The sequence below is a fragment of the Somniosus microcephalus genome, unplaced genomic scaffold, assembly GCF_052327205.1.
Source record: "Somniosus microcephalus isolate GS21.2 unplaced genomic scaffold, FLI_Smic_1.0 unresolved_chr9, whole genome shotgun sequence".
In the NCBI taxonomy this organism is placed as follows: domain Eukaryota; kingdom Metazoa; phylum Chordata; class Chondrichthyes; order Squaliformes; family Somniosidae; genus Somniosus; species Somniosus microcephalus.
The window spans coordinates 1-71,441 of NW_028225187.1; the positions used below are offsets into that span (position 1 = coordinate 1).

Consider the following 71,441-nt stretch of genomic DNA (forward strand, 5'->3'; position numbering starts at 1 on the left):
CCCCGGGGGAAGGACAGCCCGGAGTGGGGAGGAGTAGTTGGAGACCAGAGTTAGAGAGGAGTCCCCCCCCCGGGGGAAGGACAGCCCGGAGTGGGGAGGAGTAGTTGGAGACCAGAGTTAGAGAGGAGTCCCCCCCCCGGGGGAAGGACAGCCCGGAGTGGGGAGGAGTAGTTGGAGACCAGAGTTAGAGAGGAGTCCCCCCCCCGGGGGAAGGACAGCCCGGAGTGGGGAGGAGTAGTTGGAGACCAGAGTTAGAGAGGAGTCCCCCCCCCGGGGGAAGGACAGCCCGGAGTGGGGAGGAGTAGTTGGAGACCAGAGTTAGAGAGGAGTCCCCCCCCCCGGGGGAAGGACAGCCCGGAGTGGGGAGGAGTAGTTGGAGACCAGAGTTAGAGAGGAGTCCCCCCCCCCGGGGGAAGGACAGCCCGGAGTGGGGAGGAGTAGTTGGAGACCAGAGTTAGAGAGGAGTCCCCCCCCCCGGGGGAAGGACAGCCCGGAGTGGGGAGGAGTAGTTGGAGACCAGAGTTAGAGAGGAGTCCCCCCCCCCGGGGGAAGGACAGCCCGGAGTGGGGAGGAGTAGTTGGAGACCAGAGTTAGAGAGGAGTCCCCCCCCCCCGGGGGAAGGACAGCCCGGAGTGGGGAGGAGTAGTTGGAGACCAGAGTTAGAGAGGAGTCCCCCCCCCCCGGGGGAAGGACAGCCCGGAGTGGGGAGGAGTAGTTGGAGACCAGAGTTAGAGAGGAGTCCCCCCCCCCGGGGGAAGGACAGCCCGGAGTGGGGAGGAGCAGTTGGAGACCAGAGTTAGAGAGGAGTCCCCCCCCCCCCGGGGGAAGGACAGCCCGGAGTGGGGAGGAGTAGTTGGAGACCAGAGTTAGAGAGGAGTCCGCCCCCCCGGGGGAAGGACAGCCCGGAGTGGGGAGGAGTAGTTGGAGACCAGAGTTAGAGAGGAGTCCCCCCCCCCCGGGGGAAGGACAGCCCGGAGTGGGGAGGAGTAGTTGGAGACCAGAGTTAGAGAGGAGTCCCCCCCCCCCCCCGGGGGAAGGACAGCCCGGAGTGGGGAGGAGTAGTTGGAGACCAGAGTTAGAGAGGAGTCCGCCCCCCCCCCGGGGGAAGGACAGCCCGGAGTGGGGAGGAGTAGTTGGAGACCAGAGTTAGAGAGGAGTCCGCCCCCCCCGGGGGAAGGACAGCCCGGAGTGGGGAGGAGTAGTTGGAGACCAGAGTTAGAGAGGAGTCCCCCCCCCCGGGGGAAGGACAGCCCGGAGTGGGGAGGAGTAGTTGGAGACCAGAGTTAGAGAGGAGTCCCCCCCCCCGGGGGAAGGACAGCCCGGAGTGGGGAGGAGTAGTTGGAGACCAGAGTTAGAGAGGAGTCCCCCCCCCCCCCGGGGGAAGGACAGCCCGGAGTGGGGAGGAGTAGTTGGAGACCAGAGTTAGAGAGGAGTCCCCCCCCCGGGGGAAGGACAGCCCGGAGCGGGGAGGAGTAGTTGGAGACCAGAGTTAGAGAGGAGTCCGCCCCCCCGGGGGAAGGACAGCCCGGAGTGGGGAGGAGTAGTTGGAGACCAGAGTTAGAGAGGAGTCCCCCCCCCCCGGGGGAAGGACAGCCCGGAGCGGGGAGGAGTAGTTGGAGACCAGAGTTAGAGAGGAGTCCCCCCCCCGGGGGAAGGACAGCCCGGAGTGGGGAGGAGTAGTTGGAGACCAGAGTAAGAGAGGAGTCCCCCCCCGGGGGAAGGACAGCCCGGAGTGGGGAGGAGTAGTTGGAGACCAGAGTTAGAGAGGAGTCCCCCCCCCCCCCCGGGGGAAGGACAGCCCGGAGTGGGGAGGAGTAGTTGGAGACCAGAGTTAGAGAGGAGTCCCCCCCCCCCGGGGGAAGGACAGCCCGGAGTGGGGAGGAGTAGTTGGAGACCAGAGTTAGAGAGGAGTCCCCCCCCCCGGGGGAAGGACAGCCCGGAGTGGGGAGGAGTAGTTGGAGACCAGAGTTAGAGAGGAGTCTCCCCCCCCCCCCCCCGGGGGAAGGACAGCCCGGAGTGGGGAGGAGTAGTTGGAGACCAGAGTTAGAGAGGAGTCTCCCCCCCCCCCCCCGGGGGAAGGACAGCCCGGAGTGGGGAGGAGTAGTTGGAGACCAGAGTTAGAGAGGAGTCCCCCCCCCCGGGGGAAGGACAGCCCGGAGTGGGGAGGAGTAGTTGGAGACCAGAGTTAGAGAGGAGTCCCCCCCCCCGGGGGAAGGACAGCCCGGAGTGGGGAGGAGTAGTTGGAGACCAGAGTTAGAGAGGAGTCCGCCCCCCCGGGGGAAGGACAGCCCGGAGTGGGGAGGAGTAGTTGGAGACCAGAGTTAGAGAGGAGTCCCCCCCCCCGGGGGAAGGACAGCCCGGAGCGGGGAGGAGTAGTTGGAGACCAGAGTTAGAGAGGAGTCCCCCCCCCGGGGGAAGGACAGCCCGGAGTGGGGAGGAGTAGTTGGAGACCAGAGTTAGAGAGGAGTCCCCCCCCCGGGGGAAGGACAGCCCGGAGTGGGGAGGAGTAGTTGGAGACCAGAGTTAGAGAGGAGTCCCCCCCCCGGGGGAAGGACAGCCCGGAGTGGGGAGGAGTAGTTGGAGAACAGAGTTAGAGAGGAGTCCGCCCGCCCGGGGGAAGGACAGCCCGGAGTGGGGAGGAGTAGTTGGAGACCAGAGTTAGAGAGGAGTCCCCCCCCGGGGAAGGACAGCCCGGAGTGGGGAGGAGTAGTTGGAGACCAGAGTTAGAGAGGAGTCTCCCCCCCCGGGGGAAGGACAGCCCGGAGCGGGGAGGAGTAGTTGGAGACCAGAGTTAGAGAGGAGTCCCCCCCCCCCGGGGGAAGGACAGCCCGGAGTGGGGAGGAGTAGTTGGAGACCAGAGTTAGAGAGGAGTCCCCCCCCCGGGGGAAGGACAGCCCGGAGTGGGGAGGAGTAGTTGGAGACCAGAGTTAGAGAGGAGTCCCCCCCCCGGGGGAAGGACAGCCCGGAGTGGGGAGGAGTAGTTGGAGACCAGAGTTAGAGAGGAGTCCCCCCCCCGGGGGAAGGACAGCCCGGAGTGGGGAGGAGTAGTTGGAGACCAGAGTTAGAGAGGAGTCCCCCCCCCCGGGGGAAGGACAGCCCGGAGTGGGGAGGAGTAGTTGGAGACCAGAGTAAGAGAGGAGTCCCCCCCCCGGGGGAAGGACAGCCCGGAGTGGGGAGGAGTAGTTGGAGACCAGAGTTAGAGAGGAGTCCCCCCCCCGGGGGAAGGACAGCCCGGAGTGGGGAGGAGTAGTTGGAGACCAGAGTTAGAGAGGAGTCCGCCCCCCGGGGGGAAGGACAACCGCCGGCCGGCACCTTGGTCAACAAGGGCTCGCGGGTGGGCGGGGCTATGACCTCACCCGCGCGCTGAGGCGGTTGAACGGCCGATCAGGGGCCACGTGACCCCGGAGCTGGCGGCGGCCTTTTAACACAGTGGGCGGGGCCCCGAGGCGTTGCGGGCTGCGATTGGTGAGCGCAGCTGTCAATCTACGAGTCGCAGCCAATAGAAGAGACGGACTCAGTGAGGAACTTTAAGCGCGGGCTGCGTGGCCGCAGTGCGCATGCTCGTTGCTGCTCGCAGTCCCCGGATGAGGCTCCGGTTTGAGGCAGGAGATAAAATGGCGGCGGGACTGAGGAGCGGCGGATGGTGCGGTGAGTGTGGATCAGAGAATCTCCGGCATTTACAGCAGCGCCGGCCTCTCTCAGGCAATCTCTAGGAACCTGGGGGCGAAGCGGGCGCGGGGCGCTGGAAGCGGGCACCTGGGTGGGGGGTGGTTCTTTGGGTGGAGCGGGCTGTGGGGGGCGAGTCTTTGGGTGAGGGGGTGGGGTGGAGCGGGCTGTGGGGTGTGGTTCTTTGGGGGTGGGGTGTTTGGGTTGACGTGCGCTCCTTGCGCTGCCTGCGTTTGTCTTCCGATTGCTCCCGCGAGGAGACTCGGTGTTTGGTGCCTTCCCGGATGCTTCTCCTCCACTTTGTGCGGTCTTGGGCCAGGGATTCCCAGGTGTCAGTGGGGATGTTACACTTTTTCAAGGAGTCTGAGGGTGTCCTTGAAGCGTTTCCTCTGCCCACCTGGTGCTCTCTTGCCGTGTCGGAGCTCCGAGTAGAGCGCTCGTTTTGGGAGTCTCATATCGGGCATGTGGACAATGTGACCCGTCCATCGGAGCTGATCGAGCGCGGTCAAAGCTTTGCTGCTGGGGATGTTGGCCTGAGCGAGAACACCGACGTTGGTGCGTCTATCCTGCCAATAGATTTGCAGGATCTTGCGGAGGCAGCGTTGGTGGTACCTCTCCAGTGCTTTGAGGTGCCTGCTGTACATGGTCCATGTCTCTGAGGCATACAGCAGGGCGGGTATCACTGCTGCTCTGTAGACCATGAGCTTAGTGCCGGGTTTGAGGTCCTGGTCTTCAAACACTCTCTTCCTCAGGCGACCGAAGGCTGCACTGGCACACTGATGGCGGTGTTGGACTTCGTCATCGCCGTCTGTCCTTGTTGACAGTAGGCTCCCGAGGTATGGAAAGTGGTCCACGTTGTGAGACTATGCCCCGAGACTATGCCCCCTAGTTCTAGACACTCCAGCCCGGGGAAACAACCTCTCGGCATCTACCCTGTCAATCCCCTTCAGAATCTTACATGTTTCAATGAGATCACCTCTCATTCTTCTAAACTCCAGAGAGTATTGGCCCATTCTACACAATCTCTCCTCGTAGGACAGCCCTCTCATCCCAGGAATCAATCTAGTGAACCTTCGTTGCACCGCCTCCAAGGCAAGTATATCCTTCCTTAGATAAGGAGACTAAAACTGTGCACAGTACTCCGGGTGTGGTCTGACCAAGGCCCTGTACAATTGGAGCAAGACTTCCTTACTCTTATACTCCAACCCCCTTGCAATAAACGCCAATATGTCACTTGCCTTCCTTATTGCTTGCTGTACCTGCACGCTAGCTTTCTGTGTTTCTTGCACGAGGACACCCAAATCTCTCTCAACACCAACATTTGAAAGTTTCTCACCATTTAAAAAATATTCTGTTTTTCTATTCTTCCTACCAAAGTGAATAACCTCACATTTCCCCACATTACACTCCATCTGCCACCTTACTGCCCACTCAGTCTTATCTATATCCCTTTGCAGAGTCTTTGTTCTCCTTACCGTCCCACCTAGATTTGTATCGTCAGCAAACTTGGATACATTACACATTGTCCCTTCATCTAGGTCATTAATATAGATTGTAAATAGCTGAGGCCCCAACACTGATCCTTGTGGCACCCCACTAGTTACAGCCTGCCAACCTGAAAAAGATCCGTTTATCCCTACTCTGTTTTCTGTCTGGTAACCAATCCTTGATCCATGCTACTGTATTACCCCAACCCCATGAGCCCTAACCTTGTGCAATAACCTTTTATGTGACACCTTATCGAATGCCTTTTGGAAATCTAAATATACTACATCCACTGGTTCCCCTTTATCTACCCTGCTAGTAACATCATCAAAAAACTCTAAATTTGTCAAACACTATTTCCCTTTCATAAAACCATGTTGACTTTGCCTAATCATGTTATGATTTTTCTAAGTGCCTGGATACCACTTCCTTAACAATGGATTCCAGTGTTTTCCGAATGACTTGTGTCGGGCTAACTGGCCTGTCGTTCCCTGTTTTTCCTCTTCCCTCCTTTCTTGAATAGCGGTGTTACATTTGCGACCTTCCAATCTGCTGGGATGATTCCAGAATCTAGGGAATTTTGGAAGATCAAAACCAATGCGTCCACTATCTCTTCAGCCACCTCTTTTACAACCCTAGGATGTAGGCCGTCGGGTCCAGGGGATTTGTCGGTTTTCAGTCCTATTAGTTTCTCAAGTACTTTTTCGCTACTCATATGAATTACGTTAAGTTCCTCACCCTCATTAGACCCTTGGTTCCCCACCATTTTTGATATGCTTTTTGTGTCTTCTACTGTGAAGACAGATACAAAATATTTGTTTAACGTTTCTGCCATTTCCTTATTCCCCATAATCATTTCTCCTGTCTCAGCCTCTAAGGGACCAATGTTTACTTTTGCTACTCTCTTCCTTCCTACATACTTGTAGACAATCTTACAATCTGCTTTTAGATTTCTTGCTCGTTTTCTGTCATTGCATTTTTTCCCTTTTTTATCAATTTTTGGTCACTCTTTGCTGGTTTCTGAAACTCTCTCAATCCTCAGGCTTACTATTATTCTTTGCAACATTATAAGCTTCTGTCAATCTAATGCTATCCTTACCTTCTTTAGTTAGCCATGGTTGGATCACTTCCCGTGGAGTTTTTGTGTTTCAATGGAATGTATTTTAGTTGAGAATTATGAAATATTTCTTTAAATGCTAGCCACTGCTTATCTACCGCCATACCTTTTAATCTATTTTTCCAATCTACCTCAGCCAACTCGCCCCTCATACCTATGTAATTGGCTTTATTTAAGTTTAAGACACTAGTTTTGGACTTAGGCAAGTCACTCTCTCAAAATTAATGTGAAGTTCTAACATATTATGATCACTCTGCCCCACTGGATCCTTTACTATGAGGTTGCTAATTAACCCGGTCTTATTACACAATACAAGTTCTAACATTGTTGGTTCCATGACATTTTGTTCCAGGAAACTGTCCCGAATGGATTCCATGAACCCATCCCGCAGACTCTTGCTCCACAGCCCTGTAGGTTACAGCTCTTCAAGTGTACACCCAAGTACTTTTTAAATGTGCTGAGGGTCTCTGCCTCTACCACCCTTTCAGGCAGTGAGTTCCAGACCCCCGACCACCCTCTGGGTGAAAAAAATTACATCTGCTCTGCACCCTCTAGTGGATGGACTGGGGAGAAAGGTCTTTACTAGCCGAGGCATAGAATATAAGAGCTGGGAGGTAATGCGTGAACTGTATAAAACACTAGTTAGGCCTCTGCTAGAATACTGCGTGCAGTTCTGGTCAACACATTACAGGAAGGGTGTGATTGCACCAGAGGGTGCAGAGGAGATTTACGGGGATTTTGCCTGGGCTGGGGAATTTTTGCTATGTGGAAAGATTGGATAGGCTGGGGTTGTTTTCTTTGGAACAGAGAAGGCCAAGGGGAGACTCGATTGAGGTGTATCAAATTATTAGGGGCCTAGATTGAGTGGATAGGAAGGACCTATTTCCCTTAGTGGAGAGGTCAATAGCCAGGGGGCATAGATTTAAAGCAGATGGTCCAAGGATTAGAGGGGTTTTGAGGTGAGTTTTTTACACCGAGGGTGGTGGAGGTCTGGAACTCACTGCCTGAAAGGGTGGTAGAGACAGAGACACTCATCACGTTTAAAAACTGCTTGGATATGCACTTGAAGTGCCGTAAGCTACCAGGCTATGGACCAAGTGCTGGAAAGTGGGATTAGAGGGGATAGATCTTTGTCAGCCGACTCGGACAAGATGGGCCGAATGGCGGCCTTCTGTGCAGTAAGTTTCTATGATTGTGTAACCCGGGGAGGATGGGCCCAGTGAGATCAGGCAGTGTGTAACCCGGGGAGGATGGGCCCAGTGAGATCAGACAGTGTGTAACCCGGGGAGGAGGGGCCCAGTGAGATCAGACAGTGTGTAACCCGGGGAGGATGGGCCCAGTGAGATCAGACAGTGTGTAACCCGGGGAGGATGGGCCCAGTGAGACCAGGCAGTGTGTAACCCGGGGAGGATGGGCCCAGTGAGATCAGACAGTGTGTAACCTGGGGAGGATGGGCCCAGTGAGATCAGACAGTGTGTAACCCGGGGAGGATGGGCCCAGTGAGATCAGACAGTGTGTAACCTGGGGAGGATGGGCCCAGTGAGATCAGACAGTGTGTAACCCGGGGAGGATGGGCCCAGTGAGATCAGACAGTGTGTAACCTGGGGAGGATGGGCCCAGTGAGATCAGACAGTGTGTAACCCGGGGAGGATGGGCCCAGTGAGACCAGGCAGTGTGTAACCCGGGGAGGATGGGCCCAGTGAGATCAGACCGTGTGTAACCTGGGGAGGATGGGCCCAGTGAGATCAGACAGTGTGTAACCCGGGGAGGATGGGCCCAGTGAGACCAGGCAGTGTGTAACCCGGGGAGGATGGGCCCAGTGAGATCAGTCAGTGTGTTACCTGGGAAAGATTGCCCCAGCTTCGGTTTGCCTAAAGCACAGGGAAATTGTACATTTCTATCCAGAACCTTGGTGATTTGCTGGAAGCCCAGGCGGGCATGGCGGGGATCTGAGAAAAGGGACAACATCAGACCGAAGTACTTGGACCCAAACTTTTATTTTTATGAAGCAGAAGAAATGTCTATTATATTACTTCACACTGTTGATATTGTTATTTTCTGTCCTGCCATAATTAGATTTCCTGGTGAAAGACTGAGTGATTGAGAGGTTCACAGCTGAGAGTAAACTGGGATTGTAGACTGAGGAACGACAGCAGGTGAACCAACACAGGATTGTGAGCACCAACCGGAGAGAACTCTTCCGATTCAGAGATCGATTGGGGAAAAAGGTCAGAGAGAGTCCCATTGACTCAGATACACACTGGTCCTGGAGATGGACTGGGGAGAAAGGTCAGAGAGAGTCCCATTGACTCAGATATTGAAATAAAAAGTAGATTTGCCTTTCTAAATCTAGGCTTTATTAACTTTAAAAATCCAGTAGCAGATCTTTCAACACCCAGTCCCAACCAAGGCTGTAGAGAACTGAATTTAAGATGGCCACCACAAATCACATGACATCAACTACCAATGAGTTTACAGCATATATCTCAAGGCAGGAAACAAACAACCAATTACAATACTTCTTACTAAACATGAAGAATAATCACCACATTCACCCCTCCTTTTAAAATATACTCCAACCTAAATAACCTTTACAATTTACAATTAATTATTTACAACTAAAACAATACAAATATAATATTTCAACAATTTTAAAACATTACTATCAATTTAAAAGTCCATTTTCAGTCGGTCGACCGGATATCTTGTTCGTGTCGACCTTCTTAACCCTGGTGAAATTCCTTGCCCTCCCACACCAGGAGACACAGAAGTATCTTCTGCAGGAAGGCTATCCATATCCCGATTATCAACGGTTTCCGGATTGGAAATCCCATCAGGAGGTAAACGGGGACGGTCATGAACATCCATCGAAGGCTGACTAATAGAAGTATAATTATCTGCAATAGGATTGGAAATATTTGTAGTATCTGTAACGACATCCACATTATCTGAATCATGACTATTGTTAATATCCTCAGAAGAGGGCTGGCCACCACAAGGAGCCAAGTCTTTAATTGAAACAGTACTTTCTTTCCCATCTTGGAATCGAATATGAGCATATTGGGAATTTGCCTCCAACAGCTCCACCTCCTCCACTAAAGGATCATATTTTGGCAATCTAACATGGCGTCGAAGCAGCACAGGTCCCTGCATAGTAAGCCATGAAGGTACCGAATATCCCGTAGTAGATCTCCGCGGATAGTTGAAGAGCCTTTCATGGGGGGTCACATTAGTAGCTGTTGAAAGCAATGATCTAATGGAATGCAGGGCATCAGGCAGTACCATTTCCCACTGTGTATTCTTAAGGTTCTGGGATGTCAAAGCCAACATAACTGCCTTCCAGATCACCCCATTGTATCATTCGCACTGTCCATTACCCTGGGGATTATACGGGGTAGTTCTACTGGTAGAGATTCCCCGACTCTGAAGGTATTCCTTCAACTGGGAAGACATAAAAGAACTTCCCTGATCCGAATGGATATACGCAGGCATCCCAAAGATGACAAAAAGTTGAGTCAGACATTTGATAACTGTAGCAGCTGATACATCTGCGCAAGGAAAAGCAAAAGGGAACCTTGAAAACTCATCCACAACAGTAAATATATATCGATTTTGAGTCGTTGAAGGAAGAGGCCCCTTAAAATCGACGCTCAAACGTTCAAAAGGAGAAGTAGCCTTTATAAGATGAGCTCGTTGAGGCTTAAAGAAATTCGGTTTACACCGAGCACAGATAGAACATGATGAAGTCATCTGCTTGACGTCTTCAACTGAAAAGGGCAAATTCTTACTGCGTACGAAGTGTATCATCCGCGTAACCCCAGGATGGCATAAGGCATTGTGAAGATTAATAAGCGTATCTCCGTGAATCACAGAACAATAAGCCCTCGACAGCGCATCAGCAGCAACATTATCCTTCCCCGGACGATAAACTATATCAAAATGGTAACATGCCAACTCAATCCTCCACCTCATTATTTTATCATTCTTAATCTTTCCAAAATGTTTGACATCAAACATAAAGGACACAGACTTTTGATCAGTTCCCAACGTAAAATGTCGCCCCGATAAATAATGCCTCCATTTACGCAGTGCTTCTACTATTGCATACGCCTCTTTATTGAGGAATGCCTTTTTTCGCTATTGTTCAAGGTACGTGAGAAAAAGGCCACAGGTCTTCCATTTTGGTTCAGCGTAGCCCCAATTGCAAAATCAGAAGCATCCGTCTCAATCACAAAAGGAACCTGCTCCTCAATAGAATGCACAACTGCTCCAAGGATATCCTTTTTAAAATGATCAAAACACGTCCTGGCCTCCCATGATAGAGGATATGTCGTAACCCGAATAAGAGGCCGGATCTTCTGTGAAAAATTTGCAATCCAATTAGAATAGTAAGAAAACAGTCCAACAACTCGTTGCAAAGCCTTAGAATTAGTAGGACAAGGTAAATCAATCAATGGTCGCAGATGTTCTGGGTCTGGTTTAATCTTGTTTCCCGAGATAATGTACCCCAGTAGATTTACCTCAGTGGTCGAAAAGGTACACTTCTCTTTATTGAAAGTTAAACCAACTTTTTCCGCAGCTTGAAGGAATCTTTCTAAATTAGAATCATGCTCCACCCTTGATTTGCCACACACCGTGATGTCATCTAAGTATGAAAAGGTGTCAGAGAGAGAGCGAGAGAGAGAGAGTTATCACTTAGAAAAGCATCCATTGCCCGTTGAAAACAAGCAACACCATTAGTAACACCAAATGGTATTCGGCAAAACTGATACAGCTTTCCGCCAGCCTCAACGGCCGTATATGGTTGATCCCTCTTAACAATAGGAATCTGATGAGCACTCTTTAAATCAATAGTGCTAAAAACCTTATACTGAGATACTTTGTTGATAAGCTCATCAATCTTAGGCAAAGGGTACGTATCTAATTGAGTATACCTATTAATGGTTTGGGAGTAGTCTATCACCATTCGTTTCTTATGTCTCTCGTTAGTGGTGACAACTACCTGTGCCCGCCAAGACGAACAACTAGGTTCAATGATTCCTTCCAATAAAAGACGTTGAACTTCAGAATTAATCAATTCTCTATCCTGACTGCTATACCTTCTTGACTTGGTAGCAATTGGCTTACAATCTGGCATCAAATTGGAAAAAAGTGATAATGGAGAAATGGAAGGTGTTAATCCACAAATAGATAAAGGTGGCTTAGTCCCTCCAAACGAAAGACTGAGAGACTCGTGTAATTGAAGCACATCATGACCAATCAAAATATCCGCACAGAGATTAGGCAGAACAGATAGGCGTATATCAGTATACATATGACCTAGAAGAATCAATTTCACAAGGCAACAACCAGCTACTTGTGAAGTGAGAGTCGTCTGAGCCATACACACCTGATAAGTAACAGGCGAAATTTTCAAACGCTTCTCCTTCGCAAACTGAAGACTTATAGATACGGGCAGTACCGAGAGTTTTATAAGGGCCTTCACTTCTAACCCATTAACTTGGGCCGTAACTATAGCTTTGTTTAGGCCATGAGCAAATGCAGCAGAAATTGATGCAATAAACGCCCTATCTAAAGGCTGAATAGTCGCAGAGGAGGTAATTGAACCTGATGATTTACAAACACGTGCATAATGACCTCTCTTGCCGCATTTACTACACACAGCCTCCCGAGCAGGGCACTTCAGACGAGGGTGCCGGACGTTCCCACAAAAATAACACTTCTAAATCCAAGAGGCAACAGCCACCGAAGTAGAAACTGTTTCAGAATCTAGTAAACCACTCCTATTAAGTCCACATAATTCCTTTTCATTTGGAACTGCCGAAACCACAGTTGCAGGCCGATTAAAAAGAGCATAAGAATCCGAACTTCTCTGAGCCACATCCAATGTAGAGGCTTGCTCGAAAGCACTCTTACGATCCAAAGTCTTATTTTCTAACAACCGCTGACTAATTGATCTAGACAGTAATCCATTAAAAGCATCCCGTACCGATTCTTCCTTATATTCTTCTGCTGTCACGGCCTTATAATTACAGTTAGCACTAAGGCGCCGAAGTGCTTGTAAATAAGTATCCAAAGATTCTCCCACCTGCTGCCTACGGGCAGATAGAAGGTGACGTGCAAATACCTCATTCTTTGGTTTAACAAAAATCTTTTCCAATGTAGAAATAGCCAATGCGTAAGTTTCACAGTCCAAAATATACTTATACACATCCGCAGCAATGTAGTTGATCAGCATATTCAGCTTATTTAGAGACTCTTGATCCAACGCACCCAAAAAGTTTTTTAATGTACGATACCAGTGTTTCCATTTATCATCCACTCCTGCAGAATTAGGGTCAGCATTGAATCGTTCCGGTTGAAGATATCGCTCCATTCTAACTTAAAGTTAATAAATTGAAATAAAGAGTAGATTTGCCTTTCTAAATCTAGGCTTTATTAACTTTAAAAATCCAGTAGCAGATCTTTCAACACCCAGTCCCAACCAAGGCTGTAGAGAACTGAATTTAAGATGGCCACCACAAATCACATTACATCAACTACCAATGAGTTTACAGCATATATCTCAAGGCAGGAAACAAACAACCAATTACAATACTTCTTACTAAACATAAAGAATAATCACCACAGATACACACTGGTCCTGGAGATGGACTGGGGAGAAAGTTCAGAGAGAGCCCCATTGACTCAGATACTCACTGGTCCTGGAGATGGACTGGGGAGAAAGGTCAGAGAGTCCCATTGACTCAGATACACACTGGTCCTGGAGATGGACTGGGGAGAAAGGTCAGAGAGTCCCATTGACTCAGATACACACTGGTCCTGGAGATGGACTGGGGAGAAAGGTCAGAGAGAGTCCCATTGACTCAGATACACACTGGTCCTGGAGATGGACTGGGGAGAAAGTTCAGAGAGAGTCCCATTGACTCAGATGATGTCCCCACACTATTACTGCAGATTTGGTTTCCCCAATCTATACATAGCTTAAAATCCCCCATGACTACTATATTACCCTTGCTACATGCACCTCTAGTTCCCTGAATTATACGCCGCCCTACATTACAACTACAGTTTGGGGCCTATAAACACCTCCAACCAATGTTTTCTGCCCCTTGCTGTTTCTTGGCTCCACCCAAACTGATTTTTTAACTTTATTTTCGGAGCTAAGATCATTTCTCTCTCATGTCTTTATCCCATCCTTTATCGACATGAGACCAAAACTGTGCGCGGTACTCCGGGTGTTGTCTCACCAAAGCCCTGTCCAATTGTAGCAAGACTTCCTCACTGTTGTATCCCAACCCCTTGTAATAAAGGCCAACATGCCATCCGCCTGCCCAATTGCTCGCGGTACCTGCATGCTAACTTTGTTTCCTGTACGAGAACACCTAAATCTCTCTGAACACCAACATTTAATAATTTTTCACCATTTAAAAAAGGTTCTGTTTTTCTGTTCTTCCTACTAAAGTGAATACGCACACATTTCCCCACATTATATTCCATCTGTCACCTTACTGCCCGCACACTTAGACTGCCCATATCCCTTTGCAGGCTCTGTGTCCCCATAGCTTACTGTCCCACCTAGCTTTGTATCAGCAGCAAACTTGGATCCATTGCACTCGGTCCCTTCATCTAAGTCAGTAATATAGATTGTAAATAGCAGAGGCCCCAGCACTGATCCTTGTGGCACCCCACTAGCCTGCCAAGCTGAAAATGTCCTGTTTATCCCTACTCTCTGTTTTCTGTCAGTTAACCAATCCTCTATCAATGCTAATAGTCATAATGGCACAGAAGGAGGCCATTCGGCCCATCGAGTCCGTGCCGGCTCTCTGTGGAGCAATCCAGTCAGTCCCATTCCCCCGCTCTATCCCCGTAGCCCTGCAAGTTTATTTCCCTCAAGTGCCTATCCAGTCTCCCCTTGAAAACATCGAGTGTCTCCGCTTCCACCACTTCCATCGGCAGCGAGTTCCCGGTCCTCACCACTCGCTGCGTAAAAAGGTTTTTATTCTCATCCCCCCTGTATCTCTTGTCCAAAACCTTAAATCTGTGTCCCCTAGTCCTCGTACCATCCATTAGTGGGAACAGCCTTTCCCTGTCTAGTCTATCCAAACCCGTCATAATCTTGTTCACCTCGATCAAATCACCCCTCAACCTCCTTTGCTCTAATGAAAACAAATCCAGCTTCTCCAACCTGTCCTTGTAGCTAATATATTCCCCTCAACCCCATGAGTCCTTATCTTGCACAGCAACCTTTTATGTGGCACCTTATCAAATGCCTTTTGGCAATCCAAATATTTGACATCCACCAGTTCCCCATTATCTATCCAGCTAGTTGCATCCTCAAAAAACACTAATAGCATGATTTCTCTTTCATAAAACCATGTTGACTCCGCCTGATCATATGATTTTCTAAGTGCCCTCTTACCCCTCCCTTAATAATGGATTCCAGCATTTTCCTGACGCCAGGCTCACTGGCCTGTAGTTCCCTGCTTTCTCTCTTCCCCCTTTCTAGAATAGCGGGGTTACTTTTTCTACCTTCTAATCCGCTGGGACTGTTCCAGAATCTAGGGAATTTTGGAAGATCACAACCAATGCATCCACTCTCTCTTCAGCCACCTCTTGTAGAGCCCTAGGATGTCGGCCGTCAGGTCCTGGGGATTTGTCGGTTTTTAGTCCCATTAGTTTCTCAAGTACTTTTTTTCTCGAAGGAACTTAAAGTAATTGATGTCAGTCCTTTCATTAGTCCCTTGGTTCCCTGCTATTTTTGGTACGCTATTTGTGTTTTCTACTGTGAAGACAGATACAAAATATTTGTTTAAAGTCTCTGCCATTTCCTCATTTCCCATTATAATTTCTCCTGTCTCAGCCTCTAAGGGACCAATGCTTACTTTTTGCTACTCTTCATGTTTACTTACTTTCAGAAGCTCCTACAATTTTTAAATGTTTCTTGCTGGTGTACTCAGTCGATTTTTCTCCCTTTTTTATCAATTTTTGGTCATCGTTTGCTGGTTAACAGAATTAAACTTCCCAATGCAATTTCACATGCTAAAGGTCTGCTTCTGTAAATAGCATTCAGGTACATTTATCATTTATTACTCGCTCAGGAACAAAGTTCGAGGTTGATACTATAGAAACTTGGGACCAGACAGCACAGAATGAGGCCATTGGGCACAGCGGGCCTGTACCGGCTCTTTGAAAGAGCAGACCAATGTGTCCCACTCCCCTGCTCTGTGCCCAGAGCACTGCTAATGTTCTCCCCTTCGTGTGTTTCACTAATTCAGGTTTAAAAGTTACTATTGTCTCTGCTCCCATCACTCATTCAGACATTGCATTCCAGATCATAACACGATGCCTAAAAACAATCTTATCTTACCTCCCCTCTGGCATTTTGTCAATTACGTTAAATCCGTCTCCTCTGTTTACCGACCCTTCTGTCAGTGGGTACAGTTGCTCCTTATTTACTCTATGGAAACACCTTCATGATTTTGAACACCTCTATTAAATCTCCCAATTAACATTTTTCTGCTCTAAAGAGAACCTGCGAGGAGTTGGCAGCAGCAGCGAGGAGGCATAAATACAGCGGGAGGCCGAGGACAGCGCGGACCTGCGAGGAGTCGGCAGCAGCAGCGAGGAGGCATAAATACAGCGGGAGGCCGAGGACAGCGCGGACCTGCGAGGAGTCGGCAGCAGCAGCGAGGAGGCATAAATACAGCCGGAGGCCGAGGACAGCGCGGACCTGCGAGGAGTCGGCAGCAGCAGCGAGGAGGCATAAATACAGCGGGAGGCCGAGGACAGCGCGGACCTTCAAGGAGTCGGCAGCAGTGAGGAGACAGCTACAAGTCCGGCGAATTCCAAAAGTACAGCAAAATCGAGGAGAGACGTCACAGGACTGCAGGAAAGTGAGAGCGGGAGCAGTCAAACTGCAAAACCGCTAAAGTGACGTCGCAACCAGGGAAGGAGCTGATTGGGAAGTAGGACCTGGTGAGTATTTCTACAGTCCAGTCGTTAAAGTGAAAGTAAGGTCTCTAGTTTTGCATAAGTAGTGTTTAAAGGGAAGTAAGGTCCCGAGTGTATTTAATATTCTTTAAAGGGAGTAAATTAAGGGTAGGACATGGCAGGGCAGCTCGGCAGTGTGGAGTGCTCCTCCTGTGCTATGTGGGAAGTCGGGGACACTTTCGGTGTCCAGGGCGAACATGTGTGCAGGAAGTGTCTCCAGCTGCAGCAACTCGAAATCCACGTTTCTGAGCTGGAGCTGCGGCTGGAGTCACTGTGGAGCATCCGCGAAGCTGAGATCTTCATAGCTTGTCTAACGAGGTGGTCAGACGGAATGGGTGACCGCCAGACAGAGTAAAAGAACTAGGAAGGTAGTGCAGGGTCCATCTCCCTCGCCAACAGATTTTCCGTTTTGGATACTGCTGGGGGAGATGCTTTCTGAGGGGAATGCAGCAAGAGCCAAGTCCGTGGCACTACGAGTGGCTCAGCTGCACAGGAGGGGAGGAAAAAGAGTGGGAGAGCAATAGTGATGGGGGATTCTATCGTAAGGGGAACAGATAGACATTTCTGTGGCTGCAGATGTGACTCCAGGATGGTATGTTGCCTCCTTGGTGCCAGGGTCAGGGATGTCACTGAACGGCTGCAGGGCATTCTGAAGGGGGAGGGCGAACAGTCAGAGGTCGTGGTTCACATTGGTACCAAGGACATAGATAGAAAGCGGGATGAGGTCCTGCAACAAGAATTTAGGGAGCTAGGTAGCAGATTAAAAAGCAGGACCTCAAAGGTTGTAATCTCTGGATTGCTCCCGGTGCCACGTGCTAGTGAGAAAATAGGAATAGGTGGATAGAGCAGATGAATGTGTGGCTGAAGAGTTGGTGCAGGAGGGAGGGCTTTAGTTTCCTGGATCACTGGCTCTGCTTCTGGGGAAGGTGGGACCTGTACAAGTCGGACGGTTTGCACCTGAACCGGAACGGGACCAACATCCTTGCAGGGAGGTTTGTTAGTACTGTTGGGAGTTTAAACTAACTTGGCAGGGGGATGGGATACAGAGTGGAGCTACAGTAGAGGGTGATGCACAGCCAAATATAGAGGAAAAAACAGGTCAGCCTGCAAGGCAGAGCAAATATGTAACGGCACAAGGGAGCATGGCAAGGCTGGATGGCATTTATTTTAATGCAAGGAGTCTTGCGAGTAAAGCAGATGAATTCAAGGTGTTGATGAACACATGGGAGTATGATATTGTTGCTATCACAGACATGGTTGAGGGAGGGGCAGGACTGGCAGCTCAGTATTCCAGGGTATAGAATCTTCAGGCAAGACAGGGGTGTAAAAGAGGAGGGGGTGTCGCAATATTAATCAAGGAGTCAATTACTGCTGTAAGGAGAGATGATATCTTAGCAGGTTCTCAATGATTTATCTCCAGAAGGTTCCTGAACACCGGCGCTAGACTGATTCACCTGTCGTTCATTGGTTTACCACACGCTCCGTTTTTAAACGAGGGGGTAACATTTGCAAATCCCCAGTCCTGTGGCACCACTCCCCTATCCAAGGAGGATTCAAAGATTGTGGCCAGAGCCTTCCTTCTCTCAGTAACCCAGGATGCATCCCATCCAGACCATGACACTTCCACTTTGAGCGCTGTCAACTGTTTCACTACATCCTCTTGGTCTATTTATATCCTGTCCAATTTCACTACCACCCTCTCCTTCACTGTAACATTGGCAGCATCCTCTTCTTTAGTGAAGGCAGATGCAAAGTACTCATTCAGTACCTCAGCCATGCCCACTGCATCCACCAGAATCACAGAAATCACAGAAACCCCACAGTGCAGATGGAGGCCATTTCGGCCCATCGAGTCTGCACTGACACATATCCCACCCGATCCCCGTAACCCCTACACCAACACATATCCCACCTTATCTCCGTAACCCCACGTATTTAATCCCCCTAACACTAAGGGTCAATTTATCATAGCCAATCAACCTAACCCGCACATCTTTGGACTGTGGGAGGAAACCGGAGCACCCGGGGAAAACCCACGCAAACACGGGGAGAATGTGCAAACTCCACACAGACAGTCACCCGAGGCCGGATTCGAACCCGGGTCCCTGGCGCTGTGAGGCAACAGTGCTAACCACTATGCCACGTGAAGATTCCCCTTTTGCTCCTTAATCATCGCACCTTTCCGTTGACTCTCCTTTGAGGCTTTACATGTTTAAGAAAGATTTTAATGTTCCCTATTCTATTCCCACTAATCTTTCCTCAGTTTTTCCGTGCCCCTCTTAGTTTGTTTTTGATTTCTCCTCTGTACTTTCTGTATTCAGCTTGATTCCCTACGGTGCTGCTGTTGTTGTCGTGTGTTTATTATACCAGAGTCTGCGTGTGTCAAACAGCAGAAAACTCCATCTTACAAGGTCTCAAATTTGGTTATAACTTAATGCCGGCGAATAACATCAACTTAAGTTTGGAGAAATTACTGATCCGGGACTGAATCACTTTCACATTTCCCCAGTGGGGAAAGGGAAGGACGCTGACTGAGAGTTTGTTAGACACACAGCGGGACACGCGCACACGTGGAGAATTATAATTGTAAAACAGCAGTCAGATCAAACCAGTTATGTATTTAAGAGGTTTCCAGATATTGTAAGACCCCTAAAGATATTGCGTCACCAATCTGCTTAAAGTGACACCACTGTTAATATTAGTGGAGCAGTGGTGAATGTCCTCCCCTCCTACAGTGCTCGTTAGTCAAGTGCTGACACCATGAGCGATGTCCTCGGCTTTATTACAGGAGGAATAGCGAATAACAGCAAGTGATGTTAAACTGTTAGAACAGACTGGTTAGGCCTCAGCTGGAGTATGGTTTGCAATTCTGGGCACCGCACTTTAGGGAGGATATCAAGGCCTTGGAGATGGTGCAGAAGAGATTTGAGAGAATTGTACTAAGGATCAGGGACTTCAGTTCTGGGGAGAGACTGGTTTGTTCCCTTCAGAGCAGAGTTGGTTAAACGAAGATTTTATAGAGCTGTTGAAACTCATGATTGGTTTTGATGAGTAAATAAGGAGAAACTGTTTCCATTGGCAGAAGGGGTCAGTAACCAGACGACGCAGATTTAAAGTGAGTGGAAAAAGAGCCACAGGCGAGGTGAGGAAACATTGTGTTACACAGCGAGTTAGTGTGATCTGGAATGCATTGCCCGAAAGGGTGGTGAGGTAACATTGTGTTACACAGCGAGTTAGTGAGATCTGGAATGCATTGTCCGAAAGGGTGGTGAGGTAACATTGTGTTACACAGCGAGTTAGTGAGATCTGGAATGCATTGTCCGAAAGGGTGGTGAGGTAACATTGTGTTACACAGCGAGTTAGTGTGATCTGGAATGCATTGCCCGAAAGGGTGGTGAGGTAACATTGTGTTACACAGCGAGTTAGTGTGATCTGGAATGCATTGTCCGAAAGGGTGGTGAGGTAACATTGTGTTACACAGCGAGTTAGTGTGATCTGGAATGCATTGTCCGAAAGGGTGGTGAGGTAACATTGTGTTACACAGTGAGTTAGTGTGATCTGGAATGCATTGCCCGAAAGGGTGGTGAGGTAACATTGTGTTACACAGCGAGTTAGTGTGATCTGGAATGCATTGTCCGAAAGGGTGGTGAGGTAACATTGTGTTACACAGTGAGTTAGTGAGATCTGGAATGCATTGTCCGAAAGGGTGGTGAGGTAACATTGTGTTACACAGCGAGTTAGTGTGATCTGGAATGCATTGTCCGAAAGGGTGGTGAGGTAACATTGTGTTACACAGTGAGTTAGTGTGATCTGGAATGTATTGTCCGAAAGGGTGGTGAGGTAACATTGTGTTACACAGTGAGTTAGTGTGATCTGGAATGTATTGTCCGAAAGGGTGGTGAGGTAACATTGTGTTACACAGCGAGTTAGTGTGATCTGGAATGCATTGTCCGAAAGGGTGGTGAGGTAACATTGTGTTAAACAGTGAGTTAGTGTGATCTGGAATGCATTGTCCGAAAGGGTGGTGAGGTAACATTGTGTTACACAGCGAGTTAGTGTGATCTGGAATGCATTGCCTGAAAGGGTGGTGAGGTAACATTGTGTTACACAGCGAGTTAGTGTGATCTGGAATGTATTGTCCGAAAGGGTGGTGAGGTAACATTGTGTTACACAGCGAGTTAGTGAGATCTGGAATGCATTGTCCGAAAGGGTGGTGAGGTAACATTGTGTTACACAGCGAGTTAGTGAGATCTGGAATGCATTGCCCGAAAGGGTGGTGAGGTAACATTGTGTTACACAGCGAGTTAGTGAGATCTGGAATGCATTGCCCGAAAGGGTGGTGAGGTAACATTGTGTTACACAGCGAGTTAGTGAGATCTGGAATGTATTGTCCGAAAGGGTGGTGAGGTAACATTGTGTTACACAGCGAGTTAGTGTGATCTGGAATGCATTGCCCGAAAGGGTGGTGAGGTAACATTGTGTTACACAGCGAGTTAGTGTGATCTGGAATGCATTGCCCGAAAGGGTGGTGAGGTAACATTGTGTTACACAGCGAGTTAGTGAGATCTGGAATGCATTGTCTGAAAGGGTGGTGAGGTAACATTGTGTTACACAGCGAGTTAGTGAGATCTGGAATGCATTGTCCGAAAGGGTGGTGAGGTAACATTGTGTTACACAGCGAGTTAGTGAGATCTGGAATGCATTGTCCGAAAGGGTGGTGAGGTAACATTGTGTTACACAGTGAGTTAGTGAGATCTGGAATGCATTGTCCGAAAGGGTGGTGAGGTAACATTGTGTTACACAGCGAGTTAGTGAGATCTGGAATGCATTGTCCGAAAGGGTGGTGAGGTAACATTGTGTTACACAGCGAGTTAGTGAGATCTGGAATGCATTGTCCGAAAGGGTGGTGAGGTAACATTGTGTTACACAGCGAGTTAGTGTGATCTGGAATGCATTGTCCGAAAGGGTGGTGAGGGAACATTGTGTTACACAGCGAGTTAGTGAGATCTGGAATGTATTGTCCGAAAGGGTGGTGAGGTAACATTGTGTTACACAGCGAGTTCGTGTGATCTGGAATGTATTGTCCGAAAGGGTGGTGAGGTAACATTGTGTTACACAGCGAGTTAGTGAGATCTGGAATGCATTGTCCGAAAGGGTGGTGAGGTAACATTGTGTTACACAGCGAGTTAGTGTGATCTGGAATGCATTGCCCGAGAGGGTGGTGAGGTAACATTGTGTTACACAGCGAGTTCGTGTGATTTGGAATGTATTGTCCGAAAGGGTGGTGAGGTAACATTGTGTTACACAGCGAGTTAGTGAGATCTGGAATGCATTGTCCGAAAGGGTGGTGAGGTAACATTGTGTTACACAGCGAGTTAGTGAGATCTGGAATGCATTGCCCGAAAGGGTGGTGAGGTAACATTGTGTTACACAGCGAGTTAGTGTGAGCTGGAATGCATTGTCCGAAAGGGTGGTGAGGTAACATTGTGTTACACAGCGAGTTAGTGTGATCTGGAATGCATTGTCCGAAAGGGTGGTGAGGTAACATTGTGTTACACAGCGGGTTAGTGTGATCTGGAATGCATTGTCCGAAAGGGTGGTGAGGTAACATTGTGTTACACAGCGAGTTAGTGAGATCTGGAATGCATTGTCCGAAAGGGTGGTGAGGTAACATTGTGTTACACAGCGAGTTAGTGTGATCTGGAATGTATTGTCCGAAAGGGTGGTGAGGTAACATTGTGTTACACAGTGAGTTAGTGTGATCTGGAATGCATTGTCCGAAAGGGTGGTGAGGTAACATTGTGTTACACAGCGAGTTAGTGTGATCTGGAATGCATTGTCCGAAAGGGTGGTGAGGTAACATTGTGTTGCACAGCGAGTTAGTGTGATCTGGAATGCATTGTCCGAAAGGGTGGTGAGGTAACATTGTGTTACACAGCGAGTTAGTGAGATCTGGAATGCATTGCCCGAAAGGGTGGTGAGGTAACATTGTGTTACACAGGGAGTTAGTGAGATCTGGAATGCATTGTCCGAAAGGGTGGTGAGGTAACATTGTGTTACACAGCGAGTTAGTGTGATCTGGAATGCATTGCCCGAAAGGGTGGTGAGGTAACATTGTGTTACACAGCGAGTTAGTGAGATCTGGAATGCATTGTCCGAAAGGGTGGTGAGGTAACATTGTGTTACACAGCGAGTTAGTGAGATCTGGAATGCATTGTCCGAAAGGGTGGTGAGGTAACATTGTGTTACACAGCGAGTTAGTGAGATCTGGAATGCATTGTCCGAAAGGGTGGTGAGGTAACATTGTGTTACACAGCGAGTTAGTGTGATCTGGAATGCATTGTCCGAAAGGGTGGTGAGGTAACATTGTGTTACACAGCGAGTTAGTGTGATCTGGAATGCATTGTCCGAAAGGGTGGTGAGGTAACATTGTGTTACACAGCGAGTTAGTGTGATCTGGAATGCATTGTCCGAAAGGGTGGTGAGGTAACATTGTGTTACACAGCGAGTTAGTGTGATCTGGAATGCATTGCCCGAAAGGGTGGTGAGGTAACATTGTGTTACACAGCGAGTTAGTGTGATCTGGAATGCATTGTCCGAAAGGGTGGTGAGGTAACATTGTGTTACACAGCGAGTTAGTGAGATCTGGAATGTATTGTCCGAAAGGGTGGTGAGGTAACATTGTGTTACACAGCGAGTTAGTGAGATCTGGAATGCATTGTCCGAAAGGGTGGTGAGGTAACATTGTGTTACACAGCGAGTTAGTGTGAGCTGGAATGCATTGTCCGAAAGGGTGGTGAGGTAACATTGTGTTACACAGCGGGTTAGTGTGATCTGGAATGCATTGTCCGAAAGGGTGGTGAGGTAACATTGTGTTACACAGCGGGTTAGTGTGATCTGGAATGCATTGTCCGAAAGGGTGGTGAGGTAACATTGTGTTACACAGCGAGTTAGTGAGATCTGGAATGCATTGTCCGAAAGGGTGGTGAGGTAACATTGTGTTACACAGCGAGTTAGTGAGATCTGGAATGCATTGTCCGAAAGGGTGGTGAGGTAACATTGTGTTACACAGCGAGTTAGTGAGATCTGGAATGCATTGCCCGAAAGGGTGGAGGAAGCAGATTCTGTTGTAACATTGAAAAGGGAATTGGATAAATACTTGAAGGGAAAACATTTACAGGGCTATGGGGAAAGAGAGGGACAGTGGTAATAATGGGATCGCTCTTCCAAAGAGTCAGCACCAGTGTGATGGGCTGAATGACCTCCTGTGCTGTATCATATTATGGGTCTATGATGTAGCCTCGCCCAGTCAATGGAGGTGCCTGATGGGCTGAATGACCTCCTTCTGTGCTGTATCATATTATGGGTCTATGATGCAGCCTCGCCTAGTCAATGGAGGTGCCTGATGGGCTGAATGACCTCCTGTGCTGTATCATATTATGGATCTATGATGCAGCCTCGCCCAGTCAATGGAGGTGCCTGATGGGCTGAATGACCTCCTGTGCTGTATCATATTATGGGTCTATGATGCAGCCTCGCCCAGTCAATGGAGGTGCCTGATGAGGCGATCTTGGCACCGAGATTTCAATCCACCAGCAAATCCCAAGAAGCAGATATTGAAACAATCCAATCTGCCTCCGGCGCTACAGTAATCGGTTACTAGGCACCAGAAGCAGCCTCATCGGTTCAATATTGGCCTACAATATAGGTGTTGATAGAAAGACAAAAGTTAACCCATTGCTGGAGATTTGCGATCTGCGATCAGGGAGCTAGGACAGGAAGCACACGAGGATCAGTTTTTTGGGAGGGACAGTGGAGGCCATGACATGGAAAAGAATGCCAGATGAGACTATATCGAATGCTGTGGGAAGGTGAATGATGGACAAGGAAGGGTTACACACCATGGTCACAGTCACAGAGATTGGAGTTTGTGACAGTTCGGGGCAGATTAGATTTACATCGAAACTGCAGCAGAGAAACAGTCCATTCGGCTCTAGTGGTCTATGCTGTGTTTATACTCCACGGGAGCCTCCTCCCACTCATTACATCTTGACACCGTGTCCACATATACGTTCGAGGGCGTTAGACTCGCGACACCAATATTAAATAACATTCAGAACGCCGGAGAACCCACCCTCCTGGAGTGGATTGAGCGAGTTTGTCGCACTCCCCTCACTTCAGAAAGAAATGAGCTCATTCACGTTGGACCTAAAAAGGATCGATCAGAGAATGTTCTAAATGGTTAGAAGTTAGGAACTGTGGATGGGCAGAGAGAACGCGGGGTCCACGTAACCTTAACCGCAGAGCGAGGCCGTTCAGGGGTGATGTTAGAAGTTAGGAACTGTGGATGGGCAGAGAGAACGAGGGGTCCACGTAACCTTAACCACAGAGCGAGGCCGTTCAGGGGTGATGTTAGAAGTTAGGAACTGTGGATGGGCAGAGAGAACGAGGGGCCCACGTAACCTTAACCGCAGAGCGAGGCCGTTCAGGGGTGATGTTAGAAGTTAGGAACTGTGGATGGGCAGAGAGAACTAGGGGTCCACGTAACCTTAACCGCAGAGCGAGGCCGTTCAGGGGTGATGTTAGAAGTTAGGAACTGTGGATGGGCAGAGAGAACGAGGGGTCCACGTAACCTTAACCGCAGAGCGAGGCCGTTCAGGGGTGATGTTAGAAGTTAGGAACTGTGGATGGGCAGAGAGAACGAGGGGTCCACGTAACCTTAACCACAGAGCGAGGCCGTTCAGGGGTGATGTTAGAAGTTAGGAACTGTGGATGGGCAGAGAGAACTAGGGGTCCACGTAACCTTAACCGCAGAGCGAGGCCGTTCAGGGGTGATGTTAGAAGTTAGGAACTGTGGATGGGCAGAGAGAACGAGGGGTCCACGTAACCTTAACCGCAGAGCGAGGCCGTTCAGGGGTGATGTTAGAAGTTAGGAACTGTGGATGAGCAGAGAGAACTAGGGGTCCACGTAACCTTAACCGCAGAGCGAGGCCGTTCAGGGGTGATGTTAGAAGTTAGGAACTGTGGATGGGCAGAGAGAACTAGAGGTCCACGTAACCTTAACCGCAGAGCGAGGCCGTTCAGGGGTGATGTTAGAAGTTAGGAACTGTGGATGGGCAGAGAGAACGAGGGGTCCACGTAACCTTAACCGCAGAGCGAGGCCGTTCAGGGGTGATGTTAGAAGTTAGGAACTGTGGATGGGCAGAGAGAACGAGGGGTCCACGTAACCTTAACCGCAGAGCGAGGCCGTTCAGGGGTGATGTTAGGAACTGTGGATGGGCAGAGAGAACTAGGGGTCCACGTAACCTTAACCGCAGAGCGAGGCCGTTCAGGGGTGATGTTAGAAGTTAGGAACTGTGGATGAGCGGAGAGAACTCTGGGTCCACGTAACCTTAACCGCAGAGCGAGGCCGTTCAGGGGTGATGTTAGAAGTTAGGAACTGTGGATGGGCAGAGAGAACGAGGGGTCCACGTAACCTTAACCGCAGAGCGAGGCCGTTCAGGGGTGATGTTAGAAGTTAGGAACTGTGGATGGGCAGAGAGAACTAGGGGTCCACGTAACCTTAACCGCAGAGCGAGGCCGTTCAGGGGTGATGTTACAAGTTAGGAACTGTGGATGAGCAGAGAGAACTAGGGGTCCACGTAACCTTAACCGCAGAGCGAGGCCGTTCAGGGGTGATGTTGGAAGTTAGGAACTGTGGATGGGCAGAGAGAACGAGGGGTCCACGTAACCTTAACCGCAGAGCGAGGCCGTTCAGGGGTGATGTTAGAAGTTAGGAACTGTGGATGGGCAGAGAGAACGAGGGGTCCACGTAACCTTAACCACAGAGCGAGGCCGTTCAGGGGTGATGTTAGAAGTTAGGAACTGTGGATGGGCAGAGAGAACGAGGGGTCCACGTAACCTTAACCGCAGAGCGAGGCCGTTCAGGGGTGATGTTAGAAGTTAGGAACTGTGGATGGGCAGAGAGAACGAGGGGTCCACGTAACCTTAACCGCAGAGCGAGGCCGTTCAGGGGTGATGTTAGAAGTTAGGAACTGTGGATGGGCAGAGAGAACGAGGGGTCCACGTAACCTTAACCGCAGAGCGAGGCCGTTCAGGGGTGATGTTAGAAGGTAGGAACTGTGGATGGGCAGAGAGAACGAGGGGTCCACGTAACCTTAACCGCAGAGCGAGGCCGTTCAGGGGTGATGTTACAAAGCATTTCTTCAGGCACCGTGTAGTGGAAATCTGGAACACTGGCCCTCAAGAAGCTGTTGAGGTTCGGTCAATTGAAAATGACAAACTGCCATTGATAGATTTGTGTTAGGCAATGGTATTTAGGGATATGGAACCAAGGAGGGGAGATGGAGTTAAGATACAGCTCAGCCATGATCGAATTGAATGGAGGAACAAGCTGGAGTGAATGAGTGGCCTACTCCTGTTCCGATGTTCCTGTGCCTCTATTTATAAAGCCAATGCTCCCATATACGTTTCTAAAAACCTTATCGTCCTGTCCTACCACCGTCAAAGATTTCTGTGTCTATAACCCCAAGTTTTACTGTTCCTGCAACCCCTTTAAATTGTACCAGTTGGTTTAAATTGCATCGCCTCATTCTTCCTTCCAAAATGCAGCATTTCACACTTCTCTGCATTAAATTTCACCGGCCATGTGTCTGCCCATTTCACCAGTGTCTCTATTTCCTCCTGAAGTCTTCTGCTGTCCTCCTCACGGTTTACGACTTTTCCGAGATTCGTGTCACCGACAAACTTTTAAACTATGCCCTGTATACCTAAGTCCATGTCACTGAAATAAATCAAAGAGCAGTGGTCCTAATCCCGCCCCCTGGGGACACTGTAAACTTCCCTCCAGTGTGAACAATATCGGTTCACAACTACTGTCTGTTTTCTGTCCCTTCACCAATTTAGTATCCACGCTGCCACTGCTCCTTTAATATCATTGGCTCCAATTTTGTTCACCAGTCTATTATGAGGTACTTTATCAAAGGCCTTCTGAAAGTCCAGAAACAGAACATCAACTGCACTACCTTCATCAACCCTCTCCTATTTCATCCATTGGCTCATTCAAGTCAGCCAGGTTAGATTTGCCTTTAAATAAAATCCATTTTGTCTGTCGCTAATAAACCCATGTTCTTCCAAGTGACGGTTAATTGTGTTTCGGAAATAACACCGATGTTAAGCTGAGTCGCCTGTAGTTATTTGGTTCATCGCGCTCTCCTTTTTTGAACAGTGAAGTAACGTTTGCAGCCCTCCCGTCCTCTGGCACCTTTCCCATATCGAAGGATTGGAAGATTGTGGCAGAGCGGGTGACATTTCTACTTTGAGCCCTGTCGACCGTTTTAGTACATCGTCCGAATCGATTTATATCCTGTCCAATTTCTCTACCACCTCCTCCTTTACTGTACGATTGGCAGCATCCTCTCCTTTAGTGAATACGGAGCCAAAGTGTTAATTTAGTACCTCAGCCATGTCCTCTGCTTCCACAAGATGATTGCCTTTTTGGTCAGTAATCGGCCCCACCTTTCCTTGGACTATTCTTTCACGCTTTATATGTTTATAAAAGGTGTTAGTGTTCCCTATTATGTTACCACTAATCATTTCTCATACATTCTCCTTGCCCCTCTGTTGCTTTTGTGTGTTTATTGCACTAGTGGCAGCGTTAGTGAAACAGCAAAGTACTGAATTTTACAAAGACTCAAACTGGTACTGAATTAACAATCACTTTTACATTTCCACAGTGGGGAAAGGAAAGGCTGCTGATTGATAGTTATAATGCACGGGCACACACACAAATGGAGAATTATGATTGTAAAACAGCAGTCAAATCCGCCAGTTGTATATTCATGGTGTTTTCTGAGATCCCAGAGGTTGGGTGATTGGGCAGAAGCGTGGCAGATGCAATATAACGTGGATAAATGCGAGGTTATCCACTTTGGTGTCAAAAACAGAAAGGCAGATTATTATCTGAATGGCAATAGATTGGGAGAAGGGGAAGTGCAACGAGACCTGGGTGTCCTTGTGCACCAGTCGCTGAAGGTAAGCATGCAGGTGTAGCAGGCGGTGAAGAAGGCAAATGGTATGTTGGCCTTCATAGCAAAAGGGTTTGAGTACAGGAGCAAGGATGTCCTGCTGCAGTTGTACAGGGCCTTGGTGAGACCACACCTTGAGTACTGTGTGCAGTTTTGGTCGCCTTATCTGAGGAAGGATGTTCTTACCATGGAAGGAGTTCAGTGAAGATTCACAAGGCTGATCCCTGGGATGGCAGGAATGACGTATGAGGAGAGATTGGGTCGATTGGGCTTATACTCGCTGGAGTTTAGAAGAATGAGGGGGGATCTCATCGAAACTTATAAAATTCTGACAGGTCTGGACAAATTAGATGCAGGTAGAATGTTCCTGATGGTCGGAGAGTCCAGAACCAGGGGTCATAGTCTAAGGATAAGGGGTAAGCCATTTAGGACAGAGATGAGGAAGAATTTCTTCACCCAGAGAGTGGTGAACCTGTGGAATTCTCTACCACAGAAGGCGGTTGAGGCCAAGTCTTTAAATATATTCAAGAAGGAGTTAGATATATTTCTTAGAGCTAAAGGTATCAATGGATATGGGGAGAAGGCAGGGACCGGGTACTGAATTTGGATGATCAGCCATGATCTCATTGAATGGCGGAGCAGGCTCGAGGGGCCGAATGGCCTACTCCTGCTCCTATCTTCTATGTTTCTATGTAAACGGAGCAGGCTTGGGGTTTGATGTGGTAGAAGGCGAACGAGATGAGAACGGAAATAATCTAGAGTAAGAAAAGGCCCAAAAATTAAACAGTCTGGAGCAGAACATCAATTCATCTTCTCTTATCATGGAGAAATCAAATATTTGACACACTGTGTTTGAAACAAAGCTTATTTATTCACTGAAATAACAACAGAAAATGCTGGAAATACTCAGCAGGCCAGGCAGGATCCATGGAGAGAGAAACAGAGTTAACGTTTCAGGTCTGGGACCCTTCATCAGAACTGGAAAAAGCTGGAGATGTAACAGATATTACTAAGGTAAGAGGCAGGAAAGTTATCCTGGGTGGATCTGAAACACGAAGGGTGGAAGTTCAGTTGGAATCCACGTGGAATAAGTTGGAACCGGAGACAGGTGCTGAGGAAAGAGATGTGGCTGTGAAACCGAGTCTTGGAAAATGTTGCAAATGGGGATGGCAAAATCATACAGCATGAAAAATGGGAGTAAGGGTTAAAGTCTGAAATTGTTGAACTCAATGTTGAGTCCAGAAGGCTGTAAAGTGCCGAATCGAAAGATGAGGTGCTGTTCCTCGAGCTTTATTTATTCACTATTTAAACAGAATATTAATCTCCAGCGCAGATACAGGAGTTATTAAGATCAGCAGAAACAAAACATGATTACTAGAATGAACATGGTTCAGTCCTCAATCTGATCACAGTAAATCATGTTCCATTCACTAATCTGGTCTTTTACCCAGCATTCCCCGCGGTGGACCACGTGCCGCACCCAGACTACAAGAGCCCAGCGCGCAGGCGCGGGAGGGGCCGGTATATTGAGCATGCGCAGTGCGTTACTGGAGATGGAGAGGAGCTGAAGCCGGGAGCGCGATGGTGCAGCGGGTAAAAATCGCGACGGAAGGAGTAATGGTAGGTGGGTGGGGAGGCTTCATAAACAACTCATGCAGGAGGCAAGCCCCCAATAATAAGCTGAAGATCCTGTGTTTGCAATTGTGGGGATTTCTTCCCCTTACAGGCCCAGGTTAACGGCAGCCATCTTTGTAAAGGAGAGCAGAAAGTTTCAGTGCGACGTCACCCTGTGCCTGAGATAAAGAGCCATCTTTGTAAAGGAGGGTGGAAAGTTTCAGTGCGACGTCACCCTATGCCTGAGACAAAGAGCCATCTTTGTAAAGGAGGGCGGAACGTTTCAGTGCGACGTCACCCTATGCCTGAGACAAAGAGCCATCTTTGTAAAGGAGGGTGGAAAGTTTCAGTGCAACGTCACCCTATGCCTGAGATAAAGAGCCTTGTGTCCAATGCGGGGAATAAAGGCCCACAGCCTCCCCGGGCCCTGAACAAGGGACTGGAGAAACTCGCTGCCCTGCGGATCAGACAATCAGCCGGCGCTAGTCCCGCCCCTCGGGCTCCCCGATTGGTTGGAGGACCCGCCGCCGGCTTGCTCGCTCCCTATTGGTCGGAAGCTGCCGTCAATCAGGGCGCGGGCCCGGGTGACGTGTCCCCGAGGAGATCACGGGCACCGTCCAAGTGCCGCCGCTTGGTCCGGGGCCTCGCAGACTCTCAGGTTTTTCTATTTCTCTCGATTCTCTCCCGATCCACCCCGCGCCATTCTCCACCCAATCGGAGCGGAGAAAACTCACTTTGCGTCACCGATCGCAACTCTGGACCCGACACCAAGGCCTTTCCCCAGAATGGCCCTGCGCCGACTCCGTCCGGCAGGATCCGAGTGCGCAGGCGCAGCTCCGAGTGGGGGAGGGGGGTTGGTCTCCTCTGGGCATGCGCTGTCATTACCCTTTGTGACCAGGAGGGGTCACTCTGCCGGAGTCGGCCCAAACCGCCGCTCCGAGTGCGCATGCGCGGGCTCTCGTCTGTCAATCAACCAACCGCCAGAAGAGGTCGCTGGTGAGACCAGTGAAGAAAGAAAGACTTGCATTTATATAGCGCCTTTCACCACCACCGGATGTCCCAAAGTACTTTACAGCCAATGAAGTACTTTTGAAGTGTAGTCACTGTTGTAATGTAGGAAATGCGGCAGTCAGTTAGCGCACAGCAAGCTCCCACAGACAGCAATGTGATAATGACCAGATAATCTATCATTTTTTTATGTTGATTGAGGGATAAACATTGGCTCGGACACTGGGGATAATTCCCCTGCTCTTTCCCACATTACAACAGTGACTACTTCATTGTAGTACTTCATTGGCTGTAAAGCACTTTAGGATATCTGGTGGCACTATACAAATGCAAGTCTTTCTTTCCTGAAATAATGCCATGGGATCTTTTACATCCACCTGAGAGAGCAAACAGGGCCTCAATTTAACATCCCATCCGAAAGACGGCACCTCCGACAGTGCCGCACTCCCTCAGCACTGCACTGCAGTGTCAGCCTGGATTTTTGTGCTTAAGTCTCTGGAGTGGGACTATGAACCCACAACTTTCTGACTCAGAGGCGAGAGTGCTACCCACTGAGCCACTGGCTGACACTAAAGAGCAAGCAGTTCTGACGAATGGTCATCGACCTGAAACGTTAACTCTGTTTCTCTCTCCACAGATGCTGCCTGACCTGTTGAGTATTTCCAGCATTTTCTGTTTTTATTAAAGAAACGAGGGAGTGATCGCTGACGGGAAGAATGTTGGGTCGTCCTGCGCATGCGCACCTCCCTGGCGGCTGAGGCGAAACACCGACTCGCCCCCACCTGAGCCGCTCACGCGTACCAGATGTTGCGGCTCCACATGCACGCCCGATGTTCCAACCGTGGGGTTTTGTGTGCTGAGCATGCGTGTTGTGGACCGATCGGGACGGGCGATTGTAGAGCAGGAGGGAGAGCGCGGGGGCCATGAGCACATGCGCGGGACTCCGAGTCAACAGAGTGGTTTCTGCAGAGCCGGGGCCTTGTGGGTATTACAGCCGCCATTACTGCTGATCCTTTCAACCAACCTGTGCAGCAGCTGGGGCCTGAAAATCAGCTTCACTGCCCCTAGGTTCGGAAAGGGGAAAATTAAACAACAGTTTGCCTCTGATCCTTTTCTGATCACAATTTACAGGATTATAGAAGTGGAGCAGTCACAGGCGGGAAGCTCAGACCAAACATCGCGTCAAGATCTGACAGAGTCGCTGGATTCATCAGGACCTGAATATCATCGACCTTTGCACATGGAAGGAGAGAGCAGGGATCGCAACGCAGACAAACCGCACACGTGTTCAGTGTGTGGACGCGGATTCAGCCGATCGCCTGACCTGGTGAGACACTTGCACCGTCACACCGGGGAGAAACCGGGTAAAGGTGGGGACAGCGGGAAGGGCTTCAGTTCCCCGTCTGCATTGAAAGTTCAACGGGGCAGTCACACCAGGGACAGTCTGTTCACCTGCTCCGTGTGTGGAAAGGGATTTGTTTGTTCATCCCACCTGCAAACACACCAGCGAGTTCACACTGAGGAGAGACCATTTCAATGTTCTGACTGTGGGAAGAGCTTTAAAAGCCCTCAGGATCAGAAGAGACACCAGCTTGTTCACACTGATGAGAGACCATTTCATTGTTCTGACTGTGGGAAGAGCTTTAAAAGCCCCGCGGAACTAAAGCTACACCAACTTGTCCACACTGATGAGAGACCATTTCAATGTTCTGACTGTGGGAAGAGCTTTAAAAGCCCCGCGGAACTAAAGCAACACCAACTTGTCCACACTGATGAGAGACCATTTCAATGTTCTGACTGTGGGAAGAGCTTTAAAAGCGCTCGGTATCTGAAGGGACACCAGCTTGTTCACACGCATGAGAGACCATTTCAATGTTCTGACTGTGGGAAGAGCTTTAAAAGCCCCAGGGAACTGAAGGGACACCAGGGAGTTCACACTGATGGGAGACCATTTCAGTGTCCTAACTGTGGGAAGAGCTTTAAAAGCCCCGGGGAACTAAAGCAACACCAACTTATTCACACTGACGAGAGACCCTTTAAATGTTCTGACTGTGGGAAGAGCTTTAAAAGCCCCCAGCAGCTGAAGGGACACTGGCTCCTACACACTGGGGAGAGGCCGTTCACCTGCTCCGTGTGTGGTAAGGGATTCACTAATTCATCCCACCTGCTGGTACATCAGCGAGTTCACACTGGGGAGACGCCGTTCACCTGCTCCGTGTGTGGGAAGGGATTCACTGATTCATCCCAACTGCTGCTACATCAGCGAGTTCACAGTGACGAGAGACCCTTTAAATGTTCTGACTGTGGGAAGAGCTTTAAAAGCTCCGGGGAGCTGAAGGGGCACCAGCGAGTTCACACTAACGAGAGACCCTTTAAATGTTCTGAGTGTGGGAAGAGTTTTAAAAGGTCCGGGGACCTCAAGCTACACCAACACCTACACACTGGGGAGAGGCCGTTCAGCTGCTCTGTGTGTGGGAAGGGATTCACTGATTCATCCAACCTGCTGGCACATCGGCGAGTTCACACTGGGGAGAGACCGTTCACTTGCTCCGTGTGTGGGAAGGGATTCAGTCACTCATCCAACCTGCTGACACATCAGCGAGTTCACACTGACGAGAGGCCCTTTAAATGTTCTGACTGTGGGAAGAGCTTTAAAAGCTACGGGGAGTTGAAGAGACACCAGCGACTTCACACTGATCATAGAACCTAACAGCACAGAAGGAGGTGATTCGGCCCATCGTGTCTTTGAAAGAGCTGTCCAATTTAGTCCCACACCCCAGCTTTATCCCCAGAACCCTGCAAACTAGTCCTCTTCAAGGACTCGTCTAATTACTGTTTGAAAGTTCCTGTGGAACCTGATTCCAGCATCCTTTCAGATGGTGCGTTCCAGATCTTAACAACCCTCTGTATGAAAACAATTCTCCTCATTTCCCCTCTAGTTCTTTTAGCAACTATTTTAAATCTGTGATCTTTGGTTACCGACCCACTTGCCAAAGTGAACAGTTTCTCCCTACTTGCTCGATCAAAACCCCTCATCATTTTGAACACCTCTATTAGGTCTCCTCTTAACCTTCTCTGCTCTAAGGGGAACAATCCCAGCTTCTCCAATCTCTCCACATAACTGAAGTCCCTCATCCCTGGTACCATCCTGGTCAACCTCCTCTGCACCCTCTCCAAGGCCTTGACATCCTTCCTAAAGTGTGGTGCCCAGAACTGTACACAAGACTCCAGCTGAGGCCTAAACCCTGCAGCTGTACAAAACCCTGGTTAGACCACACCTGGAGCACTGTGAGCAGTTCTGGGCACCACACCTTAGGAAGGATATATTGGCCTTGGAGGGAGTGCAGTGTAGGTTTACCAGAATGATACCTGGACTTCAAGGGTTAAGTTACGAGGAGGGATTACACAAACTAGGGTTGTATTCCCTGGAATTTAGAAAGTTAAGGGGTGATCTGATCGAAGTTTTCAGGATATTAAGGGGAACAGATAGGATAGATAGAGAAACTATCTCCGCTGGTTGGGGGTTCTAGGACTGGGGGCATAGTCTAAAAATTAGAGCCAGACCTTTCAGGAGTGAAATTAGGAAACACTTCTACACACAAAGGGTGGTAGAAGTTTGGAACTCTCTTCCGCAAACAGCAATTGATGCTCGATCAATTGTTAATTTTCAATCTGAGATTGATAGGTTTTTGTTAACCAAAGGTATTAAGGGATATGGGCCAAAGGCGGGTGTATGGAGTTAGGTCACAGATCAGCCATGATCTCATTGAATGGCGGAACAGGCTCGAGGGGCTGAATGGCCTCCTCCTGTCCTATGTTCCTAACTAGTGATTTGTAAAGGTTTAGTGTAACTTCCTTGTTTTTGTATTCAATGGCCCTATTGACAAAGCCAAGTAACCCATACACTTTCTGAACCGCCTCACCAACTTGCCGTGGCACTTTCAAAGACTTGTGAATATGGACCCCCAGGTCCCTCTGTTCTTGCGCCCCCTCAAAATAGTCCCATTTAGATTATACGGCCTCTCCCTGTTGTTTCTCCCAAAGTGCATCACTTCACACTTATCCTCATTTAATGTCATCTGCTTTGTGTCTGCTCATTTCACAGTCTGTCTCTGTCCTTCTGAAGTCTGCTACTACTACACTCACAAAACTTGGCAACATAGTAAATAGTATCATCCGTAAACTTTGAAATTGTTCACCTATACCCAAGTCCAGGTCATTTATATCTAACAAGAAAAGCAATGGTCCTAATTCTGACCCCTGGGGGAGCCCACTGCATACTTCCCTCCAGTCAGAAAAACATCCCTCAGCACTGCTCACTGCCTCCTCTCCCTTAGCCAATTATATACCCAAATTACCATCGGCCCTTTAATTCCCTCTGCTTCTATTTTCAGAGTAAGTCTGTTATGTGGTATTTTATCAAATGCCTTTTGAAAGTCCATATATACAACATCTGCTGCACTACCTTCATCAACCCTCTGTTACTTCATCAGAGAACTCAATCAGGTTAATCAGACACGATTTACCTTTAACAAATCCATCCTGGCTGCCCCTTATTAATCCATGCTTCTCCAAGTGAGAATTAATTTTGTCCTTGACAATGGTCTCTAGTCGTTCACCCACCACTGTAGGGGTCGCAAAATCTCCTCAGCCCCCGAAGATCGGGAAATATTAATCCACATCGTGGACGAAGACTTGTGTGATTTAAATTGTCTCTGGGTTGGACAATGTTTTAAAACATACTCAGAACCGCAAAAGGCTGCGTTAAAAAGCTCGTAAGCTAGGCAGCACTTGGACACTGGAATCAAAGAACTTTGTGAAAATCGCACACTTTAAGATTGTACATTTTATTAAAAGATGTACTCTTGAGTTTTGGCCTGTTTAAATTGCCCAGGGCATAAAAATGGCTGAACAGACCTCATGGAAACAGAATTTTAAAAGGCAGCAGAAAAGGACAGACAGGCTGTTAGCACATGAAAAGCTCAGCACTGCCCTGTAGTAAGTTTGAATGGAGCCCGAGCTGTCAGTCACCCTGTGGTATTGGGTGGGTCCGGTAACCTACAAGCTGCTTGTTTACACTGGGGAGTGGCCCATTTGAATCAGCCAATCATCGGACGGCAAGCACAATGGGTTGCTAACACACATCCATTCACTGAAATTGACTCTACTACGTGATGTCTCCATGTATGAATGGAGGAAGTTAAAAGCCCTTCTCTTGTGTATTCAGACTTTTCGGCGCGAAATTGCGCACGGACATTTTCGGTGCGAAAACAGCAAGGACTCCCAAGGTATAAAGATTAAGCCCAGGATGTCCTCTGCCCCCTTTTTTGTCTCTTTTACTCTTTGGACTGCAGGTGAGCAAGGCTTCTGACCCACTAGCAAGACAATCTAGGGAGAAGTAAAGGGGTGGTAATTTAAGGGAAATGTTGCTAAGATTGTACGGTTAACATTGTAGCCATTTATCCCTCATTTTTGCCGTCTGCCTTCCCCTGTTAAGCAATTTTACCGTGATTACTTTGATCGTGTGGTGTAGTTTCTTTAGTTTTAATAAAATTTGACTTTCTTGCTTCCAGACTATTTGTCCGTTTTTAATATATCATTAATTATAAGTTCCTCCAGTCAGAACTGGAGGTTTTTTTTTTAGCAATTTGAAACCGCTGATTGAAATAGGTCACAGGGCAGTGGCAAAGGCAGCCTGACCAGGTAAATTACTGTAAACCAGGTAAAGGATGCCCACCTACAAATTGGCGACCACGGCAGGACTGGAGGAAGTTTTTGAAAGGATAAGTGGTCTGGATCTAGAGAAAGCATCAGCTCTTGCTTTTCTTGCTTTCAGTCTGTGGGTAGCCCTGCAGAAGTTAGCGGCAGCATGTAAGCTGACCTATTATAGTATAGGTGGCTGGGTTAAGAAGGGTGAGATGAGGGTGCGGGAGGAGGTTACAGAGGCCAAGAATCGGGAGTCAGTGTTTGAAAAATGCCAGGCGGACGTAGAACGCCTCATAAGAGAGGTGAATGAGGCCAGAGATAGTGGGATGAGGGTGTGGGAAGAAAATGCACGCCTCACACTAGAGGTCACAAAATGCCAGGCAGAGATAGAGCGCCTTGTGCAGGAAGTCACAGAGGCTAGGGACAATGAGATGAGGCTACAGGAGGAAAACGCACATCTCACCCAAGAAGCTACCAAGGGCAAAAGCCACACGAGGCACAAGATAGAGTTCCTAAAGTGCCAAATTACAGAAGCAAAGAGTAACGAGATGAAACTGCGGGAAGAGAATGCCTGCCTCACCTCAGAAGTAACAGAGCAGGAGGAAAAGGTTAGGGAGGTAAAGGCAGCTTATAAGCTGGCCTGCGACCAAAGATTTAGTGGAGCAGATCATACCCCATGTAACAGACAGATAGAGAGTTTGGGTATGGAGTTATTAAGGACTAAAGGGATGATATGTCTCATAAGTCCGAAGGGAAGTCCGTCGGACAGTACCAGCAGCCCAAATCAAACTGCCCCACAGGCAGCACACAGAACAGAGCTGGCTAGGGAATTAGAGATCCCAAGACCACAGCCCACAGCTCCGAGTTTTGAGGAGCTCTGGCAGCAAGAAGGGGTGGACAATGGGGTGGTAGGAGAACGCCAGCAAGTCCCACTAGGCAGGCGGGGACCAGGACCAGTGTACCCCCTCCGACAACGGAGGTACGGTCTGCCCGTGAACGATAATGACCCAGGGGCTGTTCAGCATACTTATCTGGTACCCTATGATACCCAACAGCTCAGAGGCCTGGTGAAACATATTCCCCTGCTGTCCGAAAAGGGAAACCCTCAATGCACTTCCAAGAGATAGAACAGGCAGCCTGTGTTAACGGCTGTGATGACGAAGAGAAAGCCAAAATGTTGCTTTTCTCTGTAGATAGTAAGCTCTATCAGACCCTTTCAGATGAGGCTAAGAGAGGGCAGAAGGGTTTTGAGGACCTAAAGGAGGAAACACTGGAAGCCATGGGTGCGAACGACGGCAGTCCATTCGATCGCATAGGGAAAACTCTGCAGAAGGAAGGGGAGACCCTACAGGCATTTGTAGACAGGCTGTGGCCAGTCTACAACAGCGCGTGTACAGGGGGACAAGATAGGGCACACCTGAACCAGCAGCAGCGGACCCAATGGTTTCGTTGCCTGGTGTCCAATTGCCTGCCCCAGATAAAAGCAAAGGCTGATACTTGGTTTGACCACCGAGACCCCCTAGCAACCGAAGAGACTGTAATCCGGCAGCTCACAGTAGCATATAGGAACGGTCGGAATAGTGGGACCCCCCAGCAAAAGGGTAAGGTCCACGAGGTTAAACCTGGGGCTCAAAACAAGAAAGAGTGGCGCCGCCACTCCCAGAACAAGGTCACTTGTTGCAGGTGCGGGGAGGATGGCCACTGGCACAGGGATTGTGAAAAGCCTGGGAGAGATGATAAGGCCCGGACCCCCGAGGCCCAACTCAGAAGGCAGAGATAGAAACTCCTCCCGATACAGTCGAGTCCGTCATGGAGTCGATAAAATCTTTCCTCAGGGCCAATCAGGGAAAGGTAGCAGCCATCAGTGGTGCTGCAGCCCCCTTGCCCACCTCTGCCTCCCCACAATGACTGGAGCCCGCGCAGCCTGTCCGTCTGTGTAATCTCCGGTACGATGAATGGAAGAGACCGCTCGTACAGATGGAGGTAGAGAAGGTTACAGGGACTTATCTATTGGATACGGGGGCATCATGCACCATGATCCATACGGATAATCCCACCACCTCACCTCTGTCTAACGGGGTTCCATACATACTATCGGGATTCACCAGTCAGGAGCAGGCGGGGGTAATTTATGGGCAGGCAGCAGACAGCATGGGGAAGCAGCATCGGAATAACCGGCCTCTGCTCGAGCCTAGCAAGAGCCACCAGTGGGAGATAGGAGACCTCGTAATGGTAAGAAACTATGCCCAGGTGGGAAGTTTAGAGCCACTCTACATGGGACCCTATAGTATAGTTGATAGGGCCAGCCCCATGGTCAATGCAGTAAAACTACCCCGGTGCACAAAGTGGTTCCACGCCAACCAATGTAAATTGTATAAATCTGACCATACAAGTTCAAGTTCACAGGCTGTAAAGACAGGCGCTGTGGCTTGTTTCAAGGGAAAAGTTGTCCGGCCCACCAATTGGGACACTTCCCCGCCCCAGTGGGACCTAAGTTTTGGCCAAAGTTTAAATTTGAACCAGTTATTTAGTTCAGAAACAGAGAAACCGCAGCCTGAGAGTAGAAATCTGCAGGCTGCTGCAAGTTCATTCACAGAAAATCGCTTGGGGGGCTCCAGGGAGGAGCCGCCTTTTGAAGAGACTGCCTGCTCATGCGTAGTTGCCGGTCTGAAGACAGGAATTCCCCAGTCTTTTGAACGGCCTGTTCGCGCAGGTGCAGTTCCCCAGCCCGTGACCACAGCGGCTCCTCTTCAGTTTTCTCGTGCAGGCGCAGTCGCCTGGTTAAAGGGACAAGCTTCCCAGCCTGCTTCTAGAGTGGTTCCCCCTATGGTGTGGGACTCTGGGAGGAAGGGATAGCAATTCCTCTTGCAGGGGACATATGGAAGTAGCTGGTACCAGGTTTTGGACCTGGAGAGGAAGATTTTCAGCCACCAGCAGCGGGTGGTGAGGGGATACCTGCCCCCAGTACAGGAGTGGGTAGGGAAAAGGAGACAAACCCAGATTACTGGCAGGCTGCCAGGTATATTAAACAGTGCGGGCTGTTTGCATCAGGGGGAGAAGGATCCCAGCCAGCTAGGGCTGTGACCCAGGCTCAGGGTCCGTCAGCCAAAGTTTATCGGTTGGACGGAGTATCAATCAGGAAATAGTTGAGGCTTGTAATAAGGGAACATCTATAATTATGGGGGATTTTAACTATCATATTAACTGGACAAATCAAATTGGGCAGGGCTGCCTTGAGGATGAGTTCATTGAGTGTATTAGGGATGGGTTTCTTGAGCAGTATGTAACTGAACCGACCAGGGGGCAAGCAACCTTAGATCTGGTCCTGTGTAACGAGACAGGATTAATTAAAAATGTCCTAGTAAAGGATCCCCTTGGAATGAGTGACCATAACATGGTTGAATTCCATATTCAATTAGAGGGTGAGGAGGTTGTATCTCAAACAAGCGTGCTAAGCTTGAATAAAGGAGACTATGAAGGTATGAGAGCAGAATTGAGCAAAGTGGATTGGGAAAATAGATTAAAGGGTAAGACGATACATGATCAGTGGTGTACATTTAAGGAGTTATTTTACAACTTCCAAAAAAAGTATATTCCACTGAGAAGAAAAGGGTGTAAAAGAAAAGACAGCCATCCGTGGCTAAGTAAAGAAATTAAGGATAGTATTCGACTAAAAACAAGGGCACATAAGGTAGCCAAATCTAGTGGGAGGATAGAGGATTGGGAAAACTTTAAAAGACAGCAAAAAATAACAAACAGATTGATTAGGAAAGGGAAGATAGATTATGAAAGTAAATTAGCAAAAAATATAAAAACAGATAGTAAGAGTTTTTATAGTTATATAAAAAGAAAAAGGGTGGCTAAAGTAAATGTTGGTCCCTTAGAGGATGAGACCGGGAAATTAATGGTGGGAAATAATGGAGATGGCAAAAACACTGAATGAATATTTTGTATCTGTCTTTACAGTAGAGGACACCAAGAATATCCCAACACTGGACAAGCAGGGGGCTATAGGGGGGGAGGAGATAAACACGATCAAAATCACTAAGGAAGTGGTACTCGGTAAAATAATGGGACTCAAGGCGGATAAATCGCCTGGACCTGATGGCTCACATCCAAGGGTCTTGAGGGAAGTGGCGGTAGGGATTGTGGACGCATTGGTAATAATCTTCCAAAACTCCCTGGACTCAGCAAAGGTCCCAGCAGACTGGAAAACTGCTAATGTAACACCCTTATTTAAAAAGGGCAGTAGACAGAAGGCTGGAAACTATAGACCGGTTAGCCTAACATCTGTGGTAGGTAAAATTTTGGAGTCCATTATTAAGGAGACAGTAACAGGACATTTGGATAATCATAGTTTAATAAGACAAAGTCAGCATGGTTTTATGAAGGGGAAATCACGTTTGACAAATTTGCTGGAGTTCTTTGAGGAAGTAACATACAGGGTGGATAAAGGTGAACCAGTGGACGTAGTGTATTTAGACTTCCAAAAGGCATTTGACAAGGTGCCACACAAAAGATTATTGCTTAAGATAAAAAATCACGGGATTGGGGGTAATATTCTGGCATGGATAGAGGATTGGCTATCTAACAGAAGGCAGAGAGTTGGGATAAATGGTTCATTCTCAGACTGGCAATCAGTAACCAGTGGTGTTCCACAGGGGTCAGTGCTGGGTCCCCAACTCTTTACAATCTATATTAACGATTTGGAGGAGGGGACCGAGTGTAACATATCAAAGTTTGCAGATGATACTAAGATGGGAGGGAAAGTAGTGAGATAGGAGGACATAAAAAACCTGCAAGGGGACATAGACAGGCTAAGTAAGTGGGCAGAGACTTGGCAGATGGAATACAATACTGGAAAGTGTGAGGTTATGCACTTTGGCAGGAAAAATCGTAGAGCAAGTTATTATCTTAATGGCAAGAAACTGGAGAGTACTGAAGTACAAAGGGATCTGGGGGTCCTGGTGCACGAAACTCAAAAGGTTAGTATGCAGGTGCAGCAAGTGATTAAGAAGGCCAATGGAATGTTGGCTTTCATTGCTAGGGGGGTAGAATATAAAAATAGGGAGGTATTGCTTCAGTTGTACAAGGTATTGGTGAGACCGCACCTGGAATACTGCATACAGTTTTGGTGTCCATACTTAAGAAAAGACATACTTGCTCTCGAGTCAGTACAAAGAAGGTTCACTCGGTTAATCCCGGGGATGAGGGGATGGACATATGAGGAGAGGTTGAGTAGATTGGGACTCTACTCATTGGAGTTCAGAAGAATGAGAGGCGATCTTATTGAAACATATAAGATTGTGAAGGGGTTGGATCGGGTGGATGCGGGGAGGATGTTCCAGATGATGGGTGAAACTAGAACTAGGGGGCATAGTCTTAGAATAAGGGGCTGCTCTTTCAAAACTGAGATGAGGAGGAACTACTTCACTCAGAGGGTGGTAGGTCCATGGAATATGCTGCCCCAAAAAGCTGTAGAAGCTACATCATTACATAAATTTAAAACAGAAATAGACAGTTTCCTAGAAGAAAAGGGAATTAAGGGTTATGGGGAGCAGGCAGGAATTTGGACATGAGTTTAGGTGCGGATCGGTCATGGCCCTGTGGGTAGCGGAGCGGGCCCAGGGGCCGTGTAGCCTGATCCTGCTCCTGTTTCGTGTGTCTAATTCTGTTAGATTCAGGAGATAGTCCTGTCATAGTGGATAGGCGGTTAGGATCAGATCAGCCATGATCTTATTGAATGGCAGAGCAGGCTCGAGGGGCCAATTGGCCTACTCCTGCTCCTATTTCTTATGTTCTTACCCCACAGAGACGCCCCTCAGAAGGTCTCAGCGGGTCCACAAGCCCAAGATAAGATGGTCACCAGAGTACCCGCCACAAAGTGCAATCTCCCGAGCCCGGGAGGAAACAGACTACAGAGGTCCCCAACTAGCAGCCATAAGCTGCCAGGGACCAGAAGCAGGAGGCAGTCCAGCTTTGCTGCAGGCAGCAGTAATCTGCGACAGTGACACCAGAGATTAACCTGGCCGTCCGGAGATGGGCGGCATTTGTATTATAGCTTTGTGTTAAGTTACCAATGTTTATAGCTTGCTTTTAAGGTGTTTAAATTTTAAGTTTAGAATGTAACTAGTAGTTTTGAGTTTAAGTTCAAGGTTTAAGTTTATAAGTGTGCCAAATGCTTGTATTTTGGTCCGAGGCCAAGGGACCCGACCATGTCTCCACCTAAGACAGCAGGTCAGTGAGAGACCTGGCTGCATGTCCTTTTAAGTTCTTTTGCAGGAGAGTGGACAAAGGAGCAGCCCTGTTCGCCCAGCCTGAGCTGAGCATCGAATGAAGATATAGTTATACAGAATGTTGGGGATCACCTCGCCACTGGACGAATCTAGGAGGAGACCCCGCAGCGACCTTCGGGAGAAGCCGGACAGGGTCTGGAGGAACCTGCCTATTCATCCTACGTGGAAGAGATGGCCCGAGCTGGGTGGGGCACGGCCCCAACCCAGCACTATCCTGACCGAATTTCACTTGCGGGAAACCTAGCTATTGAGGAGTCATGGTGGGGAAGCGCGGGCGCCTTGTCAGATAGGGACGGGTTTCCACAGAAGCACGGGGTTTATCTGCTTTTATTGATGAATTTAAAAAGTCTCTATTAAAACCTGAGCCAGTGTGTTGTGAGACAAAGAGCCTTGTGTCCAATGCGGGGAATAAAGGCCCACAGCCTCCCCTGGCCCCGGGCCCTGAACAAGGGACTGGAGAAACTCGCTGCCCTGAGGATCAGACAATCAGCCGGCACTAGTCCAGCCCCTTTGGCTCCCAGATTGGTTGGAGGACCTGCCGCCGGCTCGCTCCTCCAGCCCTGCCTACTGGGTGCCGCTAGTCCCACGCTTTGGACTCTCCGATTGGTTGGGGGACCCGCCACCGGCTTGCTCCTCCAGCCCCGCCCACTGGGTGCCGCCATTCCTGCCCCTCAGGCTCCCCGATTGGTTGGAGGAACCGCCGCCGGCTCGCTCCTCCAGCCCCGCCCCGCTCGCTCCCTGTTGGTAGGAAGCTCCCATCAATCAGGCCCTGGGCTCGGGTCACGTGTTCCTCACCGACTTTACAGAGAAAGCCCTGTGCGGTTGCCGGGCGGAGATGCAGGTCGGCGGGAGCGGGGCCGGGAGATTAATAAACTGTGGGTAGGCCGCACCGCAGAGTTTATAAAGTTGGAGAATGGTCTCAGGCCCGAATGAGATCCAGCAGCCGAAGGTGTTCCACCGGATGGCAGCGGTGAGGCTTTTTCTCGGTGACAGGCCCGGGTTAGACGCCGCCATCTTGGTGGAGGAAAGACAGACTGGTTCCACCTGTAGCACGGCGCATGTGCGGCCATCTTGGTACAGGAACAGAGAGTGGGCGGGGCTTCAGGGTCCCAGTGACCAGGAGAGACAATCATTGACTCATTGATTTTATTCTCACTCTGCACACAGCGGGTGTGGAACTGAAGGTTTCAGGGTCCCAATGACCAAGAGAGACAATCATTGACTCATTGATTTTATTCTCACTCTGCACACAGCGGGTGTGGAACTGAACCCAACCAGAGTAGAGGGAGGGGGAAAACTGGGAGTGGAGGAAAGAAATGTTGGAGATGGTGCGATGGGTTTGGATTTCAGCACAGGGAGGAGGGAGAGTGTGTGGGACGGGGATTTACAGCTTTGGGGTTAAAATGTGTTATTTTGGTCATATTTCTAGATTTGCCATTTTCTGCCCACAGGGCAATCACAGTGCACTGACCAACACCTCAGCTTGTCAGAATAGGGCAGGTGGAACCGAGCCAGAGGCAGCTCTGGGGCTTCATCTTCTGAGCATTGGGTTGGGAAACAAGAATTCCATTGTTTATTGGGCCCTGGGTGAGCACTGCCCTCCCTCCCACAATTTTAATATTTTGATGCATCTGTCTATTTATATACTGGAAATGTTTTAATTGCTTTCACAGCAAAATGCATTTATTATTAAACCTCCACAGAAGCAACTGTGGTAACAATTGAATAAAACTCAGAGTTGTCGGGAGCTGGAATGCTCGACCTGAAAAGGTCATGAGCTGATTCCATCAATGATTTTAAAAGGGAGTTGGGCGGGTACTTGAGGATGAGGATCTTACAGGGTTACGGACAACAAGCAGGGATGTGGGACGAAGCACGAGTGCTCTTTCTAAGAGCCAGCACAGGCACGATGGGCCGAATGGCCTCCTTCGTGCTGTACGTTTCCATGATTCTATGAAAACTAACAGAACCAAACAAAGAAATGATCTTCCTTGGTTATTGATCATTTCACTAAATTTCAACAGAGTTCTCTATACACCAACAACAATTTACATTTATATAGAGCTTTTAAAACATCTCAAGGCACTTTACAGTAGGGTAATGTGATTAAATAACTCTGTGTTCTGGCATTTGTATTGTCTGTTGTACTTGTTAATGTCTGGAATGTTCTACAGGTGTAGCCACTAATGCTCCTCCCTAGCCCCGCCCCTCTGGATCCTTCCGGATTGGTGTGAGTCTTACTCATAAGGGCTGGGTCGGTGATGAATAATGGTTGCCCTGTGTTAACTCAATGCCATGTTCTTACTTAATAAAAGCCTTTCGTTTTAAGCTTTAACCTCTTGGATTCAGGCAGTTATTTGGCGCATCAATTTTATTAAGTAACAACTTTTGCAAGATGGGATCGATTTTTGGAACCAGAGCGTCTGGATATCGATCCCCATTCGGCAGATGTGTTGAAGAAATTTACGCATTGGCTTCGATGTTTTGAACACTTCATCGCATCGTTCGATCCAATGGTTAACAAGTTGGGTCTTCTAACCAACTTGGTAAGTCATCAAACTTACTTTATAATTGAAGATATTACTACATATGAAGAGGCCCTCGCAGCCCTTAAGGCCCAGTACCTTAAGTCGGTTAATGAAGTATACGCCAGGTATTGTTTGTCTACTTGCAGGCAATTACCCGAGAAATCCCTGGACGATTTCCTACAGGGTCTTAAGGCTTTGACTAAGGATTGCAACTATAAGGCTGTCTCTGCCATATTGTATCAGGAAGAAGCCATCCGCGATTCTTTCATATCTAGCCTCCGATCTAATTATATTAGACAGAGACTCCTCGAGAATGACTCATTAGTTTTAAAAACGGTCGTCGCTACTGCTCGATCATTAGATGTAGCCCAGAAGAATTTAGAAGTGTATGCATCAGCCCATGCATCTCTCTCAGCCTCGTGCATTCCGAATATGGAGGCATCCATAACACCAAAGGAGCCTCCACTTAATCCTATTGTTGCGGCTGTACCCCATGGGTCTAAGTGTTATTTTTGTGGCCAATCTAAACACCCCAGGCAAAGATGCCCAGCCAGAGAGGCTACCTGTTTTAAATGTAAGAAACGGGGACATTTTAGTAAAGTGTGTAAGGGTAATCCTGTACCAGATGTCTTCTCTGCTGCTGCCTATCGTTTTACTCTAGCCTCGGTTACGGTTGACCAGACCATACCGTGTTCCTTGTCGAAATCTATGATGGACATCAAGATTAATGGTCGTCCTACTGGGTGTTTGATAGACTGTGGCAGTACTGAAAGTTTTATACACCCCAACCTTGTTAACTCCTGTTCATTGAAGGTGTATCCTACTCGAAGTGAAATCATGATGGCGTCCAAGTTCCTTACTTCGGAGGTAACTGGATATTGTAAAGTCACATTGACCATTAAGGATACAGAGTATAAGGACTTTAAACTCCTCATATTACCTCAGTTGTGTGTGAACTTAATTTTAGGCTTGGACTTCCAGTGTCAGTATGAGAGCATCACTCTTAAGTATGGTGGATCCCAGCCTCCGCTCACAGTCTGCAGCCTTTCTACTTTAAAAATAAGTCTGCCTTCTTTGTTCGTGAACCTTGCTCGTAATTGTAGACCTATAGCGACTAAGAGTCGACGGTATAGTTCAGAAGATAAAAAATTTGTAAAAGAGGAAGTGGAAATGCTTCAACGGGAGGGAATCATCGAACACAGTAATAGCCCGTGGTGTGCCCAGGTGCTGGTGGTTAAAACTAATGAAAAGAAAAGACTTGTGGTCAATTGTAGTCAGACTATAAACTTGTATACCCAATTAGATGCCTACCCTTTGCCTCGTATTTCTGAGATGGTGAACCAGATAGCTCAGTACCGCGTGTTCTCCACCATTGATTTAAAGTCTGCCTACCATCAACTCCCCATCAAAATAGAAGACCAACCTTATACGGCCTTCGAAGCTAATGGGCGCCTGTACCAATTCCTTAGGGTGCCCTTTGGAGTGACGAATGGGGTGATGTGCCTCAATAATTCCGAGACCCGATGTTAGCGAAACAAAACAAGGCTTTTATTAACTTAGAAAGTAACACGTAAGAGAGAGAGGTATCTTCCTTCTGGAGACTGAGGCCAGACTGAGCTAGCTTACAGAAGGGGCCAGGTATGGGCGGAGCCCTACACACAGCACATTCCAATAAACAATACAATGAGGACTGGGGGAAGGGAAATGACACTGAAACCGACCACAGTCACAGGCAGTGATGAATGGAATATTTCATCACATTCACCCCTTCTATAGATTTAGTCTGTTCGGGGGTTTGATAGTCCTCTGCGACCGACGTGGCTGTTGTGGTGCCGCGGGTGTCGGCTGGGTGTCCCCGGTAGCCTCCTGGGTCTCTGCCGGGGGTGCCGCCAGGGTTGTTGAAGGGGTAGTTGGTGGGGGTGCCGTTGGTCGATGTTCTTCCGGGGGTGATGAAAGAGTAGTGGGTGGGTAAGAGTTGCTGTGATCGTTGTTGCTGCTATTGCCGTGGTTGTTGTCGATGCCGGCTGGGGCAACGTCTTTTATGGACACGGTGTCCTCCCTTCCGTCGGCGTGCCGGACATATGCGTATTGGGGGTTGGCGTGGAGTAGGTGTACTGGCTCCACGAGAGGGTCCGTCTTGTGACCCCTCACATGCCTTCGCACGAGTACCGGACCTGGGGTGGAGAGCCATGACGGCATGGATACGCCTGAGGTGGATTTCCGGGGAAAGACAAACATTCGTTCATGAGGCGTGGCATTAGTGGCCGTACACAATAGTGACCGTATCGAATGGAGCACATCCGAGAGGACTTCCTGCCAGTGGGAGATAGGGAGGCCCTTGGTCCTTAGAGCTAGAGTGACTGCTTTCCATACTGTCCCGTTCTCTCGCTCCACTTGGCCGTTACCCCGGGGGTTGTAGCTGGTGGTACGGCTCGTGGCGATCCCCTTGGACAGCATGTACTGGCGTAGCTCTTCACTTATGAAGGACGCCCCCCTATCCGTATGGATGTAGCTCGGCATACCGAACAGGCAGAATAGGCTGTTGAGGCATTTAATGACCGTGGCGCTGGTCATGTCTGGGCAGGGGAAGGCGAATGGGAACCGGGAGTATTCGTCCACAATGTTCAGGAAGTAAACATTGCGGTCGACGGACGGGAGGGGGCCCTTGAAATCTAAGCTGAGCCGCTCAAAGGGCCGTGTAGCTTTGATTAAGTGGGCTCTATCTGGGCGGTAGAACCGAGGCTTGCACTCAGCGCAAGTGCGGCAGTTCCTGGTCAGAGACCGAACTTCCTCAATCGAGTAGGGTAAGTTACGGGACTTTATGAAGTGGAACAGCCGCGTGACCCCTGGGTGGCAGAGGTCGTTGTGGAGGGTCTGTAGCCGATCCCCGGTGGTGCTGGCACACATCCCTCGTGAGAGGGCGTCAGGGGATTCGTTAAGGACCCCTGGCCGGTAAATGATGTCGTACTCGAAGGTGGAGAGCTCAATCTGCCACCTAAGAATCTTATCATTTTTAATCTTCCCCCTCTGTTTATTATTGAACATAAACGCTACCGACCGCTGGTCGGTAAGTAGGGTGAAGCGTTTGCTGGCTAGGTAGTGGCGCCAGTGGCGCACTGCCTCCACGATGGCTTGGGCCTCCTTTTCCACGGAGGAGTGTCTGATCTCGGGCCCTTGGAGGGTCCTCGAGAAGAAAGCTACGGGCCGCCCCGCCTGGTTGAGGGTGGCCGCCAAGGCGAAGTCAGACGCATCACTTTCCACTTGAAATGGAGTGTTCTCGTACACTGCCTGTAGCGTGGCCCGCTCAATATCCTGCTTAATGCTTTTGAAGGCGGCGTGGGCCTCAGCAGAGAGCGGAAAAGAGGATGCATTCAAGAGGGAGCGGGCTTTGTCGGAGTAGTTGGGGACCCATTGGGAATAATAAGAAAATAACCCCAGGCACCTTTTCAGGGCTTTGGGAGTGTTGGGCAGGGGCAGCTCCCATAGGGGGCGCAATTGGTCGGGGTCTGGTCCGATTTCCCCATTCTCCACCACGCTGCCTAGTATGCAGAGGCGCGTGGTGTTGAAAATGCACTTGTCCTCGTTGTAGGTGAGGTTGAGTTTTTGTGCGGTTTCCAGGAACCTCTTGAGGTTCGAGTCGTGATCCTGCTGATTGTGGCCGCAGATGGTGACGTTGTCGAGGTAGGGGAAGGTTGCCTGCAAGTGGTGGTCATCGACCATGCGGTCCATCTCCCTCTGAAAGACCAAGACCCCATTCGTCACCCCAAAGGGGACTCTGAGGAATTGGTAGAGGCGTCCGTTCACCTCGAAGGCGGTGTACGGGCGGTCCTCTGGTCTGATAGGGAGCTGGTGGTACGCTGACTTGAGGTCGATGGTGGAGAACACCCGGTATTGGGCGATTTGGTTCACCATTTCTGATATGCGGGGTAGCGGGTAGGCGTCTAGTTGGGTGTACCTGTTGATCGTTTGACTATAGTCGATCACCATCCGTTTCTTCTTGCTACCCCTTACCACTACCACTTGGGCGTGCCACGGGCTGTTGCTGCATTCAATAATGCGCTCTTTCAGGAGCCTGTCTACCTCGGTCGCGATAAACCGCCTGTCCTCCCAGCTGTACCTCCTGCTTTTGGTCGCTATTGGCCGGCAGTTACGGGTAAGGTTCGCGAATAGCGAAGGCGGCTTTACCTTCAGGGTAGCCAGACCGCACACTGTGAGGGGCGGCTGGGACCCACCATACTTGAGCGTGATGCTTTGGTGGTTGCACTGGAAATCCAGGCCCAAGATCACGCTCGCACATAGGTTCTTCATGATTAATACTTTAAAATTATCGTATACAGTTCCGTTAACGCCCAATTGTACCGTGCAGTAACCCAGAATGTTCGATGTCTGGGTTTTATCAGCCATAGAGATGGTACCCTGAGCAGGGACCACCTTTAGGGAGAGTTGTTGTGCCAGTTCTGGGTGGATAAAACTCTCCGTGCTTCCACTGTCAATTAAACATTTAACCCGGCACCCGTTTACCTCGATGTCCACCATTGATTTGGATAGCGGGTGCGGCCTGGTCTGGTCCACTGTGACCGATGCCACTGTAGGGCCCTGATCGATACAAGATGGCGTCCACGCTGTCTGCTCATAAGATGGTGGACCCCACGAGGTCGGGCAAGATGGCGTCCAAGATGGCCGCTCCCACGGCGCACGCGCGGCGGTGGCGGGTTTTCCGGCGGTTGGTTTTCCGGCGGGGTTCCCTCTGCACACCTTCCCGAAGTGCCCCTTCTTACCGCACTTAAAGCAGGTGGTGCCTTTCACCGGGCACAGGTTTCTGGTGTGTTTTGGCTGCCCGCAGAAGTAGCAGTTGGGTCCCTGACGCGTCGCGGCTGTCGTAGGGCTTCTGGGGGGAGAGCGGGGCCCCGCCGGTGTCGCGCTGCCGGGCGGGGAAGATGCCTTCCAAGATGGCGGTGCCCTCGGTGCACACGTGGCGGCGTGGACTGAAGAGTAGGCGTCCGAGTTTCTCTGGGCCACATCCAGGGATCGCGCGGTGTCCGCAGCCTGTTTCAGGTCCAACCCCGTTTTTTCCAGCAGTCTTTGCCGGCTGTAAGTGGAGCTGAGGCCTGTGATAAAGGCATCGCGAACAAACTCGTCAGTGTACACTGCGGCTTTTACATCTCGGCACTTGCAGTCTTTGCCAAGCATTTTCAGGGTGCTTAGGAACTCCTCCACCGATTCCCCAGGTCGCTGTGCGCGAGTAGCGAGCAGATGCCTAGCATACACCTCATTCGTAGGCTGCTGGTAATGCGCCTTTAAGATGTCGCAGGCGGCCAGGTACGTATCGGCGTCTTGGATGAGGGGGTAAACCCGGTGGCTTACCCAATTCCGCAGAATTCCGAGTCTCATCCTCGCAGCGTCCGTAGCGTCTTTGACGGCTGCGGAATTGTCCAGGAAGAATTCCATACACTCAAACCAGTGTCCGAAGCGTGCTGATGCGTCCGGAGCATGTTGATCCAAATCCAAACGTTCGGGTTTCAGGAGTTGATCCATAGTGTTGAAAAATAAGTTAATAAAATTTATGTGCCTCAATAATTCCGAGACCCGATGTTAGCGAAACAAAACAAGGCTTTTATTAACTTAGAAAGTAACACGTAAGAGAGAGAGGTATCTTCCTTCTGGGGACTGAGGCCAGACTGAGCTAGCTTACAGAAGGGGCCAGGTATGGGCGGAGCCCTACACACAGCACATTCCAATAAACAATACAATGAGGACTGGGGGAAGGGAAATGACACTGAAACCGACCACAGTCACAGGCAGTGATGAATGGAATATTTCATCACATGGGGTATCCGTCTTCCAACGGGAGATGGATCATATGGTGGATGAATACGCATTGGAAGCAACATTCCCGTACCTGGACAATGTTACTATCTGTGGCCGCGACCAACGGGAGCATGATCCTGAAAGATTACGCCCACTTAAGGAATTACCTTTACCTCACACTGTAAAAGCTTTAAGGTGTCTGGGATTCTTCTTGTACTATGCCCAGTGGATGGCTAGCTACTCAGATAAAGTCCGACCTCTTATTAAGTCGACGTCTTTTCCGCTATCGGCGGAAGCTCAGGAGGCTTTCTTTAATATCAAACGGGACATGGAGAAGGCAGTGGTATGTGCTGTGGATGAGAAGATCCCTTTTCAAGTGGAAAGTCAATGCATCTGATTTTGCATTGGCAGCAACTCTTAACCAAGCTGGTAGACCAGTAGCTTTCTTCTCTCATATATTGCAAGGACCAGAAATTCGACATTCTTCAGTGGAAAAGGAGGCACAGGCGATTATCGGAGCAGTCAGGTATTGGAGACATTATCTCGCTGGCCAACGTTTTATGCTTATTACTGACCAGCGATCTGTGGCCTTTATGTTCAATACTAAGCAGAGAGGCAAGATCAAAAATGATAAGATTTTAAGATGGCGAATAGAACTGTCAACATATGACTATGATATTCAGTACAGGCCTGGAGTATTCAATGAGCCGTCGGATGCTTTGTCATGAGGAGTATGTGCTAGTCTAGGTATAGATAAGCTTCAAAGTCTCCACGACGCACTCTGCCACCCTGGGGTTACCAGAATGAACCACTTCATTAAGTCCCACAATCTACCCTATTCTATTGAGGAGGTCCGGACAATGACCAGAACCTGTCGTGTTTGTGTTGAATGCAAACCCCGCTTCTATAAGCCGTCCAAGCCAGCTCATCTTATTAAAGCAACTCGACCATTTGAGCATTTGAGTCTTGATTTTAAAGGTCCCCTTCCATCGAGCGACCGTAATGTCTATTTTCTTAATATTACAGACGAGTACTCTCGGTTCCCTTTTGTTATCCCCTGTCCGGATGTGACCAGGGCTGTTGTAATTAAATGCCTCTGCCAACTGTTTTCCTTGTTTGGCATGCCTAACTATATACATAATGATAGGGGTTCTGCCTTTATGAGTGAAGAATTGCGACAGTTTTTGTTATCGAAAGGGATTGCAACAAGTAGAACTACCAGCTATAACCCTCATGGTAATGGTCAGGTCGAGAAAGAAAATGCGACAGTGTGGAAGGCTATCGTATGGTCTCTGAAGTCACGAGGCCTGCTGACCTCTCGCTGGCAGGATGTCCTGCCAGATGTGCTGCATTCCATAAGGTCTCTTTTGTGTACAGCGACGAATGCCACCCCTCATGAAAGGATGTTTAGCTTTCCAAGAAAAGCTACCAATGGAGTACTGTTACCCACATGGTTGACGACCACGGGCCCTGTGTTGTTGCGCAGACATGTGAGAGGCCACAAGACTGATCCACTGGTGGAGGAAGTACAACTCCTCCATGCTAATCCCCAGTATGCGTACATTCAATATCCGGATGGGCGAGAGGATACAGTCTCTATTAAAGATCTTGCACCTGCTGGAGCTCGAAAAGAGTTCGACTCTGAGAGTAGAGTTTTCAATCGTGGTATTGGACCTTCAGAGACACAAACCCTCAGTGTGGAAAACACTGATGATTCTGGGAATTTGAATGAACCGGAGTTAGTACCCTGGGAGGAGCCTCAGCAAGAGTTACGTCATTCCCATAGGACTATCAGACCTCCTGACAGACTGAATCTATAGCAGGGGGTGAATGTGATGAAATAACTCTGTGTTCTGGCTATTGTATTGCCTGTTGTTGTTGTACTTGTTAATGTCTGGAATGTTCTACAGGTGTAACCACTAATGCTCCTCCCTAGCCCCGCCCCTCTGGATCCTTCCGGATTGGTGTGAGTCTTACTCATAAGGGCTGGGTCAGTGATGAATGATGGTTGCCCTGTGTTAACTCGATGCCATGTTCTTACTTAATAAAAGCCTTTAGTTTTAAGCTTTAACCTCTTGGATTCAGGCAGTTATTTGGCACATCAGGTAATAAGACAACAATCAACACACATATTTTGTTTGTGGTCCAGTGCACTGACACAAAGTTCCTTCACAACTGTAACAATTTTATTGCGGTTGCTGTGAAGGCTGCGCTCACTCTACTCGTACACCTGGCCTCCAAAGGAGGCAAAACAGGACTACTGCTGCCGACCTCAGCTCTTTTTGATCAGAAAATATCAACTGTTTCGCCTCGCCAGGAAATGCACAAAAGAGGCAGCAGTGCTGATTGGCTGCCCAGGGAAGTCCTATTTAGATTAAACTCCTTCACCCAGAGGGTGCTGAGAATGTGGAACTTGCTGCTACAGGGAGTAGTTGAGGCGAAGAGCATGGATGTATTTAAGGGGAAGCTGGATAAACACATGGGAGAAAGGAATAGAAGGAGATGCTGATAGGGTGAGATGAAGAGAGATGGGAGGAGGCTCGTGTGGAGCATAAACACCACATGGACCAGTTGGGCCGATTGGCCTGTTTCTGTGCTGTACAATCTGTGTAATTCTATGTAAGAAGAGAGAGAATGTTCCATAGAAACTAGAATTATCTGTTCCAAATTTTAATCCTGAACTTACAGTGATGTCTTTTGTAAACTGCTTTTACAGGGAATATCGGCCTTTGAATGTGGAAGGAGAAATGTTTGCCTGTTCTGTCTGTGGGAAAAGATTTCGAAGATCGGTGTGACTGGAAAAGCACCGAGACACACACACCCGAGTGAGAGTGTTCCAGTGCACTGACTGTGGAAAGAGCTTTAAACAGTTACACAGTCTGAAAAAACATCGCACCGTTCACAGCAGGGAGAAACCGTACACGTGTTGTGTGTGTGGATGAGGCTTCAACTGATTCAGCTCCATGTCCCAGCTGGAAACTCATCGATGCAGCGAGTTCACACCAGGGAGAGGCTGTTCACCTGCTCCGAGTGTGGGAAGGGATTCACTAATTCATCCAACCTGCTGATACACCAGCACATTCACACTGGGGAGAGACCGTTCACCTGCTCCATGTGTGAGGAGGGATTCATTAATTCATCCAACCTGCTGATAAACCAGCACATTCACACTGGGGAGAGGCCATTCACCTGCTCCGTGTGTGAGAAGGGATTCACTAATTCATCCAACCTGCTGATACACCAGCACATTCACACTGGGGAGAGACCGTTCACCTGCTCCGTGTGTGAGAAGGGATTCACTAATTCCTCTGACCTTCTGAGACACCAGCACATTCACACTGGGGAGAAGCCATTCACCTGCTCCGTGTGTGAGAAGGGAGTCACTAATTCCTCTGACCTTCTGAGACACCAGCGCTTTACACTGGGGAGAGGCCATTCACCTGCTCCGTGTGTGAGAAGGGATTCAATCAGTCATCCACCCTGCTGACACACCAGCGAGTTCACACCGGGGAGAGGCCGTTCACCTGCTCAGTGTGTGAGAAGGGATTCAATCAGTCATCCAACCTGCTGGCACACCAGCGAGTTCACGCCGGGGAGAGTCCGTTCACCTGCTCAGTGTGTGAGAAGGGATTCAATCAGTCATCCAACTTGCTGAGACACCAGCAAGTTCACAAGTGACTGCAGAGGTTCGATTCTGCTGTTATTGCTGCTGTTAGTCACATTCAGGACTGAACCATGTTGATTCTGACAGTTGGGGTTTGTTTCTGCTGATGTTAATAACCCCTTTCACTGGGCTGGATTTTAATATTCTGGATATATAGCTGATTGAGTTGTCGGGGCAACAGTGTCCCTTTAAGTACTGCTGTCTGATCTTTCGCCTTAATTTCTGTTGTGTGTCCCTGAAATATTTTACAATAAAGTTATGACCTTTTACTTCAATCGTATATTAATATTTGCTATAAAATCTACAATTCATTGTCTGAAAGATTCCATTGATTATCATCTCCAATTAGAAAGTGCTGATTAATCCTCGCTGACAACTCTTACTGACTTGCACATTACACACAGTGGCACCTCCATTATCCACCAGAAAGAAGGGGAATGGGAATTGGTGGAGAATCGAGAGTCCCCAAATGTTGCCCCTCCCATCTGGGACAGCAATCCCCTCGGCACGGGAATGGAGACAAGTCCAGTTATAGTGACGGGGTGAGTTAAAGGTATTTACTCAGACGGGCGGAAGGTGGGAAGTGGTGTTCCACGGGGATTGGTGCTGGGACCACTGTTGTTCACCATTTACATGAATGATTTGGACTTGGGAATCAGAAGTACAATTTCAAAATTTGCTGATGACACTAAATTGGGGGGTGTAGTTAATACTGAGGAAGACTGCGATAGCATCCTTGTAGAATTATTCAGTTGTGTTCAGTAAATAGCACCATCTGTTAATTTGCTTTGACTGATCACATCACTATATAGTTATGTGAAAAACAGAAATTATTAACAGCTCCCAATTTCAGAATTGTCAGATTCAAACTCAACTTCTTCCAAGTACAATCTAACATTTCAAAAATTGTAATGGATGTAGGCGAGATATTAGGACTGTTGTCTAACACAATCCAAACACATTGACACACAGACAGATGGGGAGGTGTAGCTTCACAGCGAATCCTTTCAAGCCTCACTAAGAAGTGGCAGACTGGCAATCCATTGTTCACTAATGGAGTTGTGATCTTTGTAAATTAAGAAATGGAAATGTGTCAAAGAGTTGATTAACAGAGTGGGGCATCATCTTCCTTTGATTTCTATTTCTGACACCAGGCAACAGAAAAAGGTCATTACAACACGACATAAACAGACTCTTCAGGTGTGAGACATCAGACTTCAGAACAACACGTCTGCCAGCTCTGGCCACAAACCTCAGTACAGTCAACCTTTCAGCAGCTGCAGCCCTGATTAACTAACTAGTAGTTTAACATGTCTAGTAGAACTTTTGTATCAAAATAGAAGAAATGTATTTGTGACACACACACAATTAATAATTAAATCACAATGTGATTGTGAGGATCGATTATCGCATCTTGATACCTTCCGTGTCCACCAGTCGAGGAAGGTATCAAGTGAACCGGACACCGCCTGCTCCCTCTCCAGGGCCACCCGGGCAGGGACAAGACCATGGGAGAGAGGCAGGCAGCCAGAGCGACCCACCCCCATGGGCCCCACCCATCCTGGACCTACAAATTGCTGTTTTCACCAGTCCCAAGAGCAGGTCCAGGAGAAGATCCTCCCACTTACCCACCCCCACTCCGCACCGGGCGGCCAAAGATTAGGAGCGTGGGGCTAAAGTGTAACCAAGAGTTGAGGAGCAGCCCCTTCAGGTAACTATACAGGGGCTGCAACCTCTCACACTGAATATATACACGGCACGTGGACTCGTCTAGGTCGCAAACATCACATCTGACCTTGGAGTCCGGAAAGGAGCTTAAACTGTTGCACACGACAGCTCCCTGCAACAGTCTCCACCCCAGATCCCCAATGGTGCTGGGAAGGATTCCCGCATAGACAGCCCTCCATTGGGGACCCTCGCCTCCGTCAGACAGCAAGATGACCCGCCAGTCTGATTGAGATTGGGCAATAAACAAAATTAATCAATAAATGATACAGAAACCCAAGTCCCCGGGTCCTCAGCCCTGGTGTGAAGTACGCTGGCCACCAATTTTCCGTTACTAACTCGCACCTCAGGCCCCGCCCAGTCTGGTTTAATTACTAAATGTTTTCTAACTCCGGTTCAGGCCTGTCATTCTACGGGAAACTTACAAGGCCTCATTTATTGGTGTGTCCCACCCGAGCGGCTGTTACTGGCTTTAATAAACTGGCAGCAAGGTTTTTTTTAAAGGTGGAAAGAGGTGAAAATTGCCACTAGTGATGCCTCAAAACTCACGGACAGAGAAACCCACTTCATCAGCACCCCTGCCACAGGACTCAATATCCACCCCCTCCACCACTGGTGCACTGTGTCTGCAGTATGTACAGTCTACAAGATGACCATGGTCAGGCTGTGTGGAGTCAAGGGCCAGGCAACAGAATGGATGGAAAGATCGCTACAAACTTCCCTTAACTCCAACTCTCTGATTTCTGTTTTGTAGCCAGCTTTCCATCCATTCTGCTGCCTGGCCCTTCCCTCCACACGGCCTGACCTTGGTCATCTTGTCGATCTTACATACTGTTATGGATAGCAAACTGGTCACAAAACAGAAAACAGAGTAGGGGTTAAGAGTAGCTACTCAGACTGGCAAAAGGTGGGAAGTGTTGTTCCACAGGGATCGGCACTGGGATCACTATTGTTCACCATTAACATAAACGATTAGGACTCGTGAATCAGAAGAACAATTTTAAAGTTTGTTGATAACAGCAAATTGGGAGGTAGAGTTAATACTGAGGAAGACAAAATGCAAGAAGACATTAATAAATTTCAGAATAGGCGTGTAATTGGCAAATGAATTTCACTGTAGATCAGTGTGAGGTGGTATGTTAATGAATGTCACAATAGATCAGTGTGAGGTGGTGCGTTAATGAATTTCACTATAGATCAGTGTGAGGTGGTGTGTTAATAAATGTCACTGTAGATCAGTGTGAGGTGGTGTGTTAATGAATTTCACTAAAGATCAGTGTGAGGTGGTGTGTTAATAAATGTCACGATTGATCAGCGTGAGGCGGTGTGTTAATGAATTTCACTATAGATCAGTGTGAGGTGGTGCGTTAATGAATTTCACTATAGATCAGTGTGAGGTGGTGTGTTAATGAATTTCACTATAGATCAGTGTGAGGCGGTGTGTTAATGAATGTCACTATAGATCAGTGTGAGGTGGTATGTTAATGAATTTCACTATAGGTCAGTGTGAGGTGGTGTGTTTTGGTGGGAAGAATAAGGAAGCCACTCACTACTTGGACAAGGGGGTGAAATTGTGTTGCTTTGTGCCTCCCGCGATATTCAGCGGGAGGTTAGCGGCAGAGGTAGTCGCTAGCTCCCCGCAACACTGCACCACCGGCAAGGACATCATCGCCACGCGCAGCACCCCGGCTGCAACCTTGGGTTGCGACCCCTGACCTATCGCCGGACGATATGTCCGACAGGGTCAGGGGTCGTTTCTGCAGCCGCGGCGACGCCACTTAAAGGGCAGGTGTCGGGCGGCAACTTTTTATTTTGGCCGACTGCCAGCACCTGCCCCCTTCTGCTTTCTTCTTCGGGGTGTCGGCCGCGATCGCACAGCCCGGCGCTCCTCTTGATCCGACACCCCACTCCCCGGTGGTCCAGCAGGGCCCCGGTGTGTGCAGTGCTAGGCCCCTCCCCTTTAATCAGGGAGGGAGGTCTGCTATGACACGGTGCTATGTGCCGACGGGCGTGGCGCTGTTACTTGAAGTGCCGTGAAATTCACTGGTAGCGCCTCAAGAGGGAGGGGAGCGCTTCCAGTAGCACCCTGCCTCCTGCCTGGGGTGTCACCACTGAATTTAATGTGCAGGGGCGCTAACTTTTTCGGGCCGCTAAAATTAGCCCCGGTGACGTTAGCGACCCAAAGGGGGCACCACCGAATTTCCCCCTAAGAGTCTAAATGGGCTGGAGGAGCAGAGGGATCCAGGGACGACAGATACACAAATCACTAAAAGTAGCGACACACGTTAATAAGGCCATTAAAAAAAAAGCACTGGGGTACATCCTAAAGGAGCCTTCTGTTCCATGCCTCGGAGCTCTGAACCATGGAAGAGAGCGGCTGGGACATATTTCTCACACGCCTCGAGATTAACCTGCACAGCAACTTTGCTGTCAGTGAAGAGAGACAAGAAAGACCAAAGTGCCGTTTGCCTCTCTCAGTGTGGCCCTGAAGGACTGTGTCCAGGCTGGAGTTCTGTTCCCGGCGTACGATCCTCCCCCAGATTGTCCTTTCTGAGTTCCAGCCAGGTGATGCTAAACACTCAGGTGGGAAAGACAAAAATCTACAACAATGTGTTTAAAACAAAGCTGATTTATTTGACACATATCCAGAATATTAAACTCCAGCCCAGTTCCCGGAGTTATTAACGTCAGCAGAAACAATCCCCACCTGTCAGAATGAACATGGTTCAGTCCTGGATGTGATTAACAGCAGCAACAACAACAGAATCCACCCCCTGCAGTCACTTGTGAACTCGTTGGTGTGTCAGCAGGTGGGATGACTGAGTGAATCCCTTCCCACACACGGAGCAGGTGAATGGCCTCGCCCCAGTGTGAGTGCATTCGTGTTGTATCAGCTTCCTTTTGCTTTTAAAACTCTTCTCACAGTCCGAGCATTTAAAAGATGTCTCATCAGTGTGAACTCGCTGGTGTTTCAGCAGGTTGGATGAATTAGTGAATCCCTTCCCACACTCAGAGCAGGTGAACAGCCTCTCCCCGGTGTGAACACGCTGGTGTATCAGCAGGTCGGAAGAATTAGTGAATCCCTTCCCACACTCAGAGCAGGTGAACGGCCTCTCCCCGGTGTGAACATGCTGGTGTGTCAGCAGGTGGGATGAATTAGTGAATCCCTTCCCACACTCAGAGCAGGTGAACGGCCTCTCCCCGGTGTGAATGCGCTTGTGTGTTGATAGGCCAGAGGATTGGCTGAAGCCTCGTCCACACACAGAACACGTGTACGGTTTCTCCCCGCCGTGAACGGTGCTTTTTGCTTCCATGTTCAGAGGCCGATGATATTCAGATCCGATGAGTCGAGTGACTCGGTCAGATCTTGATGTGATGTTTGGTTTGAGTTTCCTGTCTGCAATTCCTCCCCTTACAGTGCCCTGTAAAATTAATTTAAAACAGGGAGCGTGAGAGACAACCCACAAGAAAACAAAGGCAGGTTGTGAAATTGAGCTCAATGAATCTGGTCAATTGTGGGGCCGGCACTAGAGAAAAGTGACCATGAAAGCTGCCAGATTGTCATAAATACCCAACTGGTTCACTGATGTCCTTCAGGGAAGGGAATCCGCCACCTGGTCTGGGCCTACACAAGACTCTGGCCTCTATGGGAGGAGAGAGAGAGAGAGAGAGAGGTGGGTGTGGGAGGGGGAGGGGGGCGAAGGAAAGGAACTTTATACATCTGCAACTCGACCAGAACTTTGATAGAACCTCCAAAACCCACAACCTCCACCACCTAGAAGGACAAGGGCAGCTGTTGTATGGGAGCACCATCACCTCCAAGTTCCCCTCCAAGTCACACACCATCCAGACTCAGATATATTCATCGTTGCTGGGTCATAATCCTGGAACTCCTTACCGAACAACATTGTGGGAATACCTTCACCACACGGACTGCAGTAGTTCAAGAAGGTGACTCACCACCCCCTTCTCAACGGGAAACTGAGGATTGGCAATACAGGAAACTTTCGTTTAAACGGAGGTTAAATATCCGGAATGCTCTATCCACCGGCAAAATTCAGGAGTGGGTTCAGATAACTTTTTTTACTTTTAGCTGCTTTTTTTCTCCATTTGTGGCTCTGCAAGCGTCTAGCTGAAGCTGTTGCTTAGCTACAGAGATGCTTGCAAGCTGCGCCGACAGTTTTGATGTTTGTTGCTTCAGACGGAGCTCAGAAGCTCCGTATCTTTTAACTATAGCGCTCGTTTCTCTGGCAGTGTTGATCGACCGGCACCAGCTCGGTCCCGTCAGTGCCGGATACCAGAAAGTTTCCTGTATTTGCTGCTCTTGCGAGCTACGCCCACATCCCAAAAATGAATTAAAACAAATCTGTAGATGTAAACAGGATTAAAAGCCTGTACAGAAATACTTGTTCCTAAAACAATACTCTTTTACATTGTACGGACAGTGTCTGTGTAACAACCTAATCTCCCCTAGAATCCACCTCCCTTGACAGTCTCACATTGGAAATTGTTGGGTCCTCCTGGGCTCAGAAGTACTGGGGGGTTAAGCCCAGCAGCTTCTCCTCCATCTCCACTCCAGCTCAAACTGAAACATAGAAACATACAAACATAGAAACATAAAAGATAGGAGCAGGAGTAGATTATTCAGCCCCTCAAGCCTGCTCTGCCATTCAATGCGATCATGGCTGATTATCCAAATTCAGTACCTGGTCCCTGCTTTCTCCCCATACCCCTTGATCCCTTTAGCTTTAAGAAATATATCCAACTCCTTCTTGAATATATTTAATGTATTGGCCTCTACTGCCTTCTGTGGTAGAGAATTCCATAGGTTCACCACTCTCTGGGCGAAGAAATTCCTCCTCATTACTGTCCTAAATGGCTTACCCCGTATCCTTAGACTGTGACCACTGGTTCTGGACTCCCTGACCATCGGGAACATCCTTCCTGCATCTAGTCTGTCCAGTCCTGTCAGAATTTTATAAGTTTCAATGAGATCCCCTCTCATTCTTCTAAACTCCAGTGAGTACAAGCCCAATCGTCCCAATCTCTCCTCATACGTAATTCCTGCCATCCCAGGTATCAGCCTGGTAAATCTTCGTTGAACTCCTTGCACGGCAAGAACATCCTTCCTCAGATAAGGCGACCAAAACTGCACACAATACTCACAATGTGGTCTCACCAAGGCCCTGTACAACTGCAGCAAGACATCCTTGTTCCTGTACTCAAACCCTCTTGCTACGAAGGCCAACATACCATTTGCCTTCTTAACCGCCTGCTGCACCTGCATGCTTACCTTCAGCGACTGGTGCACAAGGACACCCAGGTCTCATTGCACTTCCCCTTCTCCCAATCTATTGCCGTTCAGATAATAATCTGCCTTCCTGTTTTTGCCACCAAAGTGGATAACCTCGCATTTATCCACATTATACTGCATCTGCCATACTTCTGCCTAATCACCCAACCTGTCCAAATCATACTGGAGTTTTACGGCATCCTCCTCACACACGCCCACCCTGCTTTGTGTCGTCTGCAAACTTGGAGATGTTACATCTAGTTCCCTCGTCTAGATCATTTATATATATTGTGAATAGCTGGGGTCCTAGGACCGATCCCTGTGGTACCCCACTAGTCACTGCCTGCCACTCGGAAAAAGACCAGTTTATTCCAACTCTTTGCTTCCTGTCTGCCAACCAGTTCTCTATCCAAGTCAGTACCTTGCCCCCAATCCCATGTGCCTTAACTTTACACGCTAATCTCTTATACGGTACCTTATTGAAAGCCTTCTGAAAGTCCAAATACACCACATTCACTGGTTCTCCCTTATCTATTCTACCAGATACATCCTCAAAAAATTCCAGTAGATTAGTCAAGCATGATTTACCTTTTGTAAATCCATGTTGACTTTGTCCGATCCTGTCACTGTTTTCCAAGTGCTCTGCTATTACATCTTTTATAATGGACTCTAGCATTTTCCCCACACATATAATTCCCCGTTTTCTCTCTACCACCTTTTTTGAATAGTGGGGTAACATTAGCTGCCCTCCAACCCATGGGAACTGTTCCAGAGTCTATCGAATTTTGGAAGATGACCAGCAATGCATCTACTGTTTCTAGGGCTACTTCCTTAAGTACCCTCGGATGTCGATTATCAGGCCCTGGGGATTTATCGGCCTTCAATCCCGTCAATTTCCCTAACACCATTTCCCTACAAATACTGATTTCTTTCAGTTCCTCCCTCTCATTAGACCCTATGTTCCTCGACATCTCTGGGAGGTTATTTGTGTCCTCCTTTGTGAAGACAGAACCAAAGTATGTATTTAATTGGCCGGCCATTTCTTTGTTCCCCATTATAAATTCCCCTGATTCTGACTGCAAGGGACCTATACTTGACTTCACCAATCTTTTTCTCTTCACATATCTACAGTTTGTTTTTATGTTCCCTGAAAGCTTTATCTCATACTCTATTTTCCCCATTTAATTAATCCCTTTGTCCTCCTTTGCTGAATCCTAAACTGCTTCCAATCCTCAGGTTTACTACGTTTTCTGGCCAATTTATATGTCCTCTCCTTGGATCTTATGCTATCACTAATTTCCCTTGTTAGCCACAGTTGAGTCACACTTTTTGTTTTACTTTTATGCCAAACAAGGATGAACAAATTCTGTAGTTCATCCATGCGATCTTTGAATGTTTGCCATTGCCTATCCACTGTCAACCCTTTGAGTAACATTCCCCAATCAATCCTACCCGACTCGCGCCTCATACCATCGTAGTTTCCTTTATTTAAATTCAGGACCCTAGTCTCTGAGTCAACTGCTTCACTCTCCATCTTAATGAAGAATTCTATCATATTATGATCGCTCTGACCCAAGGGGCCTCGCACAACAAGATTGCTAATTAATCCTTTCTCATTACATAATACCCAGTCTAAGATGGCCTGATCTCTAGTTGGTTCCTCGACATATTGGTCCAGGAAACCATCCCGTATACACTCCAGGAATCCCTCCTCCACAGCATGGTTACTAATTTGGTTTGTCCAATTTATATGTAGATTAAAGGCACCCATGATAACTGCTGTGCCCTTATTGCACGCATCTCTAATTTCCTGTTTAATGCCATCCCCAACCTCCGCATTACTGTTTGGAGATCTGTATAACACTCCCACTAACGTTTTCTGCCCCTTGGTATTTCTCAGCTCTACCCATACAGATTCCACATCATCAGAGCTAATATCCTTCCTTTCAATTGTGTTAATCTCCTCTTTAAAAAGCAATGCTACCCCACCTCCTTTGCCTTTTTGCCGATCTTTCCTGAATATTGAAAACACTGGATGTTGAGTTCCCAGCCTTGGTCACCCTGGAGCCATGTTTCCGGAATCCCAATCATATCATATCCGTTTGCGGAGATCTATTTGCGCAGATAATTCATCCACCTTATTACGAATGGTCCTCGCATTAAGACACAAGGCCTTCAGGCTTGCTTTTTTTAACACGCTTACACCTTTTAGAATTATTATTTACTGTGGCCATGTTTGATTTAAACCCTTGATTTCTCTGACCACCACCTTTGTTTTTCTCCTTCCTGTCTTTTGCTTCTATCCTGGTTTCCCTTTCCTCTGTCTCCCTGCTCAGGTTCCCAACCCCCTGCCATTTTAGTTTAAACCCTCCCCCACAGCACTAGCAAACACTCCCCCTATGACAGCGGTCCCGGTCCTGCCCAGGTGCAAACCGTCCAGTTTGTACTAGCCCCACCTCCCCCAGAACTGGTTCCAATGTCCGAGGAATTTGAATCCCTCCCCCATGCACCATTCCTCTAGCCATGTAGTCATCTGAAATATCCTTCTATTTCTACCCTGACTAGCGCGTGGCACTGGTAGCAATCCTGAGATTACTACCTTGGAAGTCCTATTTTTTAATTTACCTCCTAACCCCCTATATTCAGCTTTTAGGATCTCATCCCGTTTTTTTACCAAAATCGGTGGTACCTATATGCACCACGACAATTGGTTGTTCACCCTCCCCTTCCAAAATGTTCTGCAGCCGCTCTGAGGCATTCTTGACCCTTGCACCAGGAAGGCAACATACAATCCTGGAGTCACGTTTGCGGCCACAGAAACGCCTATTTATTCCCCTTACAATAGAATCCCTTATTACTATAGCTCTCCCACTCTTTTTCCTCCCGTCCTGTGCAGCAGAACCACCCACATTGCCAGGAATTTGGCTGCTGCTGCCTTCCCCTGATAAGCCATCCTCCCCAACAATATCCAAAGCAGTATATCTGTTTGAGAGGAGGATGGTCACAGGGGAACCCTGCACTACCTGCCTGCATCTACTGCTCTGCCTGGTGGTCACCCATTCTCTTCCTGCCTGTGTAGCCTTTACCTGCGGTGTGACCAACTCCCTAAACGTGGTATCCACGATGTCCTCAGCATCGCGAATGCTCCAGTATGTATCCACTCACAGCTCCAGTGCCGCAATGTGGTCTGTCAGTAGCTGCAGCTGGATACACTTCCCGCACACATGGTTATCAGGGACACAGGAAGTGTCACAAGAATTACAGACACCCTATAAACTCCGCCGCCTCGCTCTTTATATCACCGCCGCCGCTCCTCACAGGTCTGCTGCTGTGGGGCTTACCTGCTCCACCACCTCGCTTTATATCACCACCGCCGCTCCTCATAGGTCCGCCGCCGCCGTGGGGCCTACCTGTGCCTCGGATAATAGATACATAGAAGATAGGAGCAGGAGTTGACCATTCGACCCCTCGAGTACCTGAAGGAAAGAAATGTGCAGGGTTACGGGGAGAGGGCGGAGAGTGGGACTCACTGAAGTGGTCTTGCAGAGAGCCGGCATGGGCTCGATGGGCCGAATGGCCTCCTTCTGAGCTGTAACCATTCTCTGATTCTATAAAATATTAGAAAGTTTGTTCCACAGAAGCACGAGGTTTATCTGCTTTTACTGATGAATTTAAAAAGTCTCTATTAAAATCTGAGCCAGTGTGTTGTGAGCCAAAGAGCCTTGTGTCCAATGCGGGGAATAAAGGCCCACAGCCTTCCCGGGCCCCGGGCCCTGAACAAATGACTGGAGAAACTCGCTGCCCCGCGGATCAGACAATCAGCCGGCGCTAGTCCCGCCCCTCGGGCTCCCCGATTGGTTGGAGGACCCGCCGCCGGCTCGCTCCTCCAGCCCCGCTCACTGGGTGCCGCTAGTTTCGCCCCTCGGGCTCCCCGATTGGTTGGAGGACGCGCCGCCGGCTCGCTCCTCCAGCCCCGCCCACTGGGTGCCGCTAGTCCCGCCCCTCGGGCTCCCCGATTGGTTGGAGGACCCGCCGCCGGCTCGCTCCTCTAGCCCCGTACCGCTCCCTCTCTATTGGTGGGAAGCTGCCCTCAATCAGGCCGCGGGCCCGGGTGACGTGTCCCCGAGCAGATCACGTGCACCGTCCAAGTGCCGCCGCTCGGTCCGGGGTCTCGCGGACTCTGAGGTTTTTCTATTTCTCTCGATTCTCTCCCGATCCACCCCGCGCCATTCTCCACCCAATCGGAGCGGAGAAAACTCACTTCGCGTCACCGATCGCGACTCTGGAACCGAAACCAAGGCCTTTCCCCGGAATGGCCCCGCGCCGACTCCGTCCGGCAGGATCTGAGTGCGCAGGCGCAGCTCCGAGTGGGGGAGGGGGTTTGGTCTCCTTTGGGCATGCGCGGTCATTACCCTTGGTGACCGGGAGGGGTCGCTGTGCCAGACTCGACCCAACCCGCCGCTCCCTGTGCGCATGCGCGGACTCTCGGCTGTCAATCAACTAACCGCCAGAAGAGGTCGCTGGTGAGACCAGTGAAGGAAGAAAGACTTGCATTTATATAGCGCCTTTCACCACCACCGGACGCCCAAAGTGCTTTACAGCCAATGAAGTACTTTTGCAATGTAGTCACTGTTGTAATGTAGGAAATGCGGCAGTCAGTTAGCGCACAGCAAGATCCCACAAACAGCACTGTGATAATGACCAGATAATCTATCATTTTTTATGTTGATTGAGGGATAAACATTGGCTCGGACACTGGGGATAATTCCCCTGCTCTTTCCCACATTACAACAGTGACTACTTCATTGTAGTACTTCATTGGCTGTAAAGCACTTTAGGATATCTGGTGGCACTATATAAATGCAAGTCTTTCTTTCCTGAAATAATGCCATGGGATCTTTTACATCCACCTGAGAGAGCAAACAGGGCCTCAATTTAACATCTCATCCGAAAGACGGCACCTCCAACAGTGCCGCACTCCCTCAGCACTGCACTGGAGTGTCAGCCTGGATTTTTGTGCTCAAGTCTCTGGAGTGGGACTATGAACCCACAACTTTCTGACTCAGAGGCGAGAGTGCTGCCCACTGAGCCACTGGCTGACACTAAAGAGCAAGTAGTTCTGACGAACGGTCATCGACCTGAAACGTTAACTCTGTTTCTCTCTTCACAGATGCTGCCTGACCTGCTGAGTATTTCCAGCATTTTCTGTTTTTATTAAAGAAACGAGGGAGTGATCGCTGATGGGAAGAATGTTGGGTCGTCCTGCGCATGCGCACCTCCCTGGCGGCTGAGGCGAAACACCAACTCGCCCCCACCTGAGCCGCTCACGTGTACCAGAAGTTGCGGCTCTGCATGCACGCCCGATGTTCCAACCTCAGGGTTTTGTGTGCTGAGCATGCGTGTTGCAGACCGATCGGGACGGGCGATTGTAGAGCAGGAGGGAGAGCGTGGGGCCATGAGCACATGCGCGGGACTCAGAGTCAACAGAGCACTTTCTGTAGAGCCGGGGCTTGTGGGTATTACAGCCGCCATTACTGCTGATCCTTTCAACCAACCTGTGCAGCAGCTGGGGCCTGAAAATCAGCTTCACTGCCCCTAGGTTCGGAAAGGGAAAAATTAAACAACAGTTTGCCTCTGATCCTTTTCTGATCTCAATTTACAGGGTTATAGAAGTGGGGCAGTTACAGGCGGGAAGCTCAGACCAAACATCACGTCAAGATCTGACAGAGTCGCTGGATTCATCAGGACCTGAATATCATCGGCCTTTGCACATGGAAGGAGAGAGCAGGGATCGCAATGCAGACAAACCGCACACGTGTTCCGTGTGTGGACTCGGATTCAGCCGATCGCCTGACCTGGTGAGACACGTGCACCGTCACACCAGGGAGAAACCGGGTAAAGGTGGGGACGGCGGGAAGGGCTTCAGTTCCCCGTCTGCATTGGAAGTTCAATGGCGCAGTCACACCAGGGACAGTCTGTTCACCTGCTCCGTGTGTGGAAAGGGATTTGTTTGTTCATCCCACCTGCAAACACACCAGCGAGTTCACACTAAGGAGAGACCATTTCAATGTTCTGACTGTGGGAAGAGCTTTAAAAGCCCCGGGGAAGTAAAGCTGCACCAATTTGTAAACACTGATGAGAGACCATTTCAATGTTCTGACTGTGGGAAGAGCTTTAAAAGCCCCAAGGAACTAAAGCTACACCAACTTGTCCACACTGATGAGAGACCATTTCAACGTTCTGACTGTGGGAAGAGCTTTAAAAGCCCCGCGGAACTAAAGCAACACCAACTTGTCCACACTGATGAGAGACCATTTCAATGTTCTGACTGTGGGAAGAGCTTTAAAAGTGCTCGGTATCTGAAGGGACACCAGCTTGTTCACACTGATGAGAGACCATTTCAATGTTCTGACTGTGGGAAGAGCTTTAAAAGCCCCAGGGAACTGAAGGGACACCAGCTTGTTCACACTGATGGGAGACCATTTCAGTGTCCTAACTGTGGGAAGAGCTTTAAAAGCCCTGGGGAACTAAAGCAACACCAACTTATTCACACTGACGAGAGACCCTTTAAATGTTCTGACTGTGGGAAGAGCTTTAAAAGCCCCCAGGAGCTGAAGGGACACTGGCTCATACACACTGGGGAGAGGCCGTTCACCTGCTCTGTGTGTGGTAAGGGATTCACTAATTCATCCCACCTGCTGGTACATCAGCGAGTTCACACTGGGGAGACGCCGTTCACCTGCTCCGTGTGTGGGAAGGGATTCACTGATTCATCCCGACTGCTGGTACATCAGCGAGTTCACAGTGACGAGAGACCCTTTAAATGTTCTGACTGTGGGATGAGCTTTAAAAGCTCCGGGGGTTTGAAGAGACACCAACACCTACACACTGAGGAGAGGCCATTCACCTGCTCCGTGTGTGGGAAGGGATTCATTCAGTCATTCCAGCTGATGGTACATCAGCGAGTTCACACTGGGGAGAGACCGTTCACCTGCTCCGTGTGTGGGAAGGGATTCGCTCGGCCCTCCAGCCTGCTGGTACACCAGCGAGTTCACACTGACGAGAGACCCTTTCAATGTTCTGACTGTGGGAAGAGCTTTAAAAGCTCTGGGGAGCTGAAGGGACACCAGCGCGTTCACACTGGGGAGAGACTCTTTCAATGTTCTGAGTGTGGGAAGAGTTTTAAAAGCTCCGGGGAGCTCAAGAAACACCAACACCTACACACTGGGGAGAGGCCGTTCACCTGCTCCATGTGTGGGAAGGGATTCACTCAGTCATCCAACCTGCTGGTACATCAGCGAGTTCATACTGGGGAGAGACAGTTCACCTGCTCTGTGTGTGGGAAGGGATTCACCCAGTTACCCAACCTGCTGACACATCAGCGAGTTCACACTGACGAGAGGCCCTTTAAATGTTCTGACTGTGGGAAGAGCTTTAAAAGCTCCGGGGAGTTGAAGAGACACCAGCGACTTCACACTGATCATAGAATCTAACAGCATAGAAGGAGGTGATTCGGCCCATCGTGTCTTTGAAAGAGCTGTCCAATTTAGTCCCACACCCCAGCTTTATCCCCAGAACTCTGCAAACTAGTCCTCTTCAAGAACTCGTCCAATTACTGTTTGAAAGTTCCTGTGGAACCTGATTCCAGCATCCTTTCAGATGGTGCGTTCCAGATCTTAACAACCCTCTGTATGAAAACAATTCTCCTCATTTCCCCTCTAGTTCTTTTAGCAACTATTTTAAATCTGTGACCTTTGGTTACCGACCCACTTGCCAAAGTGAACAGTTTCTCCCTACTTGCTCGATCAAAACCCCTCATCATTTTGAACATCTCTATTAGGTCTCCTCTTAACCTTCTCTGCTCTAAGGGGAACAATCCCAGCTTCTCCACTCTCTCCACATAACTGAAGTCCCTCATCCCTGGTACCATCCTGGTCAACCTCCTCTGCACCCTCTCCAAGGCCTTGACATCCTTCCTAAAGTGTGGTGCCCAGAATTGTACACAAGACTCCAGCTGAGGCCAAAACCCTGCAGCTGTACAAAACCCTGGTTAGACCACACCTGGAGCACTGTGAGCAGTTCTGGGCATCACACCTTAGGAAGGATATATTGGCCTGGGAGGGAGTGCAGCGTAGGTTTACCAGAATGATACCCGGACTTCAAGGGTTAAGTTACGAGGAGGGATTACACAAATTAGGGTTGTATTCCCTGGAATTTAGAAAGTTAAGGGGTCATCTGATCGAAGTTTTCAGGATATTAAGGGGAACAGATAGGATAGATAGAGAAACTATTTCTGCTGGTTGGGGATTCTAGGGCATAGTCTAAAAATTAGAGCCAGACCTTTCAGGAGGAACTTATAATTAATGATATATTAAAAACGGACAAATGGTCTGGATGCAAAAAATCAAATTTTATTGAAACTAAAGAAACTACACCACACGATCAAAGTAATCACGGTAAAATTGCTTAACAGGGGAAGGCACCACGACAACTGGCTGTTCACCCTCCCCTTCCAAGATGTTCTGCAGCCGCTCGGAGACATCCTTGACCCTTGCACCAGGGAGGCAACACACCATCCTGGAGTCTCGTTTGCGGCCGCAGAAACACCTATCTATTCCCCTTACAATAGAATCCCCTATTACTATAGCTCTACCCCTCTTTTTCCTCCCATTCTGTGCAGCAGAGCCACCCCTGGTGCCAGGAAGTTGGCTGCTGCTGCCTTCCTCTGATAAGCCATCCCCCCCAACAGTACTCAAAGTAGTGTATCTGTTGGGGAGGGGGGTGGCCACAGGGGACCCCTGCACTACCTGCCTGCGCCTAGTACTCTGCCTGTTGGTCACCCGTTCCCTTTCTTCCTGTCCAACCTCTACCTGTGGTGTGTCCAACTCCGTAAATGTGTTATTCACGATGTCCTGAGCATCGTGAATGCTCCAGTATGTATCCAATCGCAGCTCCAGCACCGCAATGCGGTCTGTCAGTGTGAGGGTGCCAGTCAGTTCCTTTTTGTAACCTCTAGATGGCACCTTCACTTGTTTGTTCCTTTGTTAATGTTCCTAGTTTTCTTTGTTAATTGCTCCTTGCTTTCTGTGTTAAGTCTTAACGGCCTGTTAGCTGTTCATGGGTTTCACCTGGTGTCTTGGTATATAAGTTCTGTTGTTGTTTCACTCTTTGCTCAGTCCTCACTAGGGTGAACCAGGGAGTTAGTCTTGACAATGTTCCTTGTCTTGACTAGGTGCTCTGTGTGACTAGCCTTTCCTCTATGGCAGCTTGCCTTCACAAGCTGGCTGCCATAGTTCTCTTGAGCTATGTATCTAAGTCTGTGTTCTAGTTCTCTTGAGTTATGTATCTAAGTCTGTGCCATAGTTCTCTCGAGTTATGTATCTAAGTCTGTGTTCTTGTTTCTGGATTTAAGATGTTCTTAAGTCTGTTGTTCTGTTAAGTTGCTTGTCTTGGTAAGGTGCTGTTTGGACTAGCGTGTTGCTATGTGGGAGCCGTTGGGATCTTGTCTTGAG

At 48.9% G+C, this 71,441-nt stretch overlaps 2 protein-coding genes across 5 annotated transcripts; both read left to right on the forward strand.

The window, feature by feature from the left end:
• The first annotated feature begins 2,692 nt into the window (after positions 1–2,692).
• On the forward strand, positions 2,693–41,823 carry LOC147084188 (uncharacterized). Of its 4 annotated transcripts, none has more exons than XM_085979445.1 (5): positions 2,702–3,648; positions 8,345–8,557; positions 15,799–16,246; positions 32,041–32,236; positions 36,137–41,823. In XM_085979445.1, the coding sequence occupies exon 5, from the start codon at positions 36,639–36,641 to the stop codon at positions 37,740–37,742; it is 1,104 nt and encodes a 367-aa protein (XP_085835571.1). In that variant the 5' UTR covers positions 2,702–3,648; positions 8,345–8,557; positions 15,799–16,246; positions 32,041–32,236; positions 36,137–36,638; the 3' UTR covers positions 37,743–41,823. The 4 variants fall into 4 exon arrangements, with proteins under 4 accessions (XP_085835575.1, XP_085835571.1, XP_085835573.1 ...); XM_085979447.1 differs by having other exon boundaries at positions 8,345–8,496; XM_085979448.1 differs by lacking the exon at positions 2,702–3,648 and adding an exon at positions 8,061–8,245.
• Positions 41,824–42,087: 264 nt separating this feature from the next.
• On the forward strand, positions 42,088–54,824 carry LOC147084189 (uncharacterized). The gene is made up of 2 exons (XM_085979443.1): positions 42,088–45,457; positions 53,964–54,824. The coding sequence occupies exon 2, from the start codon at positions 54,186–54,188 to the stop codon at positions 54,732–54,734; it is 549 nt and encodes a 182-aa protein (XP_085835569.1). The 5' UTR covers positions 42,088–45,457; positions 53,964–54,185; the 3' UTR covers positions 54,735–54,824.
• Positions 54,825–71,441: the final 16,617 nt, after the last annotated feature.

What these genes read in the sequence shown, in the direction of transcription:
- LOC147084189 (XM_085979443.1), top strand. Translation starts at nt 54,186, where the DNA reads ATGAGGCTTCAACTGATTCAGCTCCATGTCCCAGCTGGAAACTCATCG.
- LOC147084188 (XM_085979449.1), top strand. Translation starts at nt 36,639, where the DNA reads ATGCCCACCTACAAATTGGCGACCACGGCAGGACTGGAGGAAGTTTTT.